The sequence below is a fragment of the Rattus norvegicus genome, chromosome 19 (assembly GCF_021556685.1).
Source record: "Rattus norvegicus strain SHRSP/BbbUtx chromosome 19, alternate assembly SHRSP_T2T, whole genome shotgun sequence".
Lineage (NCBI taxonomy): Eukaryota > Metazoa > Chordata > Mammalia > Rodentia > Muridae > Rattus > Rattus norvegicus.
In genome coordinates this window covers 23,052,009-23,119,301 of record NC_141552.1, presented here as the reverse complement: position 1 = coordinate 23,119,301, position 67,293 = coordinate 23,052,009, and the positions used below count along the sequence as shown (strand labels likewise).

At 42.5% G+C, this 67,293-nt stretch overlaps 1 protein-coding gene across 2 annotated transcripts; it reads left to right on the top strand.

The window, feature by feature from the left end:
- Window positions 1–23,855: 23,855 nt before the first annotated feature.
- LOC134483533 (disks large homolog 5-like) lies at window positions 23,856–28,533 on the top strand. 2 transcript variants are annotated; one of them, XM_087596471.1, is made up of 6 exons: window positions 23,856–24,012; window positions 25,043–25,202; window positions 26,378–26,522; window positions 27,154–27,316; window positions 28,036–28,141; window positions 28,265–28,533. In XM_087596471.1, exons 1-5 carry the CDS (start codon window positions 23,886–23,888, stop codon window positions 28,098–28,100), a joined length of 660 nt encoding a protein of 219 aa, XP_087452597.1. In that variant the 5' UTR covers window positions 23,856–23,885; the 3' UTR covers window positions 28,101–28,141; window positions 28,265–28,533. The 2 variants fall into 2 exon arrangements, with proteins under 2 accessions (XP_087452597.1, XP_087452596.1); XM_087596470.1 differs by lacking the exon at window positions 26,378–26,522 and having other exon boundaries at window positions 27,153–27,316.
- Window positions 28,534–67,293: the final 38,760 nt, after the last annotated feature.

Genomic DNA, 67,293 nt, shown 5'->3' with positions numbered 1-67,293 from the left:
AATTATTTTAATCTGAGCCATTTAGGGAGGAACCTCAAGAGCATCTATAGTGAATGTAGCCTGCAGCTGTGAACACAGGTTTCTTCTGGAGAGCAGGCCTGTGCAAGCCCAGAACCTAGGTGGGACAGTTCAAGCTACCCTTTTTCCATGGCCAATCTGAGATCGTATTGAGAATGTATTTTTTCCAGTGACTGATTTCCAATTTATGGAATTGAACTAACTTACTGAGTGTGGAGGTGACTCAGAGAGTTAAAGTACAGAAGGAATAATCCAGAATGTCCACAAAAGCTTGCTGTCACCCCAGGGCTTTTAAAAGCTCAGCAGCTAGAGAAGCAATGTAGAATTTGGTTATTCTCATGCTTAGGTCTAGTCATTCATTATAAGCTGAACATAACACAAAAAGTGTCCTCTGTGTCATGATAGAAAGTAGTTGTAACTAGATTCACCCCACACTATCACATCACTACCGTATTTGAGGTTCTCAGTTACTATCTAAGAACCTGGAAGAGGCCTGGGTCTTGCTACACAAACTCATGATTTATGTCTTCATGACACTGTGTGCTTTGTTCTGTTAATGCTACCATTGGCATACAACACCTTGGATACTTTGTACTGACATCTGTGACATGAGACAATAGTTCATGTCATGCCTAACCTAATAAACTGTCCTTAGAGTACAGTGTAGACAGAGGGGCCTTCTTTTCCTATGAGATAGCAAACCATTTCCAGTCTTCAGTCAAGACTGACAGCCATTGTCCAGTGCCTGCCTTGAGATGTCCACATTTTCACCTGAGAATCTTCATCCAGGCTGCTCTGTAATCTTGTAGAAGATTGTGTTCCATCCCTAGGATTTAATTCAGTGTCCCTGTACTTACCCGACATGCTCAAATCTGTAGGTACTACCCTAACCCTGTGTTCCTTAGAGAGAAAGAAAATAAAGAACCACATTGCACTTGAAGTTTCTCCTCCAACAAAAGTTGAGCCTGCATAGGGCCTTTAAGTAACTCTAAGCCCCAGCTTCCCCACAACTCCCTCCATTGATTCCATTATTGATGTGTTTCATAACTGCTCACTTTATTTTTGGTGTGTAAAGAATGTGCACCATGTCAGTAAAGGCGGTGTGCGTTTGTGTGTGTGTGTGTGTGTGTGTGTGTGTGTGTGTGTGTGTGTGTAGTCCCTAGTGAAAACTGTCCAGGTGCAGGGAGACTCATGTTACTACTGTCTCATGGCACGCAGGGAGCACTGAAATCGTGGGCTACTTTAATACAGCCTCAACCGCGCTGTGCATGGTTTGCAGTGAGATTGTGATGTCATCCCCACTAGAGAGAGCAGCATAAGCTTCATTTATTACATGCTGCTCTTACCAAGGTGAGGCAAAGCCTCATCTTATAGAGTGTGTGGTAGGATTTGATGGCAGGAAATTAGTTCAAGGCTCAAATCAAATCAATCAATTACAAACAAGGAGAAAAATACAAAGAGTCAAGGGAACCATGAGCTGTTTGTAGGTTTTTTTGTTTCTTTGTTGGTTTGTTTGCTTGCTTTTTTTTTTTTTTTTGTTTCCTTTTTCTTTTTTTTTTCTTTTTTTGTTGAGAATATCCACCAGACACACAACCTGTTCCTGAAACAAACTGCACACCAGAGAGACAATACCAAAACTGACAAAATTAGAAATGAAAAGGGGGATATAACAATAGACAATGAACAAATTCAACAATCCTCCCTGGTTTGAGTGCCCTGGGGAAGTTGGGAAGCCACTTTTCCCTGTCCTGTGTGACTTTCCCTGCATAGTGAGCTCTCCACAGGAGATGCTTTCACATGCTTCTTTAAAAGCACCTGTTCCTCAGATCTAGCTCAGCTGTGAAAACAGGTTGGGGGGAGGGCGGCAATGGGGGAGGGTTGGGAGGGGAACACCCATAAGGAAGGGGAGGGGGGAGGGGGATGTTTGCCCGGACACCAAAGAATTATTATTAAGTATTAAATAAATTTAAAAAAAAAGAAAAAATGTCCTGGGGACAGTGATTTCAGATTGTGCCTTCAGCCAGGAATCTCTGTTGCCATTAAGGCAAGCAGCCTGGGTCCTCCTAAACTTGTCACTACATCAGGGTGTCTCTGCTCTCACACCTGCATCAGGTCCTCCTCAGATGAAGGCTTCTCAAAAAAAAGTATATAAAGCAATGTTTCTCAACCTGTGGGGAGCTACCACTCACAAAGATTTATATCAGATACCTTGCACATTATAACTTATAAGAGTAGCAATATTAGTTATGAAGTAGCAATGGAATAATTTTGTGATGGGGGTCACCACAGCAAGAAGAGCTGCATTAAAGGGTTACATCATTAGGAGGGATTTGAACCACTGCCATAGAAGCTGACAGATGGGAACAGACTCCTCAGATGAGTAGAAACCCACGGCAAGTGATACTGTGTCCCACCCTAGAACCCAGAGGCAGAATCTATCCCAGGAGTCTGTGGGTCACCTTGTCTTAAATTCTCCCAGGGTCAAGAATAGCATTGATCATCTCAGCAGAGTCAGCTTGCACAGCCCACATCAGGCCCATGGCTTCCCTTTACAGAGAAGGATGTGGGTCTAAGTGACAGCCAGTGAGACTGAGGGGACCCTGATACTCATTTGCTTTGAGCTGTGGTTTCTTCACCTGTAAAATGGGGGTGTTTCTGCTGAATTGGGTTGTTGTGGAGATTAACAGAACATACAACCTGCTCAGTGTCTGCCTGGCATGGACCCTGCTGGTTAAATGGAAGCTGTCGATGATGACGAAGGTAAAAGTAGAATATCTAGCCCAGTAGTGTTAGATGCCGGGCGCCAGGCAGGGTTTGTAAGTAAGGATTTTGTGATGCTAAGACAGCCTAGTATTAAAACAGAAGGCTCTTATGTTAAATTTTTAAAAAATGAATCCAGTATAAACTACCAATATGAAATAATCATACTCAGAATTGAGCTAATTACTGTGAATTCATTTAGTTTTTCATTTTCTGCTTCTATTTTCAAGGCATCTAGAGTAGCACTATACGAAATCCTAAAGCCTTCTCTTATGGTGCTACCCATTCATTCCTCTCTCCTTGAGGACTTCTCAGGTGACTTAAGAAAACCTGATTTCCTTACACATTGTCCTGAGCTGGTGTGATCTCTCTGTCCATGGGCATTGCCAAAAGCTGCAGAGCCAATGTGTTGTTTTACAACACAAAATTTCCAGACATCAATTTTACCAATGAAGTCTCAGGAGTCAGATGCTGAATTCAAGTAAAGCTCCCAATTGTCCTTCCTAATTCATTGTCCCCCCAGAAGAAGAGCATTGTAGCTCCCTCTGCACACTTTCTTAAAAATCCTTCAACTCAAAGACTTTCCATTGCCCTAGTCATCTTCATTTCCTATCAAGTTGTGCCTTGATCTGCTCTAGACCTAAGTGCCCTTTAGCTTTGCAGTAAAGGTGTGAGGTAGGTGAGGTGAACAGTAATAAAGTCCATGTTCACAGTAAACAAAGAGCTCTTGCATTAAATGTCTGTGCCCTGGCGATGCTATACCACACAATAGTTTTTCATGAAATAATACATTCATGAAGATCAGAGTGTGATCAAATATTTTGTAACACAACTTAGTAATGTTCTCTCTATTACATAAGTCAAGTACTATCCTGTTTATTCTGGTCTTTTTCTGTCATGTCTGTGTGACTCACCATGGGAATCCCAAAGAATATAAATCCTGGGCTTTTGAAAATGTTGCATACAGCCAACCGGGGACCAAAACCACCCAGGAGACTACTGATACTTGACACACATAAAGTCACCTCCCTATTTTCATATACTTTATGGCAAGAAGTCACCATTGCTGACCATGTGTCATTATCCAACGTGCTACTAAATGGAAGAGTTGGGGTCAAGGAGGTCACCCACAAAGCACAAAACACCCATCTCAGATACATATGTATGCTTTATTGAATCCAAACATTCATGGATTTCAGGACACAATTAAAAGTCCAAACACAAGGATAAGAGACATAGAAGAGAATTGAGATTTCTAGTTCATAGGTCCAGTAAACATCTTCAACATATCATAGCAGAAAACTTCCATAAGGTAAAGAAATTAAAGGCCATAAAGGTACAGGAAGCCTAAAGAACGCAAATTAATTTAACCAGAAAAATTTGCTCCATTCACATAATAATTAAAACACTAAATACACAGATAAAAGAAAGAATATTATACAGGGTAAGGTATAAATATCTACTAAGAAATGAATTCAGACCTATCTGAATTACACCAGACTGCTCAACGGAGACTGAAAGAGCCAAAAAATCCTGGACAGATGTAATGCAGACCCAGGTTCTTATTCCCAGCATAATTCGCAATCACCATGAATGGAGAAACCAAGATATTTTATGACAAATACAAATTTAAACTAAGAAAGCATAACCGAGGATAATAGGAGGAAAAATCCAAGACAATGAGCTAAACTATACCCAAGAAAAAACAAGAAATTAATCACCTCACAATAATTTGAAAAATAAGAAGAGAAGCACCCAAACATAATTTCACCTACAACCAGAAAAAGAAGAGACAGCAGCAACCATTGGTCTTTAATATCTAACCAGACCCTCTGTCACCAATCCCCCAGTTCCTAGGGACAAAACTGCCAGCAAAAGTGTATACACGGATGGGTCTATGGTTCTAGGTAACTGTGTAGAAGAGGACTGACTTAAGAGGCATCCATGTGGGGAGAGGCCATTGACTACACAGAGGCCTGTTGCCCCACCAAAAGGAGATCCTGGAGTTGTGAGGTGGGAATGGATATGTGTGGGTGGGGGAGCACTGTGATATGGGCAAAGCTGAGCAGAAATGGGATTTAAGATTTGATGAGGGCAGTCTGGAAAGCAGGAAAACATTTGAAATATAAATAAATAAAATAACCAATTAATAAAAAAAATAGCCTAAAATAAGGTAGAAAGTGAAAAGATAAAAGAAAACTTACACCAAAACAAAACTAAAGAAATCCCTGTAGTGTATTAGTCTAATTCTGCTTTTATTTAATGCTAATTTGTAGAACTCAAGACTGGTTAACCCCCAAACGCTGACCCTGCTCCCAGTTAACTGTGATCATAAAGAAGCCAACAGCCAACAGCTGCACAGCAGAGAGATGGGGGAGGTGAGCTTTGAGGGCTTTGCTAGAGAGGATCATGAGGAGGGAAGAAGGAAGAAGAAGCTGCCAGAGAATAAAGGAAGAACGTGTGTGATGGAGAGGAGAGAGGAAGAGGACAGCAGCCATGGTTAAGGGAGAGGAGAGCCTGGTCCTGAGGGCTGTCCAAGGGGAACAAAGAGCAGCCAAGATGCTACACAGTCAGTAAGAGTTGAGCGTTATTGTTTGGAAAGTAGATCTGATACCATGGAGGGCAGGCAGCTGCCCAGCTACTGTGCTGACTAATGCACACTAAAAATAAATTTAACACAATATGTATAACCAGTAAGACAGCTCTGTAGAGGATCCTAAAAGGAATACTTTAGCTTGAAGGGAAGCATAAACTATTAGAGAAAACAGGAAATGATTGAATAAAACTACAACAGTCAATCAAAAGAATCCAATAAAAACCACAAAAATTAACAAAATGACAACATTTAATACATAGGTTTAAATAATATTTGCACGTCACTAAACTCAATTCCCCAGTAAACACACATACATTTAGCAAGAAACATGATCACCATCATGATAGATACAGAGGATATACTAGGGAAACAGACCTAAGACACAGGTCCCTATGGCGATTCTATGCAATTTCTCTATCAATAAAAACCACCAGAAATGAACCCACACACCTATGGTCACTTGATTTTTGACAAAGGAGCCAAAACCATCCAATGGAAAAAAGATAGCATTTTCAGCAAATGGTGCTGGTTCAACTGGAGGGCAACATGTAGAAGAATGCAGATCGATCCATGCTTATCACCCTGTACAAAGCTTAAGTCCAAGTGGATCAAGGACCTCCACATCAAACCAGACACACTCAAACTAATAGAAGAAAAACTAGGGAAGCATCTGGAACACATGGGCACTGGAAAAAATTTCCTGAACAAAACACCAATGGCTTATGCTCTAAGATCAAGAATCGACAAATGGGATCTCATAAAACTGCAAAGCTTCTGTAAGGCAAAGGACACTGTGGTTAGGACAAAACGGCAACCAACAGTTTGGGAAAAGATCTTTACCAATCCTACAACAGATAGAGGCCTTATATACAAAATATACAAAGAACTCAAGAAGTTAGACCGCAGGGAAACAAATAACCCTATTAAAAAATGGGGTTCAGAGCTAAACAAAGAATTCACAGCTGAGGAATGCCGAATGGCTGAGAAACACCTAAAGAAATGTTCAACATCTTTAGTCATAAGGGAAATGCAAATCAAAACAACCCTGAGATTTCACCTCACACCAGTGCGATTGGCTAAGATCAAAAACTCAGGTGACAGCAGATGCTGGCGAGGATGTGGAGAAAGAGGAACACTCCTCCATTGTTGGTGGGATTGCAGACTGGTAAAACCATTCTGGAAATCAGTCTGGAGGTTCCTCAGAAAATTGGACATTGAACTGCCTGAGGATCCAGCTATACCTCTCTTGGGCATATACCCAAAAGATGCCTCAACATATAAAAGAGACACGTGCTCCACTATGTTCATCGCAGCCTTATTTATAATAGCCAGAAACTGGAAAGAACCCAGATGCCCTTCAACAGAGGACTGGATACAGAAAATGTGGTACATCTACACAATGGAATATTACTCAGCTATCAAAAACAACGAGTTTATGAAATTCGTAGGCAAATGGTTGGAACTGGAAAATATCATCCTGAGTGAGCTAACCCAATCACAGAAAGACATACATGGTATGCACTCATTGATAAGTGGCTATTAGCCCAAATGCTTGAATTACCCTAGATCCCTAGAACAAACGAAACTCAAGACGGATGATCAAAATGTGAATGCTTCACTCCTTCTTTAAATGAGGAAAAAGAATACCCTTGGCAGGGAAGGGAGAGGCAAAGATTAAAACAGAGACTTAAGGAACACCCATTCAGAGCCTGCCCCACATGTGGCCCATACATATACAGCCACCCAATTAGACAAGATGGATGAAGCAAAGAAGTGCAGACCGACAGGAGCCGGATGTAGATCGCTCCTGAGAGACACAGCCAGAATACAGCAAATATAGAGGCGAATGCCAGCAGCAAACCACTGAACTGAGAATAGGTCCCCTATTGAAGGAATCAGAGAAAGAACTGGAAGAGCTTGAAGGGGCTCGAGACCCCAAAAGAACAACAATGCCAAGCAACCAGAGCTTCCAGGGACTAAACCACTACCTAAAGACTATACATGGACTGACCCTGGACTCTGACCCCATAGGTAGCATTGAATATACTAGTAAGAGCACCAGTGGAAGGGGAAGCCCTGGGTCCTGCTAAGACTGAACCCCCAGTGAACTAGTCTATGGGGGGAGGGCGGCAATGGGGGGAGGGTTGGGAGGGGAACACCCATAAGGAAGGGAAGGGGGGAGGGGGATGTTTGCCTGGAAACCGGGAAAGGGAATAACACTCGAAATGTATATAAGAAATACTCAAGTTAATAATAATAAAAAAAAAAAAAAAAAAAAAACACCAAGCTCTAGAGGTAAATGTCTGTGTTAGTGCTGACCTACACCACCAGACGTACATTTTTTTAAGTAAATAACAAATCTTGGGGCTTACAATGTAATCAAATATCCTGAAACATGAGTTTGCAGTGTTCCCTACATTGTTTAAATCAAGCACTTTGACTACCATTTTGGTTGTTTCCAATCCTGACTGAGTGCATCATCACGGGAATCCCAAGGAAAATCAGAAATGGGTTCTTGAAGCTGTTGCACAGGGCCAGTATAGACCTAAGTGCCACAGAGGAAACCTTGATTCTTATCACAAGGGATCATTTCACCATCCCTCTTGTCACATAACTTATGGCAAGGTGTCACCTCTCCTGACCTTAGCTTCTTCTCCTAAATGCTGCCAAAGGGAAGATTTGGTGTCAAATCATTTGTCTGTGAGTTCCCCAACTTTTCCCATCACACCTTGGTTACTTGCCGAACCAGAGAGAACAAGGGCACTCTCTACCACAGCACTTCTTCATGCCCATAGCCTATCAGTCTGCTGGCAGGGACTTGAATTTTTTCTGCCTGACTCTGCCTGACCCTGACCCTGACCCTGACCCTGACCTGTCCCCAGCCCTGGCCCCGGCCCCAGCCCCTGACCCTGACTCTGACATCTCCTACTTCTTCAGCCCAAGACATTTGAGATCTGGAGTAGCCATTCCCTGTACCGGCCCTGCCATTAGAGTCTAAAGGCAGTGAGGACAGGCCCAGCTGACACTTATGTCTCCCCATCCCCAGATGTGTTTTGCACAGTTCTACACTCACTGCTTAGTTTGAGGGACCCCAGCAGGTGGCAGGCTTTGCTGAGCCTCAGGTGTGCCCCTGGGGCAGTGGGGGGACTTATGATTGAGGGAGGACATTCAGGGAGGTGCAGGCCTTTCTCAAACTCTCTGATCATCCATCCAATACCCTCCCTGGTTCTTGCCCAGTGGAAGTTGGGAAGCCACTTTTCCCTGTCCTGTGTGACTTTCCCTGCATTGTGAGCTCCCCTGCAGGAGATACTTTCACATGCTTCTTTAAAAGCACCTGTTCCTCAGATCCAGATCAGCTGTGAAAACAGGCTTCTTCATGTCAGTGTGCTAGCTCCTCCTCCCAGCTCAGAGCTGCCACACCTAAGGATCTTCCAGCCCCAGTGCTGGGTGGGGCCCACAGAGGACTTAAGGCAAAGTGTTTCTTCTGAGAAGTGACTTAGAACAGAAGGTTCAGAAGTGACAGTCAACCCCCAAGTGCTTCTTCCAGGAGAAAGCAACCAGCTCTCCCTTTGAAACAGTGTTGGCTCCCACATGACCCAGGTCTGTGATTGGGGAAGATTTTCTGGAGCTTAATTGTCCAGAGTGGGGCTACATCCTTGATCCATGCTCATTTCCACAACAAAAAGTCCTCCTCCACAACCTAGGCCTTGAGGTGAACCCAGGTCTTTCCAGGACCAACAGACCTGAGAGAACAGAGGGCAGCCCAGGGGAGAGAAGAGACCAGAATGATTTTAAGCTGGAGAAAACTCCCATACTAGCCATTTAACAAGTTTTGTCCAGACCGTGGACTGCAGAATCTTAAGATAACATTTTTCTGATATCAGCTGATAAGTGAAGCTGAAGTCCAACCTGGGTGGGATCATCCCAGGCAGGGAGGGGATCTGACTCTGCAGGCGTGGCCAGCCTCTGTGGTCTCCTGAAAATAATTGTTGGTCAGCTGTTAATCTGAAGTGAGAGTAGGTTTTTGCCAACACAAACAGATGAGATTTCAAGTTTCACACACTATGTTAAAGACACACATTTACACTAGGGGATTTGAACTTAACTTCTGTAGAAGTGACGGTAGGCCAACAGAGGGAAAGCATTCTTGCCTTTAGCATTCTGTCTGTATCAGAGACTACAGGGACTGGCTTCCTGGACAGATATATCCAAGGAGACAGACATTGTAATGGGGGGGGGGGGGTTGAGGTAAGAAATATCCTGGGGACAGTGATTTCAGATTGTGCCTTTAGCCAGGAATGTCTGTGTCATTAAGGCAAGCAGCCTTGGGCCTGCTAAAACTTGTCACTACTACAGGGCATCTGGTCCAGGTCCTTCTGAGATGAAGGCCTCTCTTTATAAAAGAAAAAAAAAGTTTATTGAGTAATGTTGCTCAACCTGTGTGTCGTGACCCCTTCTAGGAGAATGTATGTCAGATACCTTGCATATCAGATACTTAGCATGCTATGACATATAAGAGTAGCAATATTAGTTATGAAGTAGCAATGGAATAATTTCCTGGTGGGAGCCATCACAGCATGAAGAGCTGTATTAAAGGGTTGCACCACTAGGAGTGTTTTGAGCCACTGCCATAGAAGTTGACACATGGGAGCAGACTCCTCAGCTGAGTAGAGACCCATGGCAAGGGATACTGTGTCCTACCTTGGGACCCAGAGGCAAAATCTATCCCAGGAGTCTGTGGCTCACCTTGTCTTAAATTCTCCCAGGGTCAAGAATAGCATTGATCATCTCAGCAGAGTCAGCTTGCACAGCCCACATCAGGCCCATGGCTTCCCTTTACAGAGAAGGATGTGGGTCTAAGTGACAGCCCGTGAGACTGAGGGGACTCTGACACTCATTTGCTTTGAGCTGTGGTTTCTTCACCTGTAAAATGGGGGTGTTTCTGCTGAATTGGGTTGTTGTGGAGATTAACAGAACATACAACCTGCTCAGTGTCTGCCTGGCATGGACCCTGCTGGTTAAATGGAAGCTCTCGATGGTGATGCATTTAAAAGTAGAATCTCTAGCCCGATACTGTTAGATGTAGGTGTTGTAAGCATTTTGTGATTCTAAGACAGCCTCGCATTAAAACAGAAGGCTCTTTTTTTAATTTTTTAAAAAATGAATCAGGTATAAAATGCCAATATGAAATAATCATACTCAGAATTGAGCTAATTCCTGTGAAGTCATTTAGTTTTTCATTTTCTGCTTCTATTTTCAAGGCATCTAGAGTAGAACTATCTGAGATCCTAAGGCCTTCTATTATGGTGCTACCCATTCATTCCTCTCTCCTTGAGGACTTCTCAGGTGACTTAAGAAAACCTGACTTCTTTTCAGATTGTCCCCAGCTGGTGTGATCTCTCTGTCGATGGCCCTTGCCAAAAGCTGCAGAGCCAATGTGTTGTTTTACAACACAAAATTCCAGACGTTAATTTTTACCAATGAAGTTTCAGGAGCCAGATACAGAAGTCAACTCCCAACTGTCCTTCCTAATTCACTGACCTCCCAGAAGAGCATTCTTCTTCCCTCTGCACACTTTCTAAAAATCCTTCAACTCAAAGACTTTCCATTGGTTTAGTTATCTTCATTTCCTTTCAAGTCCTTCCTTGACCATCTCTGAACCTAAGTGCAGTTTTAACTTTGCAATAAAGGTGTGTGGTAGGTTAGCCTTACCAAATTAGAGTCCATGTTTGCATCAAACAACCAACCCTCGTGTTAAATGTCTGTGCCATGGTGATGCTATACCACACAATAGTTTATCGGTAAATAATACATTCTTGGAGATCACAGTGTGATCAAATATTTTGTAACATAATTAGTAATTTTTGGTCTATTATATAAATTAAGTTCTTTGACAAGGATTCTGTTGATATCTGTCATATCTGAGTGCATCATCATAGGAAACCCAAGGAACATCAATCCTGGGCTTTTGAAACTGTTGCACATGGCCAACTGGGAACCAAAACCACCCAGGAGACTACTGATACTTGACACACATAAATTAACCTCCCTGTTTTCATATAGTTTATGTCAAGAGGTCACCATTCCTAACCATGTCTCATTATCCAACCTGCTACTAAATGGAAGAGTTGGCATCAAGGAGGTCACCCCACAAAACACAAAACACCCATCTCAGATAAACATGTATGGTTTATTGAATCCAAAACATCCATGAATTTCAGGACACAATTAAAAGTCCAAATCTAAGGATAATAGATATAGAACAGAATTAAGATTTCCAGTTCATAGGTCCAGTAAACATCTTCAATAAATTATAGCAGAAAACTTCCATAAGGTAAGGAAGAAAATGCCATAACTGTACAAGAGGCCTACAGAAGGCTAAATGAATTGTACCAGAAAAAACTCTGCCATTCACATAATAATTAAAACACTAAATACGCAGATCAAAGAAAGAACTTTAAAAGGGGTAGGGTATAAATAACCAGTAATAAATAAATTCAGACCTATCTGAATTACACCAGACTTCTCAACAGAGACTCCAAAAGCCAGAAAAATTTGGGCAGATGTATTGCAGACCCAGACTCCTATACCCAGCATAATTCTCAATCACCATAAATAGAGAAACCAAGATATTTCACAACAAAACCAAATTTAAACAATATTTTTCTTTAAGAGAGCACAACAGAGGATAATATGAGGAAAACCCCAAGAAAATGAGCTAAACTATAAACAAGAGAAACCAAGAAATTAATCAACTCAATAATTTCAAAAAAGGGAAGCAAACAAACGTGATTTCACCTATAACCAGAAAAAAGAGGAGAAAGCAGAAACCATTTGTCTTTAATATCTAACCAGATCCTCTGTCACCAGTCCCGCAGCTCCTAGGGACCAAACTGCCAGCCAAAGTATATACAAGGATGGCTCTATGGTTCTAGGTAACTGTGTAGAAGAGGACTGACTTAAGTGGCATCATGGGGTGGGAGGCCATTGACTACCCTGAGGCCTATTGCCCCACCAAAAGGAGATCCTAGAGGTGTGAGGTGGGGATGGATATGTGTAGGTGGGGGAACACTGTCACATAGGCAAAGCTGAGCAGTAATGGGATGTAAGATTTGATGAGGGGAGTCAGGAAAGCGGGACAACATTTGAATATACATAAATAAAAAAACTAATGATTAAAAAATAGCCAAAAATAAAATAAAGTAAAAGGTAAAAGAAAAATTAAAACAAAACAAAGCAAAAGAAATCCTTGTGGTGGAGTGGCCTAATTCTGCTTGTATTTTACTGCTAATTTGTAGAACTCAAGACTGGTTAATCCAAAAAAAACCTGACCCTGCTCCCAGTTAACTGTGTTTATAAAGAAGCCACCAGCCACCAGCTGCACAGCCAAGAGCTGGGGGAGGGGAGCTTTGAGGGCTTTGCTAGAGAGGATCATGAGGAGGGAAGAAGGAAGAAGAAGCTGCCAGAGAATAAAGGAAGAACGTGTGATGGAGAGGAGAGAGGAAGAGGACAGCAGCCATGGTTAAGGGAGAGGAGCACCTGGTCCTGAGGGCTGTCCAAGGGGAACAAAGAGCAGCCAAGATGCTACACAGTCAGTAAGAGTTGAGCGTTATTGTTTGGAAAGTAGATCTGATACCATGGAGGGCAGGCAGCTGCACAGCTACTGTGCTGACGAATGCACACTAAAAATAAATTTAACAAAATATGTATAACCAGTAAGACAGCTCTGTAGAGGATCCTAAAAGGAATACGTTAGTTTGAAGGGAAGCATAAAATACCGGAGGACACAGGAAATAATGTAACAAAACTATGACAGTCAATCAAAAGAGGCCAATAAAAACCACAAAAATTAACAAAATGACAAAATTTAATACATGTCACTAAACTCAATTCCCCAGTAAACAGACATACATTTAGCCAGAAACAGGATCACCATCATGAGAGATGTAGAGGATATACTAGGGAAACAGACCTAAGACACAGGTCCCTATAGCAATTCAATGCAGTTTCTCTATCTAGCTGACAGAATAGATTTCAAACGAATCCTGTCCACAACATGTAAGGACATTCACTTCATACTTTGCAATTATCAAAAGATACTACAACTCTAAATAAATACATATTAAACACAAGCTTCCTAATTTTAAAAGTACATACTATCAGATAGATATGAAACTACAGATTAGCTATAACAGTGGTTGTAATTGGTTTTAATAGTCCATTCTGACCAGTTGACAGATCACATGCAAATAAACAAAAGAGGATGAGCAGAATTCAGTGACATCATCAGTCAAATGGACCTAACAAACTACACAGAACTATACATATATTTTCTATCAGCCTGTGCTTCTGTCTCCAAAATTGACTACGGGTTAGGACACAGAACAACCCTCAGGAAAGATAAGAAGGTTGAAGTAGTGTCGTGCATTCTATCTGAGCACAAAGGAATCAAACTGATATCACACAATTGAAAGTACAGTCAGTGCACACACTCATGGAAAGTCAGCAACACAAACAACACACTACTGAAAGGGCCAAGGGAGAAATCCATAAGGAAAAATTAAAATTCCTAGAAACGAATGACAATAAAAACACAAGCACCACAAATCTCTGTGATACAACATAGTTTTAGGATTTATGTTGCAATCAGCAAAGCCACGGGAGTGGACCCATCTAATCCCTTTGTCATTCATCAGAAGTAGCAAATTTGGAGTGCGCTCTTTTTGGTTTATGCCGTGAATTTACTCACCACATTCCCAATTTCCCATTGCAATGATAACATTTAATTTTGGCATTACACATTGGATGTGTATAATTTGCCTTTTGATTTTGTAGGGGGAATAATTAAGGGACTGCCTGGAGTATCATAAACACTGTGGATAAACTGTACAGAGACCGAAAGACTACAGGAGTCTTGGAAGCTGAGCTAATGTATTTTTTTATTATGATATGTTTAAGAACCTATGGGGAATTGGGAGTGGAATATGGTGATCTGAATGATAATGGCCCCCATAAACTCATATATAGGAATGATTATTCCTGGTTTGTGGAAATGTTCGGTAAGAATTATAAGATATCGATTTGTTCGAGGAATGGTATGAGATTGGGCATTGAGGTTTCCAAATTCAATACCATTTATAGTTAACAGTCACTTTCTGTGTCCAACTTGCAGATAAGATGTAAGATCTCAGCCAGTTCTTTAGAAACATGGTGTCCTACCTGCTGCCATGTACCCCAGCATAATAATCAAAGACTCATGATCTTGAAACTGTAAGCCGCAATAAACTTTCTTCTATAAGTTCCCTTGCTCATGGTGTCTCTTTGCAACATAGAAAAGAAAATAAGATTGGAAGGAACATTTAAGTGAAAAATTTCTCAATAAAATACTGACAAATAAAATTCAGGAAAATACCAAAAGTATCAGGTACCATGATGACGCTGGCTTGATTCCAGAGGTACAAGAATGTTTCAACAAATACAAATGAATAAACAATTTACCACATAAAACCAAGAACAGGAAACACATGATCACTGCACTAGAGGCAGACAATTTCTTTAGCAAAATCACACAGCGATTCAAGAAAAAGTCCTGCAGAAGCTGAGATATGGAGAAGACATAACTTCACAATACAAAGGCAATATACAAGGCCAACAGCATCCTAACTGGAGAAAAATCTTAATGCATTTCCACTAAAATCAGGTATAAGTCACAGATGTTCAATGCTGAACTTCATGGGAATGAAAAAAAAAAACCTCAGAACTCACATGAAAGCACAACTGAGCAGGGCAGTCAGACACTGCTAACTAATAAGACAGTAAAGCACTGCGGGAGGCATCACCTTTAATGATTTCACCTTCATTTTGGGGAATAGTAAAAAAGAAAAACCAGCATGTTAATATCATGAGAGCAGACACAGTGCCTAATGGAATAAAATTGAAGAGCCTGATATTGGCCTATGTTCTTATCAGCATTTGGGTTTTGAGAAAAAGGAAAACAAACAAACAAAACAAAAAACTCACCACCCCCCCTCCCACCACCACACACAAGTGCAGTTTTCAACCTGTGGGTTGCAAGCCCTTCAAGGAACAACCACATATGAGACATGCTTTATACATGATATTTACATTACAATTCAAAACAGTAGCCACCTTACATTTATGACTTAGCAATGAAATAATTTGGTAGTTGGGGTTGGTTACCACAATGTGAAGAACTGTATTCCTTGAGTTGTTCTTGGTCATAGTATTTTTCTGCAGTAACAGAAATGTGACTGATATATAAACTGGTACCGAAGTGAGTGGAGATGTTTGTGAGGAACCTCTTGATTTTTTGGAGGAGGGTGGGAGACTTTGGATTGGGAAAACTGTTGAATTATTTAAGGAGATCTTAACAGTTTAGTTTGCCACATGGGAGACATAAGTATTGTGAGTCTGTGCAAAATAGAGCCTCTCTGATGAGACTTCAAAGGATGGCAGGAACTCTATTGGTGACTGGCTTAGAAGCAATTGATATAATTTTGGCAAACAATCTGTCTCTTTTCTGCCTGGTTACTAAGAAGTGACCTGAAGATAAATAAAAAACTGATTGACTAATTGTTTTGAGCAAATTTCAAGGGGTAGATATTGGGTGACCTTCCTCAAATGATAGGAATGTGTGTTTGTATTTTCAATTGTTAATGTAGCCAGGACTTCAGTTAATCCTGCCACATTCAGGGTCTGGACGCATAGGAAACTGCAAGGTCTCCCAGGATTTGGAAAATATCCCAATTGTTGTAAGGTCCTAAAACATGTTGTCACCCCACACAGCCCGAAGCATCTTAAAAGAACATGACCCCCTCATTCTCAAGAGGAAGGGTGGGTGGGTGGTTATTTGTCTGCCGTGGGTTATAGATGTTTATTGTCATTTAGGGGGTTGGTTGCAAGTTTTTACTGGCCATGGTCAGGGAGGAAACAGTAAAGCAGATTAGAATCAGGAATGTCTTTCTTCCTTTCTCTTTCTCTCCTCAAACCTTTTTCTCTCCTATCTAGTGTTGTGGGAAAGCAGGAGAAAGGGGCAAAAATGACAAAAGCATAGATTATTCTACCTCTTTTTATACTAGAACACAACACCAAGTCACAAAGATTTTAGGATGGCATGGATTTTGGATGATGATACAATTGAAAATTGTACTTGCATAAATGATTTAATTATTTTTTAAGATATAAGTATACAAAGCTTATTCATAATGTGGTGTAAAATTCTAATTCTATAAAATTACTACTGCACACTGCCATGGATACTTAAGGAATGCAAGCTAGTACTTTTCAACTATAAATAATCAGTCTTGTAGTCATGTTAGGTACTGCTTTAGTTAGGTACAGAAATAAGCTTTCTTTAACTTCCTGTGTATGTTTTTAAAGTTAAGCAGAAAGTAAATACCTTGAAAAAAAGCTACATTTGTCCACTGAGATAGACTTTACATACAAAGGAGGTTCTCAAATCCTTTAGAGGTCTGAAGAATCTGCCATTTCAAATGTCCTAGTAGTTAAAGGCTTTTCACAGTGGGAGAGAACTCAACTCCTGGCATTGTCCCCAGTCTATTCTGAAGAAGATGATTGGCTCTAAATAATCCTAACTGGAGTTTCCTTGTAAAGGAGCAAAGTGGCCATTGGGTGAAATAGTACCCACTTACTGCTGCTGCTAGAAAGCTGTCCAAACTGTGCAGAAGTGGATCATGGGAGGTCTGTTGTCCAAGTTTTTGGAGAAAAAATAGGATAGTCCTTCAAGTGACGTGCTTCAAAGGATTGTTGTCAGAGCTCCTGGCCCAGTGAGTTGAAGGTGGATGCCACAATGACACAGGAACATTTGCTGACAGTCTGTCAGGGTAGCCAACAATTTCTGTCATTTCTTTAGATTTGGAAGCTGTTTGCTCTGAATTTCCTTTTATTCAGGCAACATTTCTCCTTCTCAGATCTCGGATGGGGTTGAAGATTAGATAGTTTAGTCTTAACATTTTCTTGTTATGAGAATCAGAAAAGAAAACTTGTTCACCATCGTGCAGGAATGTGACAGCCAGGAACCTGGACAGGAACAGGGTGGACATGGGAGGCCCAGAAAGCAGGACTGGACGTATAGCCCACCACAGCATCAGAACGCCTGAGACAACCTCTCTGGCTTCATAAATCCTGAGAATTGAGAATGGGGATGGCAGGAGAGTGTGCGTGGTCTGACCACTGCTCGGGACTTTTTAAAGCATGTACCACTCCCGAGCACATAGAAGAGCTTGAGCAGAAAGAGGCAGGTGCCCAGAAGCTGCTGCTGTGGTAGGAGGCAGTTATGGCGGTTGGAGGTGGAGTTAGGGGCGGAGTTAGAGGCGGAGTTAGAGGCACAGGAGGGATGGGAGAGGACCGAGGAGTTTCCTTGGAAGGACCAGAACAGACACCATCCTTACCCACTCCAGAACCCCACCCAAATCCACCCCACACCTTAAAATGCCCAGTCCACTGCCAAACGTCCCCATGCCAAGCATTCACTGCTTTATCCCCACTGTGCTCATTTCTTATTTTTTTTTAACTTCTTATTTATTCTCTGTGAATCTCACATCCTGCAGCTCAACTCCATTCATCTACCCTCCCCTCAGGTCTGCACTCCACCCTTGCATCCTGCTCTAAATCAGAGCAAAAATATTCTTCAGCTGCAAGCTGAAAAAAGAAAAAGAAAAAAAAAACACCATATATCCACAAAAGAGGTGTAAAATTATAAAATGAAAGACATAAACCCTTAAATTACTTAGAATTAACAAAAGTACTTTTGGTCTCAGAGGATGTATTATGGCTAAGAAACACAAGTTATGGTAGAGGATATAAAAGCTTAAAAAGTAATATAAAGTGATTTAGGTACAAGATTTTTAGACTAATATAGTTTAAATAATGAAGTACCTTCTCCAATTTTGCCAAATACAAAAAGATGGACTGAATATTGTGACTAATTTTTATCTGATACATATCTTAATTTTTCTAATTTTATCTAGGTTATTAATATTAAACTAAAGGTATTTCTTGGTGTAAAGGGGAAATGCTGAGGTGACCTCCCTTTGTACTAAGGTGTGTCAACTTTCAATTGTTAGTTCTGAACTGGCAGTGAGCTAAGTGCTGGCAGCATTTCTCTTGTCATTTCTATGTCCCATCATCAGGTTTGCTATTTTTTAGATGTTTGTCCTTCTCACCAGCTCAACACAAGCTAAGAGATGTATCAGGTGTTGTCTCACTGCCGACTGGATGTAATAAAGATCTGATGGCCAAGAGCTGCGCCAGGAAGTATGTGGGCAGAACTTCCAGGCACAGGGAGGGAGAGGAAAACTGAAGCTGCAGTTTCAGAATAGACATGGGAGGGAAGAGATATGGAATCGGAACAGGGAAGAGGTAAAGAGCTTACCACCCGGTGGGTCTCATAGTTAGAAGAATGGGGTTAAATTTAGAGAAGATGAGGGACTGCCCAGTGAATGCCCTAAGATTCAAACTATGTTAGAAGTCTCCATGTCCCATTTACACCTCAGGCAGCTCTGTGAAAATAGTACACAATACAGTATTAGCATGGCTTTGAGTCTGTGGTTTGGTTACTTTTGGTCACTGTTCTTCAAGACTGCAGGACAAGGAACAACACACAGGGCAAACACATGAAAACCATGTGCAGCTTAGAGTGGAAAAGATCACTAAGAAGTTTAGTGTTACAGCAAAGTCATGTGCTGAAAAGGAGGGTGACATAGCTAAGGAGATGAATGTTATTACACACAGGCCTCCTGCCTCTGTGCTGTAGAGATGTGGAAGGTGTCCTCAGGGCAAGCCTCTGCTCAATTAAAGTTAAAACTTGGAAAAGGGAGCTCAATAGATTTCGAGCTCCTACAAAGCAAGTGCATAGGGAAGCTGCTGCAGTTGTCATCCAAGTAGGCAGCTGACAGGTCAGTGCAATTCACGTGGGACTGAATTTTGAGGAAAAAACATTTTAAGATTCAGGATGACACGAACAGGACCCGGTGACTCTCGCATTTATTTTTTTTTTTATTATTTGCTGCTTGAATTAGAATGATACTCATAGTCTCATTTTTTTGGGTTTTCTTTCATCACTTTATCTACATTTCCAATTTATCTCCCACTCCATGTTCCTCTACATGAGTCTCTCTTCTGTCTCCCACACCCTCTCCCTATGAGATTGCTCCTCCACCCGCCAATTCACTCCCACCTCAGAGGCCTCAGTTCCAATATCATGGTTCATGAAGTTTCCTCAGAAACAAGGATCTCCCGTCCCAGTGATCCCAGATAAGCTGGTCCTCTGCTAAATATCTACCTGGAGCCATGGGCACACCCTGATTCTTTTATTAGTTACCTTAGTTAAGGTGTCTCTTCACAGCAATAGAGCAGTGACTGACAGGCTTAAATTCACTTTGCATCCCAATTGCTGTCCTTTCTCTTGTTACTTCTCTCCCACAGTTCCTCCCCAATGTCCTCACACCATCTCCTCTGAGAGAGTAGAGGAATATCCCTCAGAGTGTGCCTCCACCAAGACACATCAAGTTTTTGTAGTGCTGGTGGACCTTCTCCCACTGAGGCCAGGGAAGACACCTGAGTTAGGGTATCAGATTCCACAGACAGGCAAACCTTTGGGGATAGCCTCGGCTCCAGTTACTTACAACAGGGTATGTAAAACTGTATTTAACTTACAACAGTTTATTTACCGTCACCTGCAACTCCTCCTGAGGAACAGTGCTCTGGCCTGATGCTTTTGTGTTCAGCCGTATCTTCCTCTTTCTTCTGTGCTTACCACTGTAACACAGGAGAAGCTTCTAATATTAATGTTGCCAGATCGTTCCAGTCTTGGGGATAATTCTATTCTGAGTTGTGTATGGATTTAATATCTTCTTTACATATGATGAATGTATACTTCAGGAAATGACTGCTTCCTTGTTTCTATTAAGATCTAATCTCTAAGGGATTCTGATTAATTTTCCTGAATCTTGGGGTTATATATCTTAGGCCACCAGGTTGGTATGTCATCACTCGCTGAAGTGAGGTTAATTTTATAACACCTTTTGGCCACCCACTTTCAATGTCATTATGTGGTATTGCCTTAGGCTCTTTTATACACTCCCCTGGCTTTGGCTGAGTATATGTTCGAGGTCTCTCTACTACTGTGCAAAGAAGTGGGAGCTAGAGCTGAGCCAAAAAAAATAAGAAAGTATTTGTTCATCCAAAAACCAAAACAAAAAACAAACACATAACCAAAAATAGTTCTAGGGTTAAATATTTGTCCTGGTGCTGAACTACACTGCCAGAAGGTTTTTTGTTAAGTAAATAACACAATCTTGGGGATGACAATCTGATCAAATATCCTGAAACATGGGTTTGCAGTGTTCCCTACATTTTATAAATCAAGTACTCTGACCACCATTTTGGTTGTTTCTGTGTTTCTGTGTTTGGTTGGTTTGATGTCTGAGTGCATCATCACGGGAATCCCAAGGAAAATCAGAAATGGGTTCTTGAAGCTGATGCACAGGGCCAGTATAGACCTAAATACTACAGAGGACACCCTGATTCTTAACACAAGGGATCATTTCCCCTCCCTCTTGTCACATAATTTATGACAAGATGTCACCTTTCCTAACCTTAGCCTCTTTTCCTAAGTGTTGCTGAAGGGAAGATTTGGTGTCAAGGGGTCTGGACTCAAACCACACCAACACTGAATTCATTTAAATAGGTGTAGTTTATTGAATGCACACACCAATACAGTTCAACCAGAGCAACAGCTCACAACTGGGTACTGGACATTGCTAGGCCCAGCTCATTGCAAGATCCACGTGGGCTAAAGCACAAGTGCTGGATGCTGCTGTCTATGGCCCTGACTCAGGACATTTTACACATAATTGTTCCTATTTGCCTTGAATCTGATGGGTCCTATGTGAAGTTTATAGTTGGGGAACTTGTTAATAATAACAAACCTCATAACATACAGAACATAACAGGGTATGTGACCAGCACCACACACTTCAGTGTCAGGTTTTTTTGTTTTTTGTTAGTTTGTTTCTTGGCATCCATGATGTGGAGGCATATTACAGAACAATAGGAAAGAGCTGGCTGCTGTGTAACAAATTTGCTGCTATTAAGGTAGGTATGGGGGCAAGACCTCAGCAGTAGCCCTTAAGACGGGAAGGAGATGATGTGTTTGATAACTGAAAGGAGCTGCCTCAGCTGTGTTTCTCTGCCTGCTCAGTGCCCATTCAACATCACTCTGTCCCTGAAGAGGAACTCAAGGTCTGCTGCCCACTGCCTGTGAGCCAGGACTAGGCACAGAAAGGCAAGGCCACAACACTGGTTTCCATTTCCTCAGTAATGCTGGATTTCCACTAACGTACTTGGATACACAAATACAGTGTGGTAAGTTATAATAGATCCTAATCATTCTTACATAGGGCAGCAGTTGATTGACTACAACTAATTCTATTTAAGAAAAAAAGAAACCTGACTCTTATGGAAATACACAAAGAAATATCTAAGATGGTGGGGAATGAATTCTGCCATGGACTGACCTCAGAAAAGTGGGATTGGGAGAAAGATGCATGGTTAAATAGCCCACCAGGTTCACATTGTGTCAACTTGATTTAATCTAAGGACAAAGAAGTGGAGTATGTCTGATGACTTTCTTCTAACCCCTTGAAAGGATCCCTGACGATTGGCCTCAGTATATCACACTTCTTGATGGGGCAACAACACTCAAGGAAGCTTTAGATTGTCATAGGCACAGTATTATGCTACAAACACAGATTAGATGATACTAAGATGTTCAGATGGCGATATCCATTTCTATGCACTCTTAAGTGGACCTAAGGAAATAGAGATCAAGATCTTTAGAATAGAAAGATCAGTTCCAGCTTTTTCTACCATTCCAAACTGAACAACTGGTAGGGAGAGAATGGTAGATAATCGAGAATTCGTAGATGATGCTTTGAATGAAGTGTGGGTTTCTGTGCTGGTTTTAGACAGGCTCTCAAGTATTAAATGTTGCCCTCCCCCTGGCTGGCCAGGTTCACTATAAGCTCAGATAAACCTGCTTCCACCTTCCAATACATAGGCTTGCAAGAGTGGCCTCCAAGGACTGTGAGGACAGCATTAGCCTTTGACAGTTGAGGTGTGCAACCCACAACTATAGATTTCGTAGTTTTCAAATGTCTACCAGCTATTTCAGGTTGTTGCTGTTATATGCCTGTCAATCAAGGACAGAGAAAAATAACCTGATAGAGAGCAAGGACATGGTGATCACATCCTTGCCTCTTCTGTATGTTCTGGATGAAGTTTGTTAAAATTCCAATTTATATAGGGCCCATCACATTAAGGGTCACTGTGCACTGTTCTATCTAAAATGGCCTAATCAGAACTGACTCCCATATAACACTTCCTGCAGTCCTCATATGAGAATCTTGAGCTTTTTGTTTTGACTTTTTCTTTTCTCTTTCTTTCTTATTTTTTTTCTTTATAAGTTGAGAGAAAGATAGGGCCATGAATTTGCCCCCAAATTTGAACTATGGATGTGATCAATCAATGTTAGTGTGTGCATTTTATAAGGTATTCATTTTTTACTGTGATAGATGAATTTGTGTTTGGTGGGGTGGCCATTTCCCAGTGTACAGGTGCTGGAACCTCGCTCTATCCACTTAATGATGTTTATAGCCTCATTTTAGATGTTTATGTGTACCCCCTATACCTCTTGACTATTTCATTTTTCTGATATGAACTCATGGTCTGTCTTACTCAGGCCTGTCAGCAGTGCTCCTTTGGCGACATTGGTGCAGAGAGGAGAACCCCACAAGCAGCATGAGGTTCCCTTCATTGGTGGCTCCAATATTAAACTTTCCTCTGCCAACTGGTCTCCACACTTTTCCTAGAACCATAAAGACTTCAAATCTTTCAACCAAGGAGTTTTCTGGCAATTGTCAATTGCTAAGCACATGACTTCATGAGTGTTCCCCTAACACACACCCATGTTATAACCTACCATGCAGACTATTTCTTGATGTGATTTAAAGCACTCGTACATAATGAGACAGGAGAACTTTTGACTGTATATTCAAGTTGGTATGAAATCTCAGGAAGTTTTAATGGCTAACATTGGTGAATGTGGACAATTTGAGTTAGGATGAGACATTTTGGGGCAAGATATGGAAGGAAACATTCATTTAAATGCATAGGAACTACTAAGTTTTTTATAATCAAGCCTTGAGGAAAATTTGGCTTTGGAAGCAGGAGATGCTCAGTGGCTCTGCCCCAGGAAAGTCTCCTGGAAAGGGCACCTCAGCTTATGCTCAGTACAGGGAGAACATTAGCAGGAGGCAAAGTCTGCTCCCCGTGACATCTGCTGTCCCTTCTTGGACATTCTATTGTCTCCTAGAGAGTTCTTGGCATCCTCTGTGATGTCACCTGTACTGTAGTGACGACCAGTGCCCTAGTTTCTCTCAGTCTGAGTCTGGCAGTCACAAGCTAAGACATGTTTTCCTGTCTTAGGGGGCATTTTGGGAGGGGGAACATCGATTGTGGAGAGACTAGAGTGAAGGAGTCTGGCCTTTCGTCTCAAAGTAATGATGGACAAAGACAGCACTTCTGGGGAATGTGTAGTAAGTTCTGGGCAGTATATTTTGAGCTTCCTGTCAGGGGGGCTGCAGGCTTAAGCTGACCTTTCTAGCAATGGGCCATAACAACTGGAGCATCTGAAAAGGAATTGAATTTTCATGAATATCACAATTCCTTAAAGTCAAGGATTTCAGAACTTTAGTTTCCCCATCCCCACAGGGAGGATATGGTAAGGCCAATGCTAGTATACTGTGAATTTCTGGCCTTTACTTTTACAGTGCATTTGTTATGTTACATTGATATAATAACACCATCAGGAGTCATGGAGGGTCCACCTTTTCTGAGTTTAGACAGGACAGCCATGTATTTCACTATCATTGCTTCTTTAAATACAGTGGATATCTGACAGAAGGAACAGGGAGAGAATTGTGCTCCAGGCAATAACCTTATGTTCTTAGACCTTCTCTGATTTCTTCTAATTGCAGGGTCATCGTTAGCTTTATATATTAGAGGTTGTGTGTTACAAACATTTTTCTAAAATACCAAAACTATTTGGAACGTGTAGACCAAGATTCAGCCTGTATCCTATTGGCACTTCTGGGGCATTTGGTGTTTCAAATAGGGGAATTGATAAGTCTGTTCACCATATCCTCCCCAGAAATGCATTTTACATCCAAAGTTGTTGGCATAGAGTATCAGGGTAGGACATCTGAGTGTCTCCAATCACTCAAGTTTTGTGGATGGTGAATTTATCATCTGACTTCTGAAACCACAGGGGTGAGGGTCCTGAAACCAATCTGGACCCCGTTCAGCTGATAATAATCCGGGAGAAGCCATCTCCGTGGTCCATGTAAGCATGTGATATCCGGCATAGGGAACACCTGGCTGCTTACATCTCTTGGTCTCTATAGAGTAGTGGGGAACTGAGATCCACTGAGGAGGCCTCATAAGCATAGACCAATCGCCTAGCAATGACACTGGGTTCCAGGCTTGTTCTGTGTAGGCCTCACTGTGGTCTATGTACACTCTATGCATTCTCCACATGCAGGTTCACTTGTGTTCTCCTACCTACAGATGCTGGGAGAGAAACATCATCCCCTGGAACTGCCCTAAGCGAGAAGCAGGCCAAGAAGGAAAAGGAGAGACTGATTAAAGAGCTGCAGCTCATTACCGAGGAGAGAAATGAACTGAGAGATCGCCTGAGGTTTCTGACAGAGAGATCCATGAAAAATAGGTATGAACCGAGCCAAATGGTCTTGTTTCATTCCTGGGTCTGCAAGGTTACCTTCATCTTATCCATTTAGGTTTTGGGTTCTAGAAAGCTGTGCCTCCCTAACCACCCTGTGCTAAACCTCACCTCCCATATAGAGGAGATTCAGAACCTGACCCTTCCTGAGGAGCGAGATGGAAAATGGACTCATCTGCTTCCATTTATTGAAAAGCAGAACTTGTGGTCTGAATGAAGATTTCAGGAATAAAGTCAGGGAGAGTGAGTGCCCAGTGTGCATTTGCAAAGCCCTTGACAGCTGGTGGCTTTGCAAGATTGTAATTGCAGTGAGTTTATGGTGAGTCTCTGTACTTGCTAGGCAGGGGACTGAGTGCTGGAAGATCCAGGCAGCAGCCTGAGGGGCCTGGTCTCAAACTGTTCATCTCAATGCTTGACTAGAAGGTCTCAGGCTCAGGCCTGTTTGTCATTGTCTGTGTGTCTTATACTCTGAGACAGCAATGGTGCATGTATTTCTCCTGTTTCTCACAGTGCTCTCTGTTTCCATATTTGTCTTTCTCTTTCTCTGACTCTTTACAATTCTCTATATTGTGGGTGTGTCTCAGTTTGTGAGTCTGTGTGTGCAAATGTCCAAATACATATGGACAACTTTTATATGTTTATATTTCCCTCCACAATTGGAATCTAGTGGTCTATGTCTTGGGCTGAGTATTTACCTGTAACACTTTCATGGTGATGTGAATGCTTTGTTCTGGGAGCCCCACTGTCAACAGCACAGTTCTTTGCCTATGTGAGCACGTTTGCCTGTATATTTGTATTCGTTGTGCAGATTATAATTTTGTGTTGATATATGGTCTTTTATCAAAACAGGATAAAAGAAATCACAGATTTCTGGGTGTGTTGGGGTGGGGGAGCATGGAGAGGTGTGGCCAACGCTCTTGATAGCTTAACTGGCTTGACTGCAGATTTCTTCTTGACTGAACAAAGGGAGCCAGGGAGCCCTCCATCTGGATGCTGAGATTCTGGTGTCCTGGACTCAGAAAAACACGTTTCTGAAGCTGAAGAAGATCCCAATATGTAGAATTCAGAAGGTGTCCTTCCAGGACTGGGGTAGTACAGGACCCACCCTGAGTTCATATATTCCTAAATTCTGATGTTCATTGTATTCTATCATTTGGGGCCAGGCCCTACTTCAGGCCAAATCCTTATTATGAAGACCTGGAGAGAATGGAGGAGGCGGTCATGTCAATTCTGCACAACTTAGAGATGGAGAACACTGAGATCCATGAGAACAGCCATAAGCTGAAGAAGGAGATGACCTTCTCTAGCTAAGTCCTGGTCAGAAAGGCTATCACCTGTGGAATGGCCATTTCTGACTTTCATTGTTCTGGATTGGATGATCTTCAGCTCTGGTTCTATCTCTTGTGCTGTTCACACATCAGTGTGCCAGGGTCATTAGGACTCAGTTTTCAGTTCCATAAAAGACTGTTACTCATCCCAGGATTGTTTAGGCATCTTCAGACGGCTCTAGATAGAACAGCACTGATTGAAGTCAGCAGGTTATTAGGCTGACCTGGACCTCTGGGGTCATACCAGGTTTTACAACACTCAGTGCGTGGACCACATGGTTAGCATGACCTTCTCTTGGTTGTACTGACCTCCTTTGAGGGTACTGGCCCACTGCTAATTGATGTTGCCCCCATGCATTGGGCTTTCATGGATAGATGTAGATCTGTGTTCTTTTTGAGAGATGTGGACAATAATTGGTGCTTGAGCCAAACAAACAATTTATTCTCCCCCGAATTAACTCTTTGCAGTTTGTGCAGGAGCATTATATGTATCGAGATGTATTTTATTAAGTCTTCATGGGTATCTGGGTCCTGGTAGAGTTAGTGGCACTCAGGAGTGAGAATGGGAGAAAGGGGCAGCATGATCTTACTATGCAGACTGTATTTCCAGAAACCTGCTCAGCCAGCTCCTGATGGAGAACACATGCAGGAAGAAGTTGGTCCCACTGAAACAGGAGAGCAAGGAGGTACATCTTGATTGTGCACTGAAACAGAAATATTTGGTTGACTTCAACAAGAAAGATAAAGACCAGCAACGTCCAGACCCAGCATCTGGTAGGGACGAGCAGATATGTTAGCTTAACAATATCTGATATCATTTCCCAATTTGATTCATCTTTGCTTTCTCCTATCACCTTTCAATTTACACTCACAACCAGCCAACCACCTCATGTAATGGAATTGTTCATTGCTCTGTCTATGCACAAGTATTCTGGGAAGGTAAACACTTTTCAGAAACTGAATTATTGTGCAAGCATATTTTGCTGCTCTTTTTGAAGCTGTAGTCTAGAAATGGTGACAGATTAATAACACACCTCATTATTGCATATCCATGTGATAGATTGGATCCTATGCAGAGTTTTGAACAAGTTCTTGGTTCTTTGACAAGTGACACTCTCTGGTCATGTGACTTCTTGTGTAGGAAGCACCTTTCTGGGATAAGAACCAAGTGCAAATGTCAAATTAGTTCTTGTCATTGGCTTTAACCTTGGTGACATATGGACATCTCCTTTCTTCCTGCAACCCAATGAGGTCTCTTCCCATTGCCCTGTTCTTGGTTTGCACTGGTATAAGTCTGGGTCCCAGATTGTCAGCCCACATTATTGTGAGGCTTGCCGGAGATTTTTCTCTTCCTGCAGTTAGCAACAATGATATCAGTTAAAAGGTCCATGTCGACTTTCCAATAGAACTGAGGTGGTAGAAGGCAGCATTCTGACAGCTGGCTTGCATTTCCCCACAAAATCAGTGTCTGAAAAACTGCCTTCCTCTCCCAGGTCTCAGAAAGTGCAAGAGAGCTGGAATTGGACACACCCCAGTAAGAGAGCTTCCTGAAGAATAAGTTGCTTTCTCAGGAGTCTCTGATGACAAACATCCTGAATGGTAACAACATTTTTTGGATGAAAATTCTTCCTCAGAGTTAATTTGTCATTTCTTAGAGACCCTAAATTTATATAACAGTAAGCCATCCTGACTGATTGAGGTCTTACTCACTTTCTTCTTCAGAAATCACCACTTAAGAGACAACTGGGGGGACCGCCTTTCATTATGTGTGCTAGAAGAGAAACAGCAATACATCTGTGCTTCTAAATGTTCGTGAAGAATATGATGTTTAGAAATATTTTTGTTATGATTTTAATTGAAATTTTTTTGTTGTTTCATATTTATATGTTCTTGTTACTATTTTTCACTTTCGAATATTTTTAAATATTTTTATTCATTTTAATCCTGTTTTGTTATAAAATGTATTCCTTATGAATAAATATTGAATTCTATCTCTTGACTCTTAAAACCATCATTCTTACTCAAGGGTTCTGTCCCTCCTGTGGACTTAGAACTGAGAGGTGGAGATGGATCTCTGCATGTTCCATGGAGCCTGGGCTAATAAGTGAATTCAAAGTCACCAAGGAGTACCCAGTGTGACAGTGTCTTTTGTGTGGATAATGAGGCTGTTTCTCGGACACACACTTTATGAAGTAATCACTGACATGCTCTACCCAATTGTTAGGGTTCATGTGGTTCTTCTGAGAGAGCAGCAGATGCTCTACCCTGTGAGTCATCACCACAGCTCCTGAAGGTGGCTTTTGTTATTCCACATGAGGTGCTGTATTAGGTGGACAGGATCACCTCCAATCAAATAGAGAGATCTCAGGAGATGTGTGTTCACAGGGAACTTACTGAGCCGTGCGTGCTCAATGTGTTAGGTTGTCAGGCATCCCTACAGGGCTCTGGTGTCCCCACTGCTCATTGAGGGTCAGGATCATCCTCCAGCATCACTTAGTGTCCATATTAGAGCAGATCTTTCACCTGTTATCTATGATGACCATATGTATTATGCACATCTGATAAAATACAGAATAGAAACTAGATTCCTTTAGTCCAGATTGGCATAATGAGTTTTTTTATTGTTAGCAAGAAAATTTTTTTAATCTCAGCAGTTTAGGGAGGAACCTCAAAGCATCCATAGTGAATGTAGCCTGCAGCTGTGAACAGAGGTTTCTGTTGGAGAGCAGGCCTGTGCAAGCCCAACCTAGGTGGGACAGTTCAAGCTACCCTTTTTCCATGGCCAATCTGGGATTGTATTGAGAATGTATTTTTTCCAGGTGACTGATTTCCAATTTATGGAATTGAACTAACTTACTGAGAGTGGAGGTGACTCAGAGAGTTAAAGTACAGAAGGAATAATCCAGAATGTCCACAAAAGCTTGCTGTCACACCAGGGCTTTTAAAAGCTCAGCAGGTAGAGAAGCAATGTAGTATTTGGTTATTCTCATGCTTAGGTCTAGTCATTCATTATAAGCTGAACATGACACAAAAAGAGTCATCTGTGTCACAATAGAAACTAGTTGTAACTAGATTCACACCACACTATCACATCACCACCGTATTTGAGGTTCTCAGTTACTATCTAAGAACCTGGAAGAGGCCTGGGTCTTGCTACACAAACTCATAATTTATGTCTTCATGACACTGTGTGCTTTGTTCTGTTGATGCTACCATTGGCATACAATACCTTGGATACTTTGTGCTGACATCTGTGACCTGAGACAATAGTTCATGTCATCCTAACCTGAATAAACTGTCCTTAGAGTACAGTGTGGTAGGAGGGGCCTTCTTTTCCTATGAGATAGCAAAACATTTCCAGTCTTCAGTCAAGTCTGTCAGCTATTGTCAGTGCCTGTCTTGAGATGTCCACCTTTTCAGCTGAGAGTCTTCATCCAGGCTGCTCTGTAATTCTGTAGAAGATTAATAGGTTCCAGCCCTAGGATTTAATTCATTGGGACTGTACTTGCCGAACATGCTCAAAGCCCTGTGTTCCACCCTAGACCTCTGTGCTTTAGAGAAAGAAAATAAAGAACCACATTGCACGTGAAGTTTCTCCTCCAACAAAAGGAGAGCCTGCACAGGGCCTCTCTAAGCCCCAGGTTCCCCACAGCTCCCTCCATCAATTCCATTATTGGTGTGTTTTCATTACTGCTCACTTTCTTCTTTGTGTGCAAAGAATGTGCACCATGTCAGAAAAGTGTGTGTGTGTGTGTGTGTGTGTGTGTGTGTGTGTGTGTGTGTGTGTAGTCCCTAATGAAAACTGTCAAGTTACATGCAGACATATGCTAATACTGTCCCATGGCACCTTGCAGGGAACACTGAAATGGTGGGCTGCTTTAATACAGCCTAAAACGTGCTGTGCATTGTTTTCAGTAAGGTTTTGACGTCATCACAACTATAGAGAGCAGAAAAAGCTTCAGTAGTTATATGTTGCTCTTACCAAGATGAGGCCAAACCTGATCCCATAGAATGTCAGGTAGGATTTGATGGCAGGAAATTAATTCAGGGCTCAAATCAAATTAGTCAGTTACAAAAAAAGTGAAAAATACAAAGAGTGAAGGGAAGCAAGGTCTGTGGTTTGGGTCTTTTTGGTTTTTTTTTGTTTGTTTGTTTTGTTGTTTGTTTCTTTTTTTGTATTTTTGTTGAGAAGATCCACCACATAGGCAACTCCTCCACAAACAAACTGCATACCATAGACAATACTTAAGTTGACTCAATTAGAAATGGAAAGAGGGATCTAACAATAGACAATGAACAAATTCAACAATCATTAGGTCTTATCTCAGAGGCCTTTACTCAAGAAAACTGAAAATCTATTTGATATTGGTATTTTCTAGACAGATAACAATTACCAACATAAACACAGATCTGGGAAGGTACATGGATAATTCTCAGAAGAAAATAGATACAGTCAGTATAGCTTGCCCCTCCAAAAATTAAAAAGCGAAATCTCAGGCCATATGGCTTTAATGCAGAATCCTATCAGACTTTTAATGAAGACCTAATAACAATAGTGCTTCAATTATTCCACTATATTGAAAGAGAAGGAACATTGTCAAACTCCTTCTCTGATGTCATAATCAACCTGGTGTCTAAACCACACAAGGAGCTCCCTACACAGAGTGTAAGCCAACCAGGGGGCCATGGTGAGTACTCATGGTGGGAGGGACTAGCAGAGGTGCTATGGCCTTGGTGTGCACAGGCTTAGGGCTGGGGCAGGGTGCATGGTGAGTGTCTGTGGCCACTTGAGCTGGGTCCCAGTGGGTGCCCAGGGAGGTCACAGGCCAGTTGTGCATCTTCTACCTGTCTGCGGGGCTTCTGGCCCAGCCAAGCACAGCCTTCATCCTGGACATCCACAAGGACAATGACATCAGGAAATGGGGGGATCCCCTGAGACTCTCTGGCTTCTTTGGCCCTGCACTGCAGTTGCAGTCAGAGGAAAAGCAGCTGTGAGTTCCCCAACTCTTCCCAACCTCTCAGGTCTCCATGCTTTCCCACTCCAGAGAGGAGGAGGGCAGGGCGAGCTCTGCTGCTGCCTGTTCCATGCACCCAAAGCCTAACTTTTGTCTGGAGGTCATTGCTTGCCCCTGACCCTGCCCCTGACCATGAACTTGCCCCTCCCCCTACCCCTGACCCTGCCTCTGCCCTAGGCACCTAGGGGAAGTGAGGAGAGCCTAAGGGACAGACCCCAGGCCAGGACCCCCAGAGGCTTGTGTCTCCCTTTTCCTAGAAGTGTTATCCTCAATTCTCCACACTGAGTTTCCTTTGGAAGGAACTGGCAGGTGGAGGGCTTTGCTGAGGCTGGGATAGTGGTGGGACTTATGATTGAGGGAAGTCTTTCAGGGAGATGGAGGCCTTTCTCAAACTCTCTGAAATCAGGTACTCTCCCTGGTTTGAGAGCCCTGGGAAAGTTGGGAAGCTACTTTTCCCTGTCTTGTGTGACTTTCCCTGCACGGTGGGCTCTCCTGCAGGAGACACTTTCACAGGCTTCTTTAAAAGCACCTTTTCCTCAGATCCAGATCAGCTGTGAAAACAGGCTTCTCCTTGTCAGGGTGAGAGCTCCCCCTCCCAGCTCAGGGCTACAACTCCATAGGATCCTCCAGTCACAATGCTGGGTGGGTCCTATGGAGGAGTTAGAGCAAAGTGCCCCTTCTGAGAGTTGACTTCTGAGAAGAACAGACCTGAGAGAACAGAGTGCATCCCAGGGGAGAAAAGAGGCCTGAATGATTTTAAATTGGAGAAAAACCCCATATCCACCATCTAACAACTTTAGGGTGTTTGCATGTGTGGACTTCAGAACCTTAAGGTCAGATTTTCTGATAACAGCTGCTAGGTGAAGCTGAAGTCTGCAGTGGGTGGGATTGTCCCAGGCAGGGAGGAGATCTGACTCTGCAGGCCTGGCCAGCTTCTTCATTCTCCTGAAACTAACTGTTGGTCAGCTGTAAATCTGAAGTGAGAGTTGGTTTCTGTCAACTCAAATGGATGACATTTCAAGTCTCACACATTATGTGAGAGAGACACATTTACCCACGGGTGATTTGAACTTACTTCTATAGAAGTGACTTGGAGCCAACAGAGGGAAAACATTCTTGCCTTTAGCATTCTGTCTGTATTAGAGACTACAGGGACTGGCTTCCTGGACAGACATGGCCAAGCAGACACACCGTGTAATGGGGGGAAACTGAGGTAAGAAATGTCCTGGGGACAGTGATTTCAGATTGTGCCTTTACCCAGGAATCTCTGTTGCCATTAAGGCAAGCGGCCTTGGGCCTCCTAACTTGTCACTACGTCAGGGTGTCTCTGCTCTTACACCTGTGTCAGGATCTTCTTAGATGAAGGCCTCTCTTTTAAAAAAAATGTATATAATGCAATGTTTCTCAAACTCTGGGCCACGACCACTCACAAAGAATGTATATCAGATACCTTGCATATTATGACTTATAAGAGTAGCAATATTAGTTATGAAGTAGTACTGAAATAATTTTATGGTGGGAGTCATCACAGCATGAAGCGCTGTATTACAGGTGTGCAGCACTAGGAGTGTTGAGAACCACTGCCATAGAAGCTGACAGATGGGAGCAGACCAGAAAAAATACCTCCATTCACATAACAATTAAAACCCTAAATGCACAGATCAAAGAAAGAATATTAAAAGGGGTAAGGTATAAATATGCAGTAACAAATTAATTCAGACCTATCTGAATTACACCAGACTTCTCTTTTTTTTTTTTATTAACTTGAGTATTTCTTATATATATTTCGAGTGTTTCCGGGCAAACATCCCCATCCCCCCTCCCCGTCTTTATGGGTGCTCCCCTCCCCATACTCCCCCCCTTGCCGCCCTCCCCCCAACAATCTAGTTCACTGGGGGTTCAGTCTTAGCAGGACCCAGGGCTTCCCCTTCCACTGGTGCTCTTACTAGGATATTCATTGCTACCTATGAGGTCAGAGTCCAGGGTCAGTCCATGTATAGTCTTTAGGTAGTGGCTTAGTCCCTGGAAGCTCTGGTTGCTTGGCATTGTTGTACATATAGGGTCTCGAGCCCCTTCAAGCTCGTCCAGTTCTTTCTCTGATTCCTTCAACGGGGGTCCTATTCTCAATTCAGTGGTTTGCTACTGGCATTCACCTCTGTATTTGTTGTATTCTGGCTGTGTCTCTCAGGAGCGATCTACATCCGGCTCCAGTCAGCCTGCACTTCTTTGCTTCATCCATCTTGTCTAATTGGATGGCTGTATATGTATGGGCCACATGTGGGGCAGGCTCTGAATGGGTGTTCCTTCTGTGTCTGTTTTAATCTTTGCCTATCTATTCCCTGCCAAGGGTATTCTTGTTCCCCTTTTAAAGAAGGAGTGAAGCATTCACATTTTGATCATCCGTCTTGAGTTTCATTTGTTCTAGGCATCTAGGGTAATTCAAGCATTTGGGCTAATAGCCGCTTATCAATGAGTGCATACCATGTGTGTTTTTCTGTGATTGGGTTACCTCACTCAGGATGATATTCTCCAGTTCCAACCATTTGCCTATGAATTTAATAAAGTCATTGTTTTTGATAGCTGAGTAATATTCCACTGTGTAGATGTACCACATTTTCTGTATCCATTCCTCTGTTGAAGAGCATCTGGGTTCTTTCCAGCTTCTGACTATTATAAATAAGGCTGCTATGAACATAGTGGAGCACGTGTCTTTTTTATATGTTGGGGCATCTTTTGGGTATATGCCCAAGACAGGTATACCTGGATCCTCAGGTATTTCAATGTCCAATTTTCTGAAGAACCTCCACACTGATTTCCAGAATGGTTGTACCAGTCTGCAATCCCACCAAAAATGGAGGAGTGTTCCTCTTTCTCCGAATCCTCGCCAGTATCTGCTGTCACCTGAATTTTTGATCTTAGCCATTCTCACTGGTGTGAGGTGAAATCTCAGGGTTGTTTTGATTTTCATTTCCCTTATGACTAAAGATGTTGAACATTTCTTTAGGTGTTTCTCAGCCATTCAGCATTCCTCAACTGTGAATTGTTTGTTTAGCTCTGAACCCCATTTTTAATAGGGTTATTTGTTTCCCTGCGGGCTAACTTCTTGAGTTCTTTGTATATTTTGAATAGAAGGCCTCTATCTGTGTGGGATTGGTAAAGATCTTTTCCCAATCTGTTGGTTGCCGTTTTGTCCTAACCACAGTGTCCTTTGCCTTACAGAAGCTTTGCAGTTTTATGAGATCCCATTTGTCGATTCTTGATCTTAGAGCATAAGCCATTGGTGTTTTGTTCAGGAAATTTTTTCCAGTGCCCATGTGTTCCAGATGCTTCTCTAGTTTTTCTTCTATTAGTTTGAGTGTGTCTGGTTTGATGTGGAGGTCCTTGATCCACTTGGACTTAAGCTTTGTACAGGGTGATAAGCATGGATCGATCTGCATTCTTCTACATGTTAACCTCCAGTTGAACCACTACCATTTGCTAAAAAAGCTATCTTTTTTCCATTTGATGGTTTTGGCTCCTTTGTCAAAAATCAAGTGCCCATAGGTGTGTGGGTTCATTTCTGGGTCTTCAATTCTATTCCATTGGTCTATCTGTCTGTCTCTGTACCAACACCATGCAGTTTTTATCACTATTGCTCTGTAATACTGCTTGAGTTCAGGGATAGTGATTCCCCCTGAAGTCCTTTTATTGTTGAGGATAGTTTTAGCTATCCTGGGTTTTTTGTTATTCCAGATGAATTTGCAAATTGTTCTGTCTAACTCTTTGAAGAATTGGATTGGTATTTTTGATGGGGATTGCATTGAATCTGTAGATTGCTTTTGGTAAAATGGCCATTTTTACCATATTAATCCTGCCAATCCATGAGCAAGGGAGATCTTTCCATCTTCTGAGGATTTCTTCAATTTCTTTCTTCAGAGTCTTGAAGTTCTTATTGTACAAATCTTTTACTTGCTTGGTTAAAGTCACACCGAGGTACTTTATATTATTTGGGTCTATTATGAAGGGTGTCGTTTCCCTAATTTCTTTCTCGGCTTGTTTCTCTTTTGTGTAGAGGAAGGCTACTGATTTATTTGAGTTAATTTTATACCCAGCCACTTTGCTGAAGTTGTTTATCAGCTTTAGTAGTTCTCTGGTGGAACTTTTGGGATCACATAAATATACTATCATATCATCTGCAAATAGTGATATTTTGACTTCTTCTTTTCCGATCTGTATCCCCTTGACCTCCTTTTGTTGTCTGATTGCTCTGGCTAGAACTTCAAGAACTATATTGAATAAGTAGGGAGAGAGTGGGCAGCCTTGTCTAGTCCCTGATTTTAGTGGGATTGCTTCAAGATTCTCTCCATTTAGATTAATGTTAGCAACTGGTTTGCTGTATATGGCTTTTACTATGTTTAGGTATGAGCCTTGAATTCCTATTCTTTCCAGGACTTTTATCATGAAGGGGTGTTGAATTTTGTGAAATGCTTTCTCAGCATCTAATGAAATGATCATGTGGTTTTGTTCTTTCAGTTTGTTTATATAATGGATCACGTTGATGGTTTTCCGTATATTAAACCATCCCTGCATGCCTGGGATGAAGCCTACTTGATCATGGTGGATGATTGTTTTGATGTGCTCTTGGATTCGGTTTGCCAGAATTTAATTGAGTATTTTTGCGTCGATATTCATAAGGGAAATTGGTCTGAAGTTCTCTTTCTTTGTTGTGTCTTTGTGTGGTTAGGTATAAGAGTAATTGTGGCTTCATAGAAGGAATTCGGTAGGGCTCCATCTGTTTCAATTTTGTGGAATACTTTGGATAATATTGGTACGAGGACTTCTATGAAGGTCTGATAGAATTCTGCACTAAACCCGTCTGGACCTGGGCTCTTTTTGGTTGGGACACCTTTAATGACTGCTTCTATTTCCTTAGGAGTTATGGGGTTCTTTAACTGGTTTATCTGTTCCTGATTTAACTTCGGTACCTGGTACCTGTCTAGGAAATTGTCCATTTCCTGCAGATTTTCAAGTTTTGTTGAATATAGGCTTTTATAGTAAGATCTGATGATTTTTTGAATTTCCTCTGAATCTGTAGTTATGTCTCCCTTTTCATTTCTGATTTTGTTAATTTGGACACACTCTCTGTGTCCTCTCGTTAGTCTGGCTAAGGGTTTATCTATCTTGTTGATTTTCTCAAAGAACCAACTTTTGGTTCTGTTGATTCTTTCCATGGTTCTTTTTGTTTCTACTTGGTTGATTTCAGCCCTGAGTTTGATTATTTCCTGCCTTCTACTCCTCCTGGGTGTATTTGCTTCTTTTTGTTCTAGAGATTTTAGGTGTGCTGTCAAGGTGCTGACATATGCTCTTTCCTGTTTCTTTCTGCAGGCACTCAGCGCTATGAGTTTTCCTCTTAGCACAGATTTCATTGTGTCCCATAGGTTTGGATATGTTGTACCTTCATTTTCATTAAATTCTAAAAACTCTTTAATTTCTTTCTTTATTTCTTCCTTGACCAGGTTATCATTGAGTAGAGCATTTTTCAATTTCCATGTATATGTGGGCATTCTTCCCTTATTGTCATTGAAGACCAGTTTTAGGCCGTGGTGGTCCGATAGCACGCATGGGATTATTTCTATCTTTCTGTACCTGTTGAGGCCCGTTTTTTGACCAATTATATGGTCAATTTTGGAGAAAGTACCATGAGGAGCTGAGAAGAAGGTATAACCTTTTGCTTTAGGATAGAATGTTCTATAAATATCTGTTAAGTCCATTTGTCTCATGACTTCTCTTACTCTGTCTAAGTCTCTGTTTAATTTCTGTTTCCATAATCTGTCCATTGATGAGAGTTGGGTGTTGAAGTCTCCTACTATTATTGTGTGAGGTGCAATGTGTGTTTTGAGCTTTTGTAAGGTTTCTTTTACGTATGTAGGTGCCCTTGTATTTGGGGCATAGATATTTAGGATTGAGAGTTCATCTTGGTGGATTTTTCCTTTGATGAATATGAAGTGTCCTTCCTTATCTTTTTTGATGAATTTTAGTTGAAAATTGATTTTATTTGATATTAGAATGGCTACTCCAGCTTGCTTCTTCTGACTATTTGCTTGGAAAGTTGTTTTCCAGCCTTTCACTCTGAGGTAGTGTCTGTCTTTGTCTCTGAGGTGTGTTTCCTGTAGGCAGCAGAATGAAGGGTCCTCGTTGCGTATCCAGTTTGTTAATCTATGTCTTTTTATTGGGGAGTTGAGGCCATTGATGTTGAGAGATATTCAGGAATAGTGATTATTGCTTCCTGTTATATTCATATTTGGATGTGCGGTTATGTTTGTGTGCTTTTCTTCTCTTTGTTTTGTTGCCAAGACGATTAGTTTCTTGCTTCTTCTAGGGTATAGCTTGCCTCCTTATGTTGGGCTTTACCATTTATTATCCTTTGTAGTGCTGGATTTGTAGAAAGATATTGTGTAAATTTGGTTTTGTCATGGAATATCTTGGTTTCTCCATCTATGTTAATTGAGAGTTTTGCAGGATACAGTAACCTGGGCTGGCATTTGTGTTCTCTTAGGGTCTGTATGACATCTGTCCAGGATCTTCTGGCTTTCATAGTTTCTGGCAAAAAGTCTGGTGTAATTCTGATAGGTCTGCCTTTATATGTTACTTGACCTTTTTCCCTTACTGCTTTTAATATTCTTTATTTTGTGCGTTTGGTGTTTTGACTATTACGTGACGGGAGGTGTTTCTTTTCTGGTCCAATCTATTTGGAGTTCTGTAGGCTTCTTGAATGCCTATGGGTATCTCGTTTTTTAGGTTAGGGAAGTTTTCTTCTATGATTTTGTTGAAGATATTTACTGGTCCTTTGAGCTGGGAGTCTTCACTCTCTTCTATACCTATTATCCTTAGGTTTGATCTTCTCATTGAGTCCTGGATTTCCTGTATGTTTTGGACCAGTAGCTTTTTCCACTTTACATTATCTGTGAAAGTTGAGTCGATGATTTCTATGGAATCTTCTGCTCCTGAGATTCTCTCTTCCATCTCTTGTATTCTGTTGGTGAAGCTCGTATCTACAGCTCCTTGTCTCTTTTTTTGGTTTTCTATATCCAGGGTTGTTTCCATGTGTTCTTTCTTGATTGCTTCTATTTCCATTTTTAATTCCTTCAACTGTTTGATTGTGTTTTCCTGGAATTCTTTCAGGGATTTTTGTGACTCCTCTCTATGGGTTTCTACTTGTTTATTTATGATTTCCTGGAATTCTTTCAGAGATTTTTGCGATTCCTCTCTGTAGGCTTCTACTTATTCTCTAAGGGAGTTCTTCACGTCTTTCTTGAAGTCCTCCAGCATCATGATCAAATATGACTTTGAAACTAGATCTTGCTTTTCTGGTGTGTTTGGATATTCCGTGTTTGCTTTGGTGGGAGAATTGGGCTACAATGATGCCATGTAGTCTTGGTTTCTGTTGCTTGGGTTCCTGCACTTGCCTCTCGCCATCAGATTATCTCTAGTGTTACTTTGTTCTGCTATTTCTGACAGTGGCTAGACTGTCCTATAAGCCTGTGTGTCAGGAGTGCTGTAGACCTGTTTTCCTGTTTTCTTTCAGCCAGTTATGGGGACAGAGTGTTCTGCTTTCGGGCGTGTAGTTTTTCCTATCTACAGGTCTTCAGCTGTTACTGTGGGCCTGTGTCTTGAGTTCACCAGGCAGGTCAGTTGCAGCAGAAAAGTTGGTCTTACCTGTGATCCCGAGGCTCAAGTTTGCTCATGGGGTGCTGCCTACGAGCTCTCTGCAGCAGCAGCAACCAGGAAGATCTGCGCCGTCTTTTCCAGGAGCCTCTGTGCACCAGGGTTCCAGATGGCGTTTGGTGTTTTCCTCTGGCGTCAGAGATGTGTGCAGAGTGCAGTCTCTTCTGGTTTCCCAGGCGTGTCTGCTTCTCTGTTGGTTTATCTCTCCCTCCCACGGGATTTGGGTGCAGAGAACTGTTTATCTGGTCTGTCCCTTCAGGGTCTCTACACCAGACTTCTCAACAGAGACTCCAAAAGCCAGGAAATCCTGGACAGATATAATGCAGACCCAGGATCCTATACCCAGCATAATTCTCAATCATCATGATGGAGAAACCAAGATATTTCATGAGAAATCCAAATTTAAACAATATTTTTCTCTAAGACAGCATAATAGATGATAATAGGAGGAAAACTCAAAGATAATGAGCTAAACTATACCCCCCAAAAGTAAGAAATTATTCACTTCGCAATAATTTCAAAAAGAAAAAAAGACAAGCACACAAACATAATTTCACCCACAATCAGAAAAAGAAACGAAAGCAGCAATCATTGGTCTTTAATATTTAACTAGTCCGTCTGTCACCAATTCCCCAGCTCCTAGGGACCACTTTTGCCAGCCAAAGTGTATACAAGAATGGGTCTATGGTTCTAGGTCCCTGTGTAGAAGAGGATTGATTGACTTACCTCACTTTAATGTGCTGGTAGGCCCTTGGCTCTTGTGAAACCTGTTGCCCACCAAATTGGGATCCTAGAGGTGTGAGGTGGAAATGGATATGTGTGGTTGGGGGAGCACTGTCATATAGGCAAAGCCGAACAGAAATGGGAAGTAAGGCTTGATGAGGGGATACTTGAAAGGGGGCCACAGTTGAACTATAAGTAAATAAAATAGCAAATTAATAAAATAGCCAAAAATAAAATAAATAGTAAAAAGGTAAAAGAAAAATTAAACCAAAACAAAACAAAAGAATTCCCTGTAGTGTATTGGCCTAATTCTGCTTCTATTTTAATTCTAATTTGGAGAACTCAAGACTGGCTAACCCCAAAAAAACTGACCCTGTTCCCAGATAATTGTGATTATAAAGAAGCCAACAGTCAACAGCTGCACAGCAGAGAGATGGGGGAGCTGAGCTTTGAGGGCTTTGCTAGAGAGGATCATGAGGAGGGAAGAAGGAAGAAGAAGCAGCCAGAGAATAAAGGAAGAACATGTGTGATGGAGAGGAGAGAGGAAGAGGACAGCAGCCATGGTTAAGGGAGAGGAGTGCCTGGTCCTGAGGGCTGTCCAAGTGGAACAAAGTGCAGCCAAGATACTACACAGTCAGTAAGAGTTGAGCGTTATTGTTTGGAAAGTAGATCTGATACCGTGGAGGGCAGGCAGCTGCCCAGCTACTGTGCTGACTAATCCACACTAAAAATAAATTTAACAAAAGATGTATAACCAGTAAGACAGCTCTGTAGAGGATCCTAAAAGGAATACTTTAGTTTGAGGGAAGGATAAAATACCAGAGAACACAGGGGATAAATTTACAAAACTAGGACAGTTAATCAAAGAAGACTGTGAAAACCACAAAAATTTACATAATGACAAAATTTAATACATAGCTTTATAATAATAATTACATACCACTAAACAATATCTAGGATGATGGGGCATGAATTCTGCCATGGAATGAACTCAGAAACGTGGGGTTGGGAGAAAGATGCATGGTTAAATAATCCACCAGGTTCACATTGTGTCAGCTTGATTTAATTTAAGGACAAAGAAGTGGAGCATCTCTGATGGCTTTATTCTAACCCCTTGAAAGGATCCCTGGGATTGGGCTCAGTACATCACACTTCTTGCTAGGTCAGCGACACTCAAGGAAGCTTGAGATTGTCATAGCACAGTATTAGGCTAGATATACTGAGTAGATGATACTAAGATATTCAGATGGTGATACCTGTTTGCGTGCATTTTTAATGTGGACCTAAGGAAAGAGAGATCAAGGTCCTCAGAATAGAAAGATCATTTCCAGTTCTTTTCTACCATTCCAGACTGAAAGACTGGTAGGGAGAGAATGGTAAATAATAAAGAATTCGTAGATGATGCTTTGAATGAAGTGTGGGTTTCTGTGCTGGTTTTAGACAGGGTCTCAAGTATCACATGTTGCCCTCTCCCTGGCTGGCCAGGTTCACTTTGAGCTCAGATAAACCTGCTTCCACTTTCCACTAGATAGACTTACAAGAGTGACCTCCAAGGACTGTGAGGACAGCATTAGCCTTTGACAGTTGAGGTGTGTAACCCACAACTATAGTTTTAGCCACGTTTTCCCATGTCTACCAGCTATTTCAGATTGTTGCTGTTCTATGCCTGACAATCAGGGACACAGATAAATAAACTTATAGAGAGCAAGGACATGGTGATGACATCCTTGCCTCTTCTGTATGTTCTGGATGAGGTTTGTTAAAATTCCAATATTGCAAAAAGCTTTATATAGGGCCCATCCCATTAAGGGTCACTATGCATTGTTCTATCTAAAATGTCTAATCAGAACTGAACACCAGACAATACTTCCTGCGAACTTCATATGAGAAGCTTAAGTTTTTTTGTGTTTTTTCCCTTTCTTTTTTCTCTCTTTATCTCTTTCTTTCTTTCATTCTTTCTTCCTTCGCTTTATAAGTTTAGAGGGATGTATTTTGGGCCATTGATATGCCCCTAATATCTTAGTTATGGATGTGATCGATCAGTATTAGTGTATGCATTCAATAAAATATCCATTTTTGACTAAGGTAGATGCTTCTGTGTTTTGTGGGGTGACCCATTGTCAATGTCTAGTGAGGTGGGGCCCTGGGTACGGTCGCATACCCCCAGGACACAGGGGGTGCAGAGCAAAGGCAGAAGCAACTGCACACAGTTGCAAGCTTTATTAATCCTTATAAAGCTAGGAATATGAATAACTACAATTTTCATTTTGTCAAGATTCCATAAGATCATTATTCCCAGGATACCAGGAACAACTGAGGGAAGACTAAACAAAGAAATACGAAAAAACAAAGGCTTCTTCTCAAAATATTCATATAACAAATCACCTCTCTTATTATAATCAAAATATACTCACCATTACCGAGAGAGCGTTAGAACCACTTCCACAGAAACAGGACACAGCAGAACATAGCTTAGGGCCAAGTGAGAAAAACATTTTGTTCTCCAGGGTGGAATTCCAGCCCCTACGTGAATCTGTCACCAGGCCTTTCTTGACCCTGCCTGGGAGCTGCATCTCTATGTCTTAACAATTCCTTCTTTTTTCTTTTTTTTTAAAAGTAATACTTTCCATGACATAGCTACATGTCCTTGGAGGGGTTTAATCATGTAAAAATAAAGCAACATAATACATAATGTACATAAGATTATGGCAAACTAGCTCCTCCCAAGCTATGGAAAATCCTTTGAAGCCAAGCCTTGGGATCTAATCCTGTCAATTGATCACCCAAGAATTTCGCTATTTCCATAGGGGTAGTATCTTCTAGCTATTTACCAAAAGATATTCGAACATCATATTTCAAGGCATTAATTACTTTTGTAGCACTTTCATTACCTTCTAAATAGGCTTGAATTAACTTCCAATCATGTTCTGTATCATTATCCATATATTCATTAACACAAAAGTAGTAGGATTTCAATCATATCTTAAATCCTCATATTTTTCAATAGGTAACATCTTTCGACCCAACCATTCTACTGTTTGTTTTGAAACATCTACTTGATGTTGAAGTCTAGTATCAATTTTAGTTTGCTCTATCCATAACTCATGTGAATCTTTATGCCAGTCTTCAACAAAATGCTTTGTCTCCATAGATGTTTTTAATGCTATGCTGGAAATGGCTGCCGAAGTAGCAACAGAAATAAGGCTTAAAATAGTAGCTACAATGACTCCAATAATTCCTTTACTTCTCTTCAGCAGATATTAAAAAAAACAATAATCACATGATTAAGAGGATCTTGAGACCAATGACGTCCCAAATTAACAGGCATCCATACATATATTTTTGCTGCATATATTAATAGAATCTTGATTCATAGTAAACTGAACAGATAAATTAATACATGAATACAAATGACAGTTAATATAAGGAAATCCATTATTAAAATTAAATCTACCTATTAAAAACAAATATGGCATAGGAATACAAGTAGTAAGCTTTTCTTTCTTAAATATCATAAAATTATACTGAGAGGCAGATTGAGCAGGCCCAGAAAAGCTTCCATTAGCAATCACAACATCTTTTAATGCAGTGACAGTCTTCCACAAATGAGCTTGGAACGCAGTAGGATCTTCCACAGAGGCCAGTCGATTATCAGCAATGCCACCATCTCCACATTCCCTCAGCAAGGATCCATTAAGAATTTCATTCTTCTCTCCGTTCATCCTGGTAACATTTGACAAATCACAAGTGGTAACATTCCATTTTGAACATGTATTAATAAATTGTCCATAAACACCCCAATTTATCTATTTATCTTGAATAATTTACAAAACATGCCAGGGCATTTTTCCAACTGCATGTGTGATATTTTAAGCCTATATAAGTAAATTGATCACAAATAGGATATACTGGCTCGCTAACAAACGTAATGCTATTCCAATTTTGGTTATAGACCAAGCTGACAATCCTGGAGCCTGTAACATTTATTCCTGGGAATAGTAAATTTTGATAACCCATTTGTGGGCATGATCTCTGTCCTAAACACAAAGGCATCATTAATCCAGCATAAGGAAAATTATACAAAGCTCCATCACGTCTATTCAAAAAGTTAAATTATTCCAAAGAGATGATAAAATGCTTGGGGTGGTGTATAAAACCTCATCTGTTTCCCCCCAAGTAGCAGGTTGAAATAAAGGCGGATAAGGAATATAAGCCCGATAACTCACATTGGACGCAGCAGAAGAAACCGTGAGTAAAGCACACATTGCTAAGAATAAGTGCTCAGCAGTAAAGGGCTTTCCTGAAGGAGACAACATTTTTTCCTTTCAGTGCTTAATCGCTTCACCTGACCCCATATAGGTAATGGGCTTGTCACTGCACGGATCCTTATCCATTGTTGTTTGTGGACACTAAGAGAAACCAGGGCCTCAGTAATGGAGGACACCTCCTCATCTCCTGAGAACATCCATCAGGAGAAAATGTAGCTGGTTTAACTGGATTCCTTTGAGGGTAGGGAGCGGTTCTTATTATTCTGTGCTTGGATCCATCTCCTGGGTAACCAGAATTGTCTCCCATCCTGTAATGAGACAAAACCCTCTCCCCTATATACAATGATGTCCCTTCCTGCCATTCAGCATCTCTGTCAATTTTTATCCATACTGTCTGTTCCATGCCTTTTGGGGAAAGTTAACAAAGTGTCTATCTGCTCTTGATATAACTTCACCTTGTGGTAAATAAAGAAAATTAATAACATATAATGCTTGTGCCAATATAGCTCTGTGACTGGTCTGCAAACTCCATTCAGGCTGTGTAAGGTCATCTCTTTTCTTCCTTTTCAATTTTATAATTTGTCATTTCAGGGTATGGTGAACTCTTTCAACAAAATTTTACCTTGGGGATTGTATTCTATACCAGTAATATGTACAATATGATATCGTTGACAAAGTTGTTTAAGTTGATAAGAAATATATATATTTTGGTCCATTATCAGTTTTAATTTTAGAGGGCAGTCCCATAACAGCAAAAGTTTCCAATAGATGCTGTAGAACATGAGCAGTGCGTACTCCTGGCAATGGTGTAGCCCACACAAATTTTGAAAAATTATCTATGCTTACATCTATATATGAAAGGCGACCAAACTCAGAAATATGGGTTATATCGATCTGACACGATGTATTAAGTTGCATCCTTCTGGGATTAATTTCAGATGGAACACATTTTATAAGTGAAGGCTCACAAATACGACAATTAGCAATAATTTGTTGGCTTCAGAATAAGGAATCTTACATTTAATATGGAAATATCCAACATTGGCATGATTGTAACTGTTTTCTTCTGGGGTAGCAAATTCCACTAATTGATCTACCATAGGATTGCCAAGTGTTAAAGATCCTGGCATTTTTGAATGTGAATGTGATCTAATATGTGCAATGAATATTCTAGAGTTTCATAATAGTAATAGTCCTTTAATATGTGAGAATAACAGTTAATATAAGCTTAGATGTAGAAACAAGAGCAGTCGCAATATTCTGTACTACTCCTACAACATAAGCTGACTCGGCTATAATATTTTTACATCATGAGTAAAATCTGGCAATACATTAATTACTGCTAATACTTCATTTTGCTGTACTGACCCAAAAGAAGATTCTTGTCCCCAAAATTTATCTTTGGTCCAATAAGCCATCTGTCTTAGATCTTTGGTCTTGGAGCCATCTGTAAACACAGTAATGGCAGATGGTAATGGATTAACGGAAATTAGTGTATTTATCAAATTTCTTTTTGTTTTCTAAAGCAATCCCACAATTTACTATGGGGAAAATAAAATCCAGTATTTCCAGTGTAAGAAATCATAGATAATTGAAAAACCTCAGATGTCTGCATTAAATATTCCACTTTATCTTTGCTTAATTGGAAAATAATAGCAGCACAATCATATCCTCACAGTGTAACAGGTCTTTGTATGCCTTGCTGAATAATTAAAGAAATTTGTCCCTCATATGTTGTTAATGTTTGGTTAAAGTTATATTTAATATATATCCATTCTAAAGGCAACTCATCCTGAGTGAAAGTGCCTGTAGGATATTCAAGATTATTTAAACATATAATTTAATAACTCTATCTGGATCAATACGTGCCAACTATCCATCTTTCCATTTTCAGAAAAGATATCCTACCATGCCTTCATATAAGCATTAATATCCCCAGCCTCCTTTATAGGTAATAATGCTCTCCTGTACTCTTCATTAGCATTTTCAAAAGCAAGCATTTGCAGCAGTTGTCCTCCAGCTTCCTCTCCTACCACTGTTCTTTCCAATGTTAATTTTAATATACATAAAAACTTAATATATGGTTCATAGAAAGCTACTACCTTTTTCAACCAACCACTATCATCCTTTATAATAAGTCGGTTGGGCCACACCTTGAATCGATGCTGGCCTAATTATAGGAAAAGAAAAAGCAGGTGAATTCATCATCATCGTCGTCTGAATCTAATGGTTAATATGTCATCCTCCAGAAATGACTTAGAAAAAACTGCTTCAGGCAGTGGTGCAGAGCTCAAAACTTTTACTTTCACTTTTGTCTTACTGAAGCTGTAGCTTCTTGTTCTGTATTCCTTATTGCCCTGTCTGCATTCATGGCCTTGAACACAGTAAAAATCACAGCTCAAAGAGACCAGAAATTGGAATCTTTTTGCCCTGCCTGACAGCCTTTTCCACCTTAGCTTTCACTTTGACCCAGATATCAGAATCCCTGGAACCCTCGTCAGGGAACCAAGGAGTGTACTCTCTTGCTGTCTCTAAACACTTTCCTAAACCAGACTGAGAGACATGAATTCCCTGCACCTTTAAAAGATGCTTAAGCATAGCAAGATGAAGAGAAGATTTATCTTGTCCCATTTCCTTGTAATAAAATGTACTTACCTTATCTGACTGTCCTGACTTACCTTCAGGGACCCCGTTCCGGTGCCAAAGGTCAACGTCTAGTTTGTTGGGAGCCCTGGGTCCAATCGCATTTCTTTCTGTGTTTCCCGATGCTCAGTGGCCATGCGACTCGAGCATGCTTTGAAATGAACCAGTCTGCCACCACCACCACCCCCCCACCACCACCACCACCACCGCTACCACCACCAATTTGGTTTTGTAAATAAAGTTTTATTGACATTGCCATACTCAGCATTTACATCCTGTTCAGTGCTGCTTCTGGCTGCAGCTGCAGGGCTTAGGAGCCACAGAGCTGAGAGCATTGACCATTTGCCTTGTTTGTGAAAGAGGTGACTGACCCCTGTGCTCGAGGTGGCCTTCCCGTGCCACTTAACGCATAGCATGGGTCTCTGTGCCATCCTCTCCCTTTGCTGTGGTGTGCACTTCTTGGTACATTTCTGTTAGCTCTTGACATTTCCAGAGCATTGCAGCTTGCAAATTGTATTTGAATGACACCAGGAATAGACCTGACAGCAGGGTGTGGGACGCTCCCTATAGGGACCCTGCCCAAGGGAATAAGCTTACTTTTCCAGTCAACTCCCTAGACAGTGAGCCTTTGTGGAACAAAGTACTTCTTGACATGACTTGCAGTCATGACTCTCTGCAGTGCACCCAATCCCTGTTTGGCTCAGATGTCCCCCAGAGAGGTTGTGTAAGTGAGTGTCCCCAGTAGAGGCAGCATTCTGTGTGGTAGCATTGCCATGGCATCCAGGAAAGTCAAAACCAGAGGGACATGATTTGGAAGCAGATGTCCATGGGGAGAAGGATGGACAGGGGGTATGCTGAGAAGCACTTCCTTGGCTTTTTCACAGCCATGTAGGCTGCATGCCATGCTGTGTACCCATGCTGTGCTGAAGCCCCAGTCTTTGATTCTCCCACAGCTGCTTTGTCCTGGGGCCAGGGTAGGATTAAGCAGACTTCAGCAGGAGAAAGGTGAAAACCCTGGTTGCGGGGTGGGGATGGCACAGTCATAACACTCCTGCACATGAGGCCCCTGATTTAGAGCCGTATAGCAGCTGTGACAAGCCAGCTCTGGTAACACTCATCTGCAATCTCAGCCAATGGGGGGTAGAGGCAGTAGGATCAGTTGTTTAATTATCCTTGGCTACATGGCAAGTTCGAGGCCAGCCTGGGCAACTTTGTCTATGAAAATAAGACAAAACTAGGTCTTGACTCTGAGCATCACTGCCTATACCTGGCATGGTTGCCCCACCCCAGGTAAGAAACCCCTCTGTCCAGAGGCCATAACTGCAGGAGACCCCTGGCCAAGTGTCTATACAGCGCCCTGTTTGACTGGTCTGTGCTGAGGACCAACCACGCTCTCCTCAACAGGAAGGACATGGGAGAGGCTGTTTCTGTGAGGTCCCGGGCCCTGAGACGGCCAAGAATAAACCCTGTCCTTGGGAAAGCCATGGAGACTAGGAACCCAGGGGATCTCTGCAAACACCAGGGCTGGCATGGGACTCTGATCCTCTACAGCAGCTGCTCTCAATCTGTGGGTTCTACATCAGCGCTCCTGCACCCCAGACATTTACATTACAGTTCCTCACTGTAACAAAGTTGCACTCATGAAGTAGCTCTCCAATAAGTTTATGTTGGGATGACAACATGAGGAACTGAAATAAAGAGACACAGGATTAGGAAGGGTAAGAACCGCTATTCTATAGGAACCCAGGCATCTGTACTCGGTGTCTGCAAGTGTGATAGGCTAGGCTTCACCCTCAGCGATGCCAGCATGTGGGCACCAAGCCTAGGTTCCACCCCAATGCTTCCTGGATATGTGCAGGCCTGGTTCCATCAAGAAGTAATAAAGGAACCCTTGTTAAAAAACACTGGGTACCAAACAGGTCAGGAAAACACACCCCCTCTGCTGCAACTCCTCTCAGGAGGGCTAGTCTTTCCAGGAGGCCCCGGCTATAACCAAACCTTGTCTCCCAGTGCTTGCCCATTGGTGTCTTGGCCATATTCAGATTTGAGGACTTTGAACAGAATAGCTTCCAGCAGATTTGCATCAATGAATCCAACAAGTAGTTGCAGTCCTACTTCACCCAGTGCATCTTCAAGCTGAGGCAGGTGAGAGTGGACACCTATTCCCCAGCCCAGCCCGGCCACCACCCTGAATGTCAGCGATGTCCCTCAGTATCATCAGGATGGGGCCTGGGCACCATAGGTTCCCCAGGACCTAAAGCTATGTCCTTGAACTAAGTGCCATGCTCAGCCCTTCCAGCCTCTTTCAACCCTTCTGGATGCTCAACTGCTCCTGCAGCAAGGCATCAGTGTGCACATTCTGTCACGTCATTTGTGTGTGTCTACAGGTGGTCAGAGCCTGTCCCCTCTGTTCCTTTCTTTTGCTGTATTTGCCTTTCTGAGGAGGCAGGACTCACAGGTATGGGAGGCAGCCACATGCATATTCTGCAGCCATGTCTGACTCCTCTGAGGCTCAGTCCCACTTACACACCTACCCTCCAACCTCCCAACCCCGTGTCACCCCTGGAGCTCTGTAAACCTTCCTGCTTTCTGTCTTTATATAACTGGTGACACTGCAGCCCTCAGTGGTGTCATACAGTGTTAGTTTGTCTTTGCACTGCCTGGAGGACTGACTTAGGAGAACGGCTACCATTGTCATTCCTGTTCAAGGGTCAGAATCTGAATCCTATGTAAGGCTGAATAATACTCCAGCACATGGCTGTGCCATGTTGAATTTACACAGTCACCTATAGATCTTATATTTTGGCTTGTAAACACACACATATAAGACTCAAGTGACACCCAAGTGGAGAATTGCTGGAGTCCTCCATGGCTTTCTGAACCGTCTGAGAGACCATCCTGTCCACAGTTATAGGGCACCATATACTCATAGCTCACACAGCATGAGGAGATTAGTGAGGGTTAACCTGGCTTCTCTGTCTCCTACTTTCTGCCACACTAGCCCTAGCATCTTTCTGTATTGCAGCGATAGTTAAGAACGCAGGAGGATTCCAGCTGCCTTGCTCAAATATAGCAAGTTCCTACTTGCCTGCTTTGAGACTGAGTCTCATGCAGCCCAGGCTGGCTTTGATCTCACCATTAGTTAAGATGGCCATGAACTCCTGGTTCTCATGCATCAGACGTCTCTGAGTGCTGGGTGACAGGTATGCACCACTCTTAAGTCCTGCCACTGGGACAAGAGTGAGCAGAGCCAGCTCTGAAGCACACACTTTGCTGGTGTCAGTGATGACTGACTTATGTTTCCTGTCTTCCTTGCCCATGGCCCTTCTCCTTGGTGCATGCCATCCTTCCTCCCTGTGACTCATGGGGACACCAAGCCTGAGGATGTCAGGAAGAAGTTTACTTACTTCACTGGGTTGGAGGCTGTTAGGTTCCTGCGTCAGTAGGTGAGATTCAAGCTAGAAGGTTTGTGGCATGAGAAACGGGAACAGAACTGGAATGGCAGGAACAATTGTCACCTGGCTCTGAGAAGACCAGGTGGGCAGAAACTCATCGTTGGGCAGGTAGTGAGCTCAAGTCCAGGCTGGGCATTGCTCAGCGCATGTGAACAGGTATGTGTACATGGACATGTGTTTCCCCCACATGGTCACCACTTATCCAGGCACGGTGAATACTCCAAGGAGCTTTTTATGTTTTAACATTGTGTGTGTTTGTGTGTCCATACATACACATACACACATACATTCGTACATATACACGAATACACATACATGAAAACACATGCATATACATGACTATACACATTCATGCTCACACACACATATATACATACCTACATGCATACACACATACACACACACACATACACACATACATGCATACACACATACACATATACATACACACATATACACACATACAATACATATACACACATACAAATACACCTATACACACATATAGACAGACATATACACACATATACATATACACGTATACACATACATGCATACACACATTCATATCCACACGTACATACAGACATATACATATATACTCACATACATGTAAGGCATGAGTGGAAGCCAGAGGACAGCTTGGCCCTTGGTTCTCTCCCTTTTACCACGTGGGTCCTGGGGATTGAGTCAAGCTCATCAGACTTGACAGCAAGCCCCTTTAACTGTAGAGCCCTCTTGTTGGCTGCCAGTCACCTCTTTCCACAAATTCTATCCATGGTGGAATGTTTACAGTTGTTATTCTCATGATTCCTTCAGCAATAGCACAGACATCATTTACACTGCATTAGGAGTTATAATTCATGTAGATGTCAGGAGAGCTGGAGGCGTGGATCAAGAAGAGAGCCCACTTTCAATGTCATTATGTGGTATTGCCTTAGGCCCTTTTATACACTCCCCTGGCTTTGTCTGAGTATATGTTTGAGGGCTCTCTATGACTGTGCAAAGAAGTAAGAGCTAGGGCTGGGCCACAAAATAGGAAAGTACTTGTTCATCCAAAAACAAAAACAAAAAACAAACAAACAAACAAAAATAGCTCTAGGGTTAAATATTGGTGCTAGTACTGAACTACACAGCCAGAAGGTATTTTTCTAAGTAAATAACACAATATTGGGGATGACAATATGATCAAATATCCTACAACATAAGTTTGCAATGTTACCTACATTTTATAAATCAAGTCTGACCACCGTTTTGGTTGTTTCCAATCCTGTCTGAGTGCATCATCACGGGAATCCCAAGGAAAATCAGAAATGGGTTCTTGAAGCTGTTGCACAGGGCCAGTATAGACCTAAATACCACAGAGGAAACCTTGATTCTTATCACAAGGGACCATTCACCATCCCTCTTGTCACATAACTTATGACAAGATGTCACCTTTCCTAAACTTAGCCTTTTTCCCAAGTGCTGCAGAAGGGAAGATCTGGTGTCAAGGGGTCTGGATTCAAACCACAGGACACTGAATTCATTTAAATAGGTGTAGTTTATTAATGCACACACCAATACAGTTCAACCAGAGCAACAGCTCACAACTGTGTACTGGACATTGCTAGGCCCCGCTCATTGCAAAATCCACATGGGCTCGTGCACAAGTGCTGGAAATGCTGCTGTCTATGGCCCTGACTCAGGCCATTTTACACATAATTGTTCCTATTTTCCTTGAATCTATTGGGTCCTATGTGAAGAATACACTTGGGGAACTTGTTAAGATTAACAAACCTCATAACATACAGAACATAACAGGGTATGTGATCAGCACCACACAGTTCAACGTCAGAGTTTTTTGTTCTTTGTTAGTGTTTTTCTTGGCATCCATGATGTGGAGGCGTATTACAGAACAATAGGAAAGAGCGGGCTGCAGTGTAACAAATTCGCTGCTATTAAGGTAGGTATGGGGGCAAGACCTCAGCAGTAGCCCTTAAGATGGGAAGGAGATGATGTGTTTGATAACTGAAAGGAGCTGCCTCAGCTGTGTTTCTCTGCCTGCTCAGTGCCCATTCAACATCACTCTGTCCCTGAAGAGGAACTCAAGGTCTGCCCCCTGCTGCCTGTGAGCCAGGACTAGGCACAGAAAGGCAAGGCCACAGCACTGGTTTCCAATCCCTCAGTAATGCTGGATTTCCAATAATGTACTTGTATACACAAATACAGTGTGGTAAGTTGCAATAGATACTAATCATTTCTCACATAGGGCAGCAGTTGATTGACTACAACTAATTCTATTAAAAAAAAGAAACCTGGCTCTTGTAGAAATATACACAGAAATATCTAGGATGGTGGGGGATGAATTCTGCCATGGACTGAACTCGTGGAAGTGGGGTTGGGAGAAAGATGCTGGTTAAATAGCCCACCAGGTTCACATTGTGTCAACTTGATTTAATCTAAGGACAAAGAAGTGGAGTATCTCTGATGGCTTTCTTCTAGTCCCTTTAAAGCATCACTGGGGTTTGAACTCAGAACTTCACACTTCTTGATGGGGCAACTACACTCAAGGAAGCTTAAGATTTTCATAGGCACAGTATTATGCTATATATACAGAGTAGATAATACTCAGATGTTCAGATGTTGATGTCCATTTGTATGCACTCTTAATGTGGACCTAAAAAAAGAGAGATCAAGGTCCTTAAAAAAGAAAGATCAGTTCCAGTTTTTTTTTTACCATTCCAAACAGAACGACTTGTAGGGAGAGAATGGTAAATAACCGAGAATTCATAGATGATGCTTTGAATGAAGTGTGGATTTCTGTGCTGGTTTAAAACAGGGTCTCAAGTATCACATGTTGCCCTCTACCTGGCTGGCCAGGATCACTTTGAGCTCAGACAAACCTCCTTTCACTTTGCAATAAATAGGCTTATAAGAGTGGCCTCCAAGGACTGTGCAGACAGCATTAGCCTTTCACAGTTGAGGTGTGTAACCCACAACTATAGTTTTAGCCACTTTGTTCCATGTCTACCAGCTATTTCAGATTGTTGCTGTTCTATGCTTGACAATCAAGGACACAGAAAAATAACCTGATAGAGAGCAAGGACATGGTGATCACATCTTTGCCTCTTCCGTACGTTCTGGATGAGGTTTGTTAAAATTCCAATATTGCAAAAAGCTTTATATAGGGCCCATCACATTAAGGGTCACTATGCACTGTTCTATCTAAAATGGCCTAATCAGAACTGACTCCCATATAACGCTTCCTGCAATCCTCATATGAGAAGCTTGAGCTTTTAGTTTTGACTTTTTCTTTTCTCGTTCTTTCTTATTTTTTGCTATATAAGTTGAGACAAAGATAGTTAAGGCCATGAATTTGCCCCCAAAATTTGAATTACGGATGTGATCAATCAGTGTTAGTGGGTGCATTCTATAAAGTATTCATTTTTACTATGATAGATGCTTTTGTGTTTGGTGGGGTGGCCATTTCCCAGTGTACAGGTGCTGGGACCTTGCTCTATCCACCTAATGATGTTTATAGCCTCATTTTAGACTTTTCTGTGCACCCTCTATATCTCTTGTGTATTTTATTTTTCTGATAGAAGCTCATGGTACATCTTACTCAGGCCTGTGAGCAGTGCTCCTTTAGCAACATTGGTGCAGAGAGCAGAAGCCCACAAGCAGCATGAGGTTCCCTTCACTGGTGGCTCTAATATTGCATTTTCCTCTGCCAACTGGTCTCCACACTTTTCCTAGCACCATAAAGACTTCAAATCTTTCAACCAAGGAGTTTTCTGGCAATTGTCCATTGCTAAGCACATGACTTCATGAGTGTTCCCCTAACACACACCCATGTTGTAACCTACCATGCAGACTATTTCTTGATGTGATATAAAGCACCTGTACAAAATGAGACAAGAGAACTTTTGACTGCATATTCAAGCTGGTATGAAATCTCAGGAAGTTTTAATGGCTAACATTGGTGAATGAGGACAATTTGAGTTAGTTAGTCTTCTGTATTGAACAAAGGGAGCCATGGAACCCTCCATCTGGATGCTGAGCTTCCGGTGTCCTGGCCCCAGAATAACAAGTTTCTGAAGCTGAAGCAGATCCCATTATATAGAATTCAGAAGGTGTCCTTCCAGGACTGGGGTAGTACAGGACCCACCCTGAGTTCATATATTCCTAAATGCCGATGTTCATTGTATTCTATCATTTGGGGCCAGGCCACACTTCAGGCCAAATCCATATTATGAAGACCTGGAGAGAATGGAGGAGGCGGTCATGTCAATTCTGCACAACTTAGAGATGGAGAACACTGAGGTCCATGAGAACAACCATAAGCTGAAGAAGGAGATTACCTTCTCTAGGTAAGTCCTGGTCAGAAAGGCTATCACCTGTGGAATGGCCATTTCTGACTTTCTTTGTTCTGGATTGGACGGTCTTCAGCTCTGGTTCTATCTCTTGTGCTATTTACCCATCAGTGTTCCAGGGTCATTAGGACTCAGTTTTCAGTTCCATAACAGACTGTTACTCATCCCAGGATTGTCTAGGCATCTTCAAAACGCTCTAGAGAGAACAGTACTGATTGAAGTCAGCAGAAGTTTATTAGGCTGACCTGGACCTATGGTGTCACACCAGGTTTTACAAAACTCAGTGCGTGGACCACATGGTTAGCATGACCTTCCCTTGGTGCTACTGACCTCTTTTGAGGGTGTTGGCCCAGTACTAATTGATGTTGCCCCCATGCATTGGGCTTTCATGGATAGTTGTATATCCATGTTCTTTCTCAGAGGTGTGGACACTAATTGGTGTCATGCCAAGCAAACAATTTATTCTTCCCCGAATTAACTCTTTATGGTTTGTGCAGCAGCCTTATATGTATCAAGATGCATTTTATTAAGTCTTCATGGGTATCTGGGACCTGGTAAAGTTAGTGGGACTTGGGAGTAGGAATGGGAGAAAGGGGCAGCATGATCTTACTATGCAGACTGTATTTCCAGAAACCGGCTCAGCCAGCTCCTGATGGAGAACACATGTAGGAAGAAGTTGGTCCCACTGAAGCAGTAGAGCAAGGAGGTACATCTTGATTGTGCACTGAACCAGAAATATTTGGTTGACTTCAACAAGAAAGATAAAGACCATCAACGGCCAGAACCAGCATTATCAGGTAGGGACGTGTTAGCTTAACAATATCTGATAAAATTTGCCAATTTGATACATCTTTGCTTCTCTTACCACCTTTCTAATTTACACTCACAACCTGCCAACCACCTCATGTAATGGAATTGTTCATTGCTCTGCCTATGCACAAGTATTCTAGGAAGTTAACCACTTTTCAGAAACTGAATTATTGTGCAAGCATATTTTGCTGCTCTTTTTGAAGCTGCAGTCTAGAAATGGTGACAGATGAATAACATATCATATTATTGCATATCCATGGGATACATTGGATCCTATGTAGAGTTTTGAACAATTTCTTGGTTCTTTGACAAATGACACTCTGTGGTCATGTGATCTCTTGTGTAGGAAGCACCTTTGGGATAAGAACCAAGTGCAAATGTCAAATTAGTACTTGTCATTGGCTTTAACCTTGGTGACATATGGACATCTCCTTTCTTCCTGCAACCTGATGAGGTCTCTTGCCATTGCCCTGTTCTTGGTTTGCACTGGTATAAGTCTGGGTCCCAGATTGGCAGCCCACATTACTGTGAGGCTCTCTGGAGATTTTGCCCTGCCCACAGAGTTAGCAACAATGATATCACTTAAAATGTCCATGTCGACTGTCCAATAGAACTGAGGTGGTAGAAGGCAGCATTCTGACAGCTGGCTTGCATTTCCCCACCAAATCAGTGTCTGAAAAACTGCCTTCCTCTCCCAGGTCTCAGAAAGTGCAAGAGAGCTGGAATTGGACACACACCAGTAAGAGAGCTTCCTGAAGAATAATATGCTTTCTCAGGAGTCCCTGATGACCAACATCCTGAATGATAACAACATTTTTTGGATGAGTATTCATCCTCTGAGTTAATTTGTCATTTCTTAGAGACCCTAAATTTATATACCACTAAGCCAGCCTGACTGATTGAAGTCTTACTTTCTTCTCAGAAAACAGCACTTGAGAGACAACTTGGGGGACTGCCTTTCATTATGTGTGCTAGAGGAGAAACAGCAATACGTCTGTGCTTCTAAATGTTCGTTAAGAATATGCTTTTAGAAATATTTTTGTTATGATTTTAATTGAAGTTTTCTTTTTGTTGTTTCATATTTATATGTTCTTGTTACTATTTTTACTTTCAAATATTTTTAAATATTTTATTCATTTTAATCCTGTTTTGTTGTAAAAATGTATTTGTTATGAATAAAAATTGAATTCTATCTCTTGACTCTTAAGACCATCATTCTTACTCAAGGCTTCTGTCCCCTCCTGTGGACTTAGAACTGACAGCTACAGATGGATCTCTGCATGTTCCATGGATCCTGGGCTAATAAGTGAATTCAAAGTCACCAAGGGGTACTCAGTGTGACAGTGTCTTTTGTGTGGAGAATGTGGCTGTTCCTCGGACACACACTTTATGATGTAATCACTGACACACTTTACCCAATTGTTAGGGTCCATGTGGTTCTTCTGAGAGAGCAGCAGATGCTCTACCCTGTGAGTCATCACCACAGCTCCTGCAGGTGGCTTTTGTTATTCCACATGAGGGGCTGTATTAGGTGGACAGGATCACCTCCAATCAAATAGAGAGATCTCAGGAGATGTGTGTTCACAGGGAACTTACTGAGCCGTACATGCTCAATGTGTTAGCTTGCCAGGCATCCCTACAGGGCTCTGGTGTTCCCACTCCTCATTGTGGGTCAGGATCATCCTCCAGCACCACTTAGTTTTCATATTAGAGCAGATCTTTCACCTGTTATCAATGATGACCATATGTATTATGCACATCTGATAAAATACAGAATAGAAACTAGATCCTGTAAGCCAGCTTGGCATAATGTGTTCTATTGATAGCAAGAAACGTATCTTAATCTAAGCAGTTTAGGGAGAAATACAGAATAGAAACTAGCTTCTTGTAGGCCAGGTTGGCATAATCAGTTCTTTGATTGTTAGCAAGAAAATTATTGTTATCTAAACAGTTTAGGGAGGAACCTCAAGAGCATCCATAGTGAATGCAGCCTGCAGCTGTGAACACAGGTTTCTTTTGGAGAGCAGGCCTGTGCAAGCCCAACCGAGGTGGGACAGTTCAAGCTACCCTTTTTCCATGGCCAAACTGGGATCGTATTGAGAATGTATTTTTTCCAGGTGACTCATTTCCAATTTGTGGAATTGATCTAACTTGCTGAGAGTGGAGGTGACTCAGAGAGTTAAAGTACAGAAGAACCAATCCAGTATGTCCACAAAAGCTTGCTGTCACCCCAGGGCTTTTAAAAGCTCAGCAGCTAGAGAAGCAATGTAGTATTTGGTTACTCTCATGCTTAGGTCTAGTCATTCATTATAAACTGACCATGACACAAAAAGAGTCATCTGTGTCACAATAGAAACTAGTTGTAACTAGATTCACCCCCACACTATCACATCACTACCGTATTTGAGGTTCTCAGTTGCTATCTAAGAATCTGGAAGAGGCCTGGGTCTTGCTACACATACTCATAATTTATGTCTTCATGACTCTGTGTGCTTTGTTCTGTTAATGCTACCATTGGCATACAATACCTTGGATACTTTGTGCTGACATCTGTGACATGAGACAATAGTTCATGTCATCCTATCCTGAATAAAATGTCCTTAGAGTACAGTGTAGTGGGAGGGGCCTTCTTTTCCTGTGAGATAGCAAAACATTTCCAGTCTTCAGTCAAGTCTGACAGCCATTGTCCAGTGCCTGTCTTGAGATGTCCACATTTTCAGCTGAGAGTCTTCATCCAGGCTGCTCTATAATTCTGTAGAAGATTAATAGGGTTCCAGCGCTAGTATTTAATTCAGTGTGACTGTACTTGCCGAACATGCTCAAAGCCCTGTGATCCACCCTAGCCTTCTGTGCTTTAGAGAAAGAAAATAAAGAACCACATTGCAGTTGAAGTTTCTCCTCCAACAAAAGGAGAGCCTGCACAGGGCCTTTAAGTAACTCTAAGCCCCAGCTTCCCCACAGCTCCCTCCATCAATTCCATGATTGGTGTATTTTCACTACTACTCACTTTCTTCTGTGTGCAAAGAATGTGCACCATGTCAGTAAGTGTGTGTGTGTGTGTGTGTGTGTGTGTGTGTGTGTGTGTGTAGTCCCTAGTGAAAACTGTCGAGATACATGCAGACTCATGCTACTACTGTCCCATGGTACCTTGCAGGGAACCCTGAAATGGTGGCTACTTTAATACAGTCTAAACCGGGTGTGCATGGTTTCTGTAAGGTCACCACTACAGAGAGCAGGAAAAGCTTCAGTAGTCACATGAATGTGATCAATCAGTGTTAGTCATGCCCTTCCAGCATGGTAGACTGCAGGTTGTCTGTCCCCAGCACTTTGCTCTCTTGTGCTCAAACAATGCCAAGGTCAGGGCCGTTGAGCCGTGAGGCAGAGGCTCACCACCCTCAGTGCTGCCTAAGACCCCTAAGACTGTCTCTTTCGGGTGTGTGCGTGCTGGACACTCATGGATCCTGAGATCTCCGCAGCTGAGGTGAAACAGTACCGGAGCCATTGCAATGTGGGCACATATTTGGTTGTGGAGCTGGGCCACTCTTTGACTTTTGTTGAGTGGAGAGACAACTGTTGGTTGAGCCTTTGGTGAACCGGATGGCCCCTGGCCACGTCAGCAGTCAGCAGTATCAAAGCTGAGCAACCAGTGTTTTATGTTCCATTTTGTCATCTCTGGTCAGTGTTCTGATGCCACAGCACAAGGCTGGTCTCAATCTCCCCATGTGGCCACAATCCCTAATTGATATTGCCTCCACTTCCCAAGTGCCACTGGGATTTCTGTAGAACCCCTAAGGCAGCAGCAAGCAGGAGCTCCTGACTATTCCCTCCCTGCTCTCTGGATCTGCAAGTCGTTCTGTGTACATATGGCTATGTCCTCATATACTCTTGATGCCATGATACCTTAACAAACACTTGAATCATGCCCTGATGGCCAGTTTTCAACTGCTACCTGACACCATCTATAATCGCCTGGGAAATGAGGGACAGTCTGGATCAGACTGGCCTTTGAGCATGACTATGCGTGACTGTCTTCGTTGCTGTGGGAGATGCCAGGCAACCTCTTTTCTGATCCTAGAGTCCCTATACCCAGCCACTTGTCCCCTCTACAGCCAGACCCTACTTCTGCTCCTAGGCACTGTCTTGGACTTCCTTCCCTCAGGTGGCTTCTCTCCTTTGGTTGCTACAGAAACCTGTTATGAGGAAAGGAACAGGGAGTTAAGAGTTCAAAGCCATCTTCCCACTGATGTTCTTTCTCAGAGGTCAGTGGGACACTTAAAGAGTTTTGTGTATACATTTTATTAAGCAAGGGACAATCATGCATCAGACACAGGAAACTAACAGCACATCTACTGGACCTCCTTCAACACCTGGGCATCTCTTATGGCCTGTGCTTCTGTGTGCTGAAACCTGGGGACCAACTTCCTGTGGGGTTTCCCAGGGTGACTATGCACATTACTACACTGGCGTAAATCCTCAAAACTCACAAACATCAACAGGACTGCCACAGGAACGGTTCTACATCAACAGATACCACAGATCAGCAAGCAGAAGCATGGGAGGGTGGTGCTGTGGCTCACACACTTCTCTTTCCTCACTAGGGCAGGTGACCCGCTGAAGAAAACAAGGGGGCAGCAGGATAGAACAGGAAAACTACAACCCAGTCCTTGCATTAAACACCCAAGCACATTTAGACTAGAAGAGAGAAGTTTGCCAAGAATGAGGGCCACTTTGGACATCCATCATCAATAGCCCTGGCTGTCTAGGCCAGCATCAGATCCAGCAGTCTCCAGGCAGCTTTCCGCCAGGCCCTCAAGGGTGCTAAGAGCATTAACCATGAAAAATAGAACAAGATCTCTGCCTCTTGCCTGACTGACAGCCAAGCATGTGTATGCCCTGGCTATGCTCATGCTGGGACCCCTTCTAGATATTAAGATATAGAGACCTGATAGTTGATTAGGACCCTGTTCGAAAAGGAAGACACCGGATATTTCCCTCTGGCATCCATATGTGCATGCATGGTTGTACAAGCTGGTAGAATCTCTCTCTCTCTCTCTCTCTCTCTCTCTCTCTCTCTCTCTCTCTCAAAGTTTTGAAGCACAGCAGAAGAATCTCTGGGACTCTAAGCCTGAGCAACCTCATCTGTGAGCCACAGCTTCTGTGTGAGAGCTCCTTTGTGTGAGAGGGGTAGGGTGACTGAGGAAGTTTGCTGGTGTCCATCCCTGGCCTGCATGTGCATGCATACAGAGACATGGACACATGCACATGCTGAGTACCCCTCATCCAATCCTGAAATCTGAAAACATTGAATTTCAAATCCAGGCATTCTCCTAACCTACACCTTCCCTCAGGAATTGGAGATGAGGCCTTGCAAGAATCCTCAACCAGTGAGACTGGCCCAGACCTTCTGAGATCCATTCTGCCCCAGGAGAACACAGCAGGTGGTATCAGGACAACACAGAAACTCAAGACTCCAGCCTGATGCAGGGACTGCCTGCTGGGTTAGAAGACTCAGCATCAGGTTCCTGAAGGAAAACATCACCTCTGAACACACAGGGTCGCTGTGGCTATGCCTTCAAGGCATCTTCAGCAGCAGCTTAAATGGACTAGAAATGACTATGGGAATCTGCCTGCAGGGTGATGTGAGAATCCTTTTGCTCAGCCTTGATCGCTAGATGTTGCCACAGAAAACCTTGAACTCTTCTTGGAGTACAGTCCAGGCAGAGGCTGAACACAAAACATTCTGATTATGAACTGAGTTTAACAGATAATCCGGATCCTGAAGGCCACAGGCCCAAAGGTCTGCACTGTAGGGGTGAGGCATCACTGCAGGGATGACCACACAGTGCAGGGGTGAGGAGTCACTGCAGGGATGACCACACACTGCAGGGGTGAGGAGTCACTGCAGGGATGACCACACAGTGCAGGGGTGAGGTGTCACTGCGGGGATGACCACACACTGCAGGGGTGAGGTGTCACTGCAGGGATGACCACACACTGCAGGGGTGAGGTATCACTGCAGGGATGACCACACACTGCAGGGGTGAGATGTCACTGTGGGGATGACCACACACTGCAGGGGTGAGATGTCACTGCAGGGATGACCACACACTGCAGGGGTGAGGTGTCACTGCGAGTATGACCACACAGTGCAGGGGTGAGGTGTCACTGCAGGGATGACCACACACTGCAGGGGTGAGGTGTCACTGCGGGGATGACCACACACTGCAGTGGTGAGGTGTCACTGCAGGGATGACCACACACTGCAGGGGTGAGGTGTCACTGCGGGGATGACCACACACTGCAGGGGTGAGGTGTCACTGCGGGGATGACCACACAATGCAGGGGTGAGGTGTCACTGCGGGGATGACCAGCAGTATCCCAGCCTTGGCCTGGGAATAGCCATTGACACCCACACTTTCTGGGGCAACATTGTCTCCTGAGGATAGAGTCAGGCCAGGAGCAGCAACTGATGTTCACGAGGGACAAACTTTCTTCACCTCCTGCCCATGCTGGCCCTAGGATCTGGGCTTTTTTGGTGACATGAGTGCTGAGCCTCCCAGGTAGATGGGTTTTCAGGGGTCAGGTGGTGATTGTCACCAAAGATATCCATAAGGATAAGTCATACTGTACTAATTCCCATATTAGATCCCTTCTCACAGGTCACAGAGGCCATAGTGGGTCCTAAATGTGGAGTCAGGTTCCTGTGCACTTTTGAGGAGACTGGTCAGACATTTAGGCTTCGTGATATTTTGTTGGCATTATTTTGGGGGGGATTTTATTTTTACTGTTGGGGCCAAACCTGGGGCTGCCATGTGGAGGGAAAAGCTTTGCCAAAGCTGTAGATCATCCCTAATAATAAACTCCTGAATTCTCCCAATCCTGGAACTATCTAGGTCCCTCACATGATGCAACCTTTGGGGCATTCCTCACATAGAATCATGGGGTGGACTGCATCCCAAAGAGAGACAGTGGGAAAAATTCCCCAGTGTCTCCCTGTGGCTGTGACGATGGGAGTGCTGACCAGTGGAATGCAGGCCCCATGTGAAAGCCTTTTGGTTTCTACTTGAGTGGAATCTTCACCATGCCTTTTTTTTTTTTCTAGAAACACAGGTTGCCCTGGAACTTACAGTCTTCCATCACCCTGACTCAGTTTCCCATGACTGGGATCATAGGCTTAAATTACTATGCCCATTTTTCTTTTTTGTATTTATAAATCTGCTAAAAAGCCAGAAGGATCCAGAATGTAAAATGGTGCGGTCCAAGGCATTTCCAACAGGGGATTCTTGACCTAGGAGTATCCAGACCAGTGTTTATTGTGTGGCTACTTCATTCCCATAACAGCTTATATTTGACAAAGAATTCCAAGTTGTGATATCACTGGGCAGCAGGTGATATCCCATACAGCAGGACTGACTCAGGTTGTAATTAAGGCTGGAGAAACTTACTAGGACCCTGGTAATCCTACCACCCTGGGGCCTTTAGATAGCCTTAATCTGATCTTCCCCCCTGTGCTATTAATCAATTGCTCTTGAAGGTAGATTTGAATTTACAGTCACTGTGAGGCAGGAGAATTAGGACCCTACAGTCACTCTGGGCTCCATAGGAAGAGCCTGTTTCAATAGTAAAAGAGGTCACCTGTGAGTTCTTACTGTCTTCCCTGAGGCCTTACTGCTGGAGTTAGACTAGCTGTCTCACCAATTGAAGTAGAGGGCAGAATGCTGGTGCCTTCTATAGTGAGGACTAGTGACAGATGGTCTATGGAAATTCTAGAAAGGTCTACAAGTATTTATGTCCTGTGCATGGGAACTGCTGGCTTCCCTGTGTCCTTTGCCTTTATTTTGCAGTCCATGGGGCACCTGGAAATGTCCCCAAACCAGGCTGTACACAGGGCCTGTCCCGTGACTCTCACTTGCACTCAGAGCCTGCCTGATAGTCATAGGTCTGACAGAGTCCTGACACCTGCAGAGACCACTATAAGGGACCCTGCAATCCCCACACTGCCCATCAGTGTCTATAATGTCCCTATACGACACTGAGACGGTCTAAGCTCCTTCCAATCTTTATGCTGCATCAGAATCTGACCATTGCTACTTTTGCTCCTCTCATACCCACACTAGAAGCCCTGTACCCACACTAGTCCCAGCTGGCCTGTTGCCTACTGACATCTCATGGACTCTGCCCCAATATTCCCTCTTTGCCTGGGTCCCTGCAACTGTGTCCAGTTCTGGCTGCTTCCCTGCCTCCCCACTTCCATTTTCCAAATGGCCACATTGACACATGGGGTTCTGGGTCTCCCACTCCTCGGATGCTGGGAACAGGTTCCTTCTTTGCTGTTTGAATGGTTGTCCTAACACTGGAGGACCTTGCTTCAAGTAGTGGCAGTCAAACCTGGTGCTGATCGTGTCAGATCTGTCCAGGCTGTCAGTGTGTCTGTGGCAATGCGCCTCTGTTTTGGCTGAGTGTTATTTACCTCCCTCATGGCCATGTGATAACCAGACCATGAGCATGTTCATTGTTTGGAAAGAAGGGTGTGGAGGACATATGCTCCTCATCCTAGCATTAGTGGAAAAAAGACATAGGTAGATGCTGCATTCTAGACCATCCTGGGCTATAGAAACTCTGCCTCGAAGAATGCAGGTGGAGCAGGGCTGGGGTTCAGTTGGTTGCCTAGCAGCCTACCACATTGAGCAGGCACTGCTCAACCACCTGTACATACACATCTCCTGAGATCTCTCTCCTAAATGGGAGGTGATCGTGTCCACCTAGTACAGCACATGCCCTGGAAGGACAAAAGCTACCTACAGGAGCTGTGGTGATGACTCCCAGGTTAGAGCATCTGCTGCTCTCTCAGAAGAACCACATGGTCCCTAACAATCATCTACAATGGGGAATGCTATTCCCTCATTTGGATCATGAGGGAAATGCACTCAGGAGTGGCCCAGACATACATTTGAAAAAAAAAGATCCATTGAGTTAAATGATAAAAATAAATATAATCAGCAACAATAAAAAACACAGCATATGAATGATCAAGTGAAACAGCACCTATAAAAACCTATTTCCCAAAATGACGTTGATGGTCATTATCTTTGTGGTTTAATACTAATGCTGTATTGTAAGAAAAACTGAGGCACATGGTTCTCGATTAGGATTATTCTATAATCCTTTGTGAAAGTTGTCATTTTTTCTGCAGCTCTACAGGCATGAGTGTGTGTTACTCAATATCTGGTGCACACAGTCAATAAGGAATGTGTGTTGTAGACTGATATAGACTAGGATGAGCAGAAGACAATACAGCATGGATACAGTATGTCAGTGATTACATCATACAGTGTGTGTCCATAAAAAAAGTCACATTATCCACACAAAAGACACTATCACCCTGTGTACACCTTGGTGGCTTTGAATTCACTGGACCATGCAAAGATCCATATCTAGTTGTCAGTTCTAAGTCTACAGGAGGGGAAAGGACCCTTGAATAAGATAGTCTTAAGAGTCAAGAGTTACAAATCAATTTTTCTTCATAAGGAATACAATTTACAAAAAACAGGCATAAAATGAACAACTAAAATGGTATAAAAAAAGAAAAACAGTAACAAGAATATATAACTATGAAATAACAAAAAGAGAACTTCAATGAAAATCATAACCAAAAACATTTCTTAACAGCATTTTCTTAATGAACATTTAGAAACACAGTTGTAGTGCTGTTTCTCCTCTAGGACGTGAGATGCCAAGGTAGTCCCCTCAGTTGTCTCTCAAATGGTGTTGTCGGTATGAGAGAGGAGAAAGACCTCAACCAGACAGGCTGGCATACGGATACATAAATGTAGGGTCTCTATACATTGAGGAAATTATCTGAGAAGAAGAATATTCCCCCAAAAAGTCTTTGACTGTGAGGATTGTCGTCACAGGGAACTCCTGAGAGAGAAACTCATTCCTCAGGGGGCTGTCTTCCTGGGATCTGTCCTATGCCATGTCTCCTGCAGTTCCTGAGACCTGGGAGGAGAAGGCAGCTATTAAGACACTGATTTGGTGGGGACATGCATACCAGCTGTCAAGTTGCTGGCTTCTGTCCCCTCAGCTGCATTGGACAGACAGCACTGATCTTTTCACTGAAATCATTGCTGATATCTCTGCAGGCTGGGAACATCACCAGCAACCCTCACAGTACTGTGGGAGAACAAGCTGCTCCTCAGACTCTACCAGTGCAAACCAAGAATGGGGAAATGGGGAGAGACCTAATTGGGGTGCAGGAAGAAAGGAGAAAGCCACATGATACCCAGATCAAAGCCAATGACCAGGACTCATTTGCCATTTGCACTTGGTTCTTATCCCTACAAGGTGCTTCCAACCATCACATGACCCCTGTATGACCTTTGTCACACGACCAAGAACTCGTTCAAAACTCTTCATAGCATCCAATCTGTGATAGGGATATGCAGTCATGTGATATGTTATTCCTCTGTCACCATTTCTGGACTGCAGTTTCAAAAAGGGCAGAGAAGTATAATTGCCCATAATTCAGTTTCTGAAGAGTGGTTAACATCCCAGAATACTTGTGCATAGACAGAGCAATGAATAACTCTATCACATGAGGTGGGTGATTGACTGGGTGTGGGGAGATTAGAAAGGTGATAGGGGAAGCAAAGATGTATCCAATAGGCAAATGGTATCAGACATTGTTAATCTGACTCAGCTGCTTGTTCCTACCACATTTTGCTGGGTCTGGAGGTTGCTGGTCTTCTCCTGTTCGTCTTCATCCTTCGGGTTCAACTCAAACAAATATCGCTGTAACTCCTTCCACTCCTGCTTCAATGTGACCAACTTCTTCTTCATACATGCCTGGTCCATCAGGAGCCGGCTGTGCAGGTTGCTGGAAACACACTCTGCATAGTAAGATCCTGAAGCCTCTTCCTCCCATTCCAACTGCCAAATCCCACAAACTCTACCAGGACCCAGATACCTATAAAGACTTCATAGAATACATCGCCATACATGTAAGACTGCTGCACAAACAGCAAATGGCCAATCCAGGGAAGAATAAATTGTTTCTGTGATCCAAGCACAAATAAGAGTCCATGTCTCTCCAAAAGAACTACAACTATCCATGAAAGCCCAATGCATCGGGGCAACATCAATTAGTAGTCAGCAAATAACCACAAGAGGACAGTAGAACCAAGGGAGCTCATGCTAACCATGTGGTCCACACATTGAGCTTTGTTAAACCTGGTATGACCCCAGAGGCCCAGGTCGGCCTAATAACACTCTGATGCCTGAATCAGTGTAGTTCTATCCAGAGCCTTCTAAAGATGCATAGACACTGTGGTGATGAGTCACAGTCTCTTATGGAACTGAAACTGAGTCCAAAAGACCCACGGCACAGTGATATTTAAACAGCAGAAGAGATGGGCCCAGAGCTGCAGACCCTCCGGTCCATAACAAAGAGAGGCAGACATGGCCATTCCACAAGTGATGGGCCCTTCCGACCAGTACTTACTGATAGAAGTTAATCTCCTTCTTGAGCTCCTGAAATTTCTCACGATGTTCAATGTTCTTTGTGTCTAAGTTGTGCAGTAATGACATGACCTCTTTCTCCTTCATCTTCAAGATTTCATAAAATGGATTTGGCCTGAAGTAGGAGCTGGCCCCAGGAAGATAGAACCCAGTGAACATCGAGGTTTAGGATTATAGGAACTCAGGCTGTGTCCTGTACTACCCCAGCCCTGGAAGGACACTTTCTGAATTCTACATATTTGGATCTTCTTCAGCTTCAGA

Excerpts from the sequence above, each read along its gene's own strand:
- LOC134483533 (XM_087596471.1), top strand. The coding sequence starts at position 23,886 with ATGTTTTCCTGTCTTAGGGGGCATTTTGGGAGGGGGAACATCGATTGT. Across the intron at positions 26,523-27,153 it reads AGGAGATGACCTTCTCTAGC|AACCTGCTCAGCCAGCTCCT; the intron begins TAAGTCCTGGTC and ends TGTATTTCCAGA. Across the intron at positions 27,317-28,035 it reads ACGTCCAGACCCAGCATCTG|GTCTCAGAAAGTGCAAGAGA; the intron begins GTAGGGACGAGC and ends TTCCTCTCCCAG.